At 33.7% G+C, this 54,652-nt stretch overlaps 6 protein-coding genes across 9 annotated transcripts; 3 read left to right on the forward strand and 3 right to left on the reverse strand.

Moving 5' to 3' along the window:
- Positions 1-4,944: 4,944 nt before the first annotated feature.
- LOC125053709 (aurora kinase B-like) lies at positions 4,945-8,216 on the reverse strand. Of its 3 annotated transcripts, none has more exons than XM_047655210.1 (6): positions 8,035-8,215; positions 7,660-7,851; positions 7,309-7,465; positions 6,869-7,005; positions 6,341-6,572; positions 4,945-5,101 (listed from the first exon to the last, which is right to left on the reverse strand). In XM_047655210.1, the coding sequence occupies exons 1-6, from the start codon at positions 8,103-8,105 to the stop codon at positions 5,006-5,008; spliced, it is 885 nt and encodes a 294-aa protein (XP_047511166.1). In that variant the 5' UTR covers positions 8,106-8,215; the 3' UTR covers positions 4,945-5,005. The 3 variants fall into 3 exon arrangements, with proteins under 3 accessions (XP_047511166.1, XP_047511167.1, XP_047511168.1); XM_047655211.1 differs by lacking the exon at positions 8,035-8,215 and adding an exon at positions 7,947-7,978; XM_047655212.1 differs by lacking the exons at positions 4,945-5,101; positions 6,341-6,572 and having other exon boundaries at positions 6,868-7,031; positions 8,035-8,216.
- A 4,197-nt stretch (positions 8,217-12,413) lies between these two features.
- On the forward strand, positions 12,414-13,105 carry LOC125053713 (protein Abitram). The gene has a single exon (XM_047655216.1). It carries the CDS (start codon positions 12,554-12,556, stop codon positions 13,082-13,084), a length of 531 nt encoding a protein of 176 aa, XP_047511172.1. The 5' UTR covers positions 12,414-12,553; the 3' UTR covers positions 13,085-13,105.
- A 660-nt stretch (positions 13,106-13,765) lies between these two features.
- LOC125053707 (aminomethyltransferase, mitochondrial) lies at positions 13,766-15,030 on the forward strand. Its single transcript, XM_047655206.1, has one exon. The coding sequence runs from the start codon at positions 13,809-13,811 to the stop codon at positions 15,009-15,011; it is 1,203 nt and encodes a 400-aa protein (XP_047511162.1). The 5' UTR covers positions 13,766-13,808; the 3' UTR covers positions 15,012-15,030.
- A 1,279-nt stretch (positions 15,031-16,309) lies between these two features.
- On the reverse strand, positions 16,310-44,664 carry LOC125053704 (repetitive organellar protein-like). 2 transcript variants are annotated; one of them, XR_007117616.1, is made up of 21 exons: positions 44,300-44,664; positions 44,103-44,208; positions 43,648-43,881; positions 43,054-43,124; positions 42,591-42,735; positions 41,653-41,810; positions 40,549-40,598; positions 38,858-38,924; positions 37,463-37,681; positions 35,649-35,787; positions 34,638-34,743; positions 33,192-33,414; positions 32,551-32,730; positions 25,395-25,659; positions 24,528-24,638; positions 23,573-23,757; positions 22,001-22,364; positions 20,283-20,494; positions 18,164-18,325; positions 17,386-17,556; positions 16,310-17,006 (listed from the first exon to the last, which is right to left on the reverse strand). XR_007117616.1 is itself a non-coding variant. In XM_047655201.1 (20 exons), exons 1-20 carry the CDS (start codon positions 44,417-44,419, stop codon positions 17,473-17,475), a joined length of 3,201 nt encoding a protein of 1,066 aa, XP_047511157.1. In that variant the 5' UTR covers positions 44,420-44,664; the 3' UTR covers positions 17,318-17,472. The 2 variants fall into 2 exon arrangements, 1 of the variants encoding a protein (XP_047511157.1); XM_047655201.1 differs by lacking the exon at positions 16,310-17,006 and having other exon boundaries at positions 17,318-17,556.
- Positions 44,665-45,292: 628 nt separating this feature from the next.
- On the forward strand, positions 45,293-46,776 carry LOC125053712 (pseudouridine-5'-phosphatase-like). Its single transcript, XM_047655215.1, has 4 exons — positions 45,293-45,667; positions 45,779-45,997; positions 46,084-46,316; positions 46,524-46,776. The coding sequence occupies exons 1-4, from the start codon at positions 45,613-45,615 to the stop codon at positions 46,701-46,703; spliced, it is 687 nt and encodes a 228-aa protein (XP_047511171.1). The 5' UTR covers positions 45,293-45,612; the 3' UTR covers positions 46,704-46,776.
- A 29-nt stretch (positions 46,777-46,805) lies between these two features.
- LOC125053711 (pseudouridine-5'-phosphatase-like) lies at positions 46,806-49,085 on the reverse strand. Its single transcript, XM_047655214.1, has 4 exons — positions 48,767-49,085; positions 48,468-48,686; positions 48,083-48,315; positions 46,806-47,530 (listed from the first exon to the last, which is right to left on the reverse strand). Exons 1-4 carry the CDS (start codon positions 48,822-48,824, stop codon positions 47,351-47,353), a joined length of 690 nt encoding a protein of 229 aa, XP_047511170.1. The 5' UTR covers positions 48,825-49,085; the 3' UTR covers positions 46,806-47,350.
- Between the last annotated feature and the right edge of the window lie 5,567 nt (positions 49,086-54,652).

A 54,652-nucleotide genomic window follows, 5' to 3' on the forward strand; every position in this document is an offset into this window, starting at 1 on the left:
TGTTCATTGTTGCGTCGTTTTTCGTCTTGCACAGTCGCTAGTGCACACTTAAAAATGAATCAGTATATTCAAAGTTATATCGACCTAAAATTTATTTTCAAAGTGGAAATAATTATTTCGTAAAATGGTTAACTCGGTTTTCACGTTAAAAATATAAAATGGCTAATGAAAGTGCTAAAATCGGTGTAAATGTGTTGGCTACGCGGTCAAACGTGCCTCACCCGCGCTTTACAAGGCCGTCTCATATCACGGGAGATATTGTCTCTGCAAGTTCTGACAAGCCGAGTTCTTCGCAAAGTTCGAGTACGAGTGAAGAGGATGAAGAACCGCCGCCACAGCAGTAATTCACGTGATTAATCTCAGGTTTGAGCAATTGTCGCACTAATTGGTGAGTCACCTTAATAATACTTTTTTACAATTATGCTGCGTCGTCTAGCATGTTACATAAAGTGACCGAATCTAATAATGCAAACCTACACGACCCTTTTTTGAACTATGCGGCTGTAGTTAATGATATTGCTCATTTAGACGTGTCGGTTCAAGAACCTCCGAGTTATAAATTAATTATAATATTAATTTCAATGCAGAGGTTTTTACATTTCTGATTTGAACTGTGTACGTTATATTGATATACAAAGAAATACGTTGCTTTTCCTGCTCTTACCGATTTAAAAATGAGTTTATCAATGAAGCGTTACGTAGCTTTTTAGTGGTCTTCAGTCGAACGCGGTTCTTAATTTAAATTCTATACATAATAAATTGCAAGAATGTTTTGGTCAAACTTTAAAAACATGTTATAGAAGATTTAGATAAAATTCCCACCCCTCTTCGGAGTACATGTTTAATCCTGAAAAATTATCTAAATATTTACAAAATGTTGGTAGTATTGTCAAAATTGACAGAATTCGCGGGTACCAATCTAAAACAATACGCGTTAAATCACGCATACGTTTTTAATCGCCTGTAGCTTCAACGTCTCAGGTTAGTCAAAAGCCCTTTCTTGGTAACCGATACAACTCAAAACAAGGACAACAGAGTCACAACTTCGATAATCACGAAAATAAAAAAATGTGAGCCGTCACGGGACGCCTGGCAGATGTGAAACATCGACATTATTTTGTTAAAATAACGATGACTATTTATTGAATAAACATTTATTTTCATTTAAATACAAAAAATTTACGAATTTATTTCAAAACGTGACTACTTAATTCGTTTAATCAGTGACTTCGGAATACACCGTACACACTACTGCATATAGACTGTATATATACCATCATATAGCGTGGCATCGCCACGGCATTTGTCGCCACACCAGAAATCGGTTTTACGTGCGGTTATAGATGTTTCACATCAAAAGGGGGGACGCAAATATAACTATCCAAATAAATACCAACATAAGTGACTCGATGGGCTTTTCGGGCGGATGTTTAAGGAACTATCACAAAAATTGGGTGAAATTAAAACCTCCTTTTTCCATTCTAAAATTAATAACCTCCGCTCGAATAACTTTCAATCGAAAACCGCTATTAGTACTGTCCTAAATCCTAAAAAAAGTTGCAAACACCTGTTTCAACTTCGATTTCCTTGGAAATACATACCATGATTCGAGACCATATACTGGAGCCAGCACCGCTGACTCCGTCGTTCATATCTATCATATTATTATAGTTATTTCATAATAACGAAGAACGGAAAAATCGAGTCATTTTCAGCCTAAAATCTTTAAATCGGTTCATGAAACCAGAACCTTTTCATCTGTTTCATCACCACCAAATGCCAAATTTCCTACAAAAAGGCGATTGGATGGTGAAGCTGGATCACAGGCAATCCTACTATCATGTACCGATTTCCCTCGAACATCGTTGCTTTCTGCGTATCAGTTACGAGGGAAGGCTCCTTCAAATGACTTGTCCTACCTATTGGGTTGGCCATAGCTCCGAAAATGTTTGCTTCGGTGACAAATTGGACAGCCGAGCTATAACGCCGTCAGGGCTTAAGAGTGATCGTTTTCTTGAACGATTACTTACTGGTCCACCAGGACAGAACAATTCTTAACTCCCAGATTCTCGTAGCCATGACCTTTTTGAAGAACCTGGGCTGGACCATAAAGCGAGAGAAGTCGATATGCACTCCAACGAGGTCGATCGATTTTCTGGGTATCACGTGGGACACACTATCAAATGCAAAGTCCTTACCCGTAAAAAGTTATCAAAATTCGTCAGTGCCTGATAACACGCTTGTCAGCCGGCAAATTGGACCCTCAAGCAGGCCCAACGCCTCTTAGGGTATCTCAATTTTGCGACCTTCATCACCCACCGGGGAAGGTTGCGTTGCCGAACGCTGCAGCGACACAGCAATGCATTTAGGAGAGCTCCTCTTTGCCCGAGTTCTCTTGCAGAGGTGAATCAGGACGTGGTATGGTGTTTGCACAACCTCAGTCACAAAACACCGATTCACTTCAAAACAAGGCATGTGAATTACATTGTCACCGATGCCTCGAATCTACAATAGGGAGCGCTAATCAACAACAAACCCCTGAATGCTTCTTGGACTCAAAGTCAGATTGAGTGGCATTGCAATTTAAAGGAGATGCACGCTGTGGTAGCAGCAATCTCTTTGACATCCGAAGTCCTAAAGAACTCGATGGTAATCCTGCAAAGCGACAGCAAAACTGTTGTATCGTACATAAAAAACGAAGGAGGAACAAGGTCCCAAATGCTGTTAAAATTGACAAAAGATCTTCTGGCACTGACGGACAGTTTGAATATTGTACTTATCCCTCACTTCCTTGCCGGGAATGTACAACGTGGAAGCCGATTACCTCTCGCGCAATCGCAGGGGCACCGAATGGCATCTCTTGAAAGAGGCAACCACGGACATATTCAGACGATGGGGAACCCCCGAAATAGATCTTTTCGCGTCACGAGAGGCTCTTGTCGTGGCAAGTTATGTGTCGCTAGACTTATTAGACTCCAACACTTGCTTCACCACGCCTTCAGTAAATGCTGGCGATACGATCTAGCGTGGATATTTCCACCGCCAGTGCCTCTACCTCGAGTGCTGCACCATCTCAACTTATCCCAAGGGAAGTTCATAATAATAGCACCCAGGTGGAGGAAGCCTTTTTGGCGCCCGGATTTGAAAGGCCGAGCACTTGCACCCTCGCTACCAATACGGAATCTAAACAAAACCCTGATAAATACCGTAACGGGTCAACCTCCTCCACAAGGGCAGAAATTACAGTTGGAAGCGTGGCTGATTTTGGCTGCAAAACACGAGACGAAAAACAACTCATTTCGTCGTGTTTGAGAGCTTCAACATATGCCCCTATTTGGTATAAATGGGTAAATTAGTGTCAACATAGTAATATAAACTGTCGATTCCCGGCTCCTCCTGAAGTAGCTAGATTCTTAGCAGACCTATTTATAAAGGATCATCTGGCATAGATATCTATATATCTAAATCTATTATCTAAATAGATCTATATCTATTTTAGTTCACAAATCTGACATAGCATCAATTTGTGAGGCTCTAAGCGATGTTAAAATTTTATCTAATAAATTAGTAAAACATATCCTTAAAGCGCTAGCTCAATCCTATCTATAGCTAGACCAATCGCGCAGTAATTGCCAGTATGGGAAGCGGGGAAAGTTATAAATTATTTGAAAAGCCTAAAACTAGATGAGCAAAATTTATTTCATAGCTCGAAACACACACCCACAATAATTTTATTGGCTTCTGGGCATAGAGTTCATGATTTGACTCTCTTGCTTTTTCGAGCCTCAGCATTTTATTGATAACGGTGATTCCATCACTTTGCATCCGGGTTTCGGTTTTAAAACAGATACAGGAACGTATAGACAGTCAAGTTGGACGTTTTTATCGTGCCCAGAGAAGCATCTAAATCCCTTATTTTGGCTTTGGACACTCATAACTGTCTCTAATAACAGATGAGGCTCCTTGACAAATTTGTTTATTACAACCAGATATCCTGTAAGACCAGCTACGCCCACAATTTTTGGGGGCTGGGTCAAGAAACCCCTTTTGAAATCAGGTATCGAAGCATCTCGGGGTACTTGATCAGCTGTTGCTTCGCTAAATTGTTTTAGAAACATAAATGATATTCTTGGTTAGGCAAATTGGCGTCATGAAAGTACATTAAAGATATATTATTGTCGAAATCTAGATAATAATAGTCAGAATGCTGAGACTCAATCAGAAGTCTCTTTCTCAGTACTTTCGGCCGCTTAATGATTATCCAAGTATCCTACTTCATTATAAACAATAAAATTTTTGTTATTATGTTTATTAAATGATGCTAAAGCTTAGGCTTTAATTAGCTTGTATTGTTTATTTCATCATGATTCTATCGGATATAAATAATTCAAATCACATTGTTGCGTTTTTTAGTTATTAATATATAACTTTACAAGCCACCAGGAGATAACAAACACGTCTCTCATAATGGACCTCGGACGTCAAACGGAACACATAATATAGAAATTTTACCTAAAAATAAAATTTGTATTATGTTTCCTAAGACGTCCGAGGTCCAAACAAGCTCTTCCTGGTTCTCTTATTATGAGACAAACAATGAACAAGAACTCTGGCGGCTTGCTTTAGCGCGATAAAAAGTTAGTTCCAGTTTCAAACGCTGGGCGCTGGCGGCGGTGTCACGTGGTGGGAAAAGGTCGGATACTAGCGATTTGGGCGAAAAAGGAAACGATGTACTCTCATAATGGACCTCGGACGTCTTAATATAATAAGAAATATAACAAAATACAAATTTTACTTTTAGGTAAAATTTCTATATTTTATAATAATATGATTGTTGCAATGTTAACCTAGTAGTTATGTATGTGATTGTTATGCATAGCATTAAATTCAATTGTGTTATTTTAAGATTGGTTTTTCACTACTCACTATCAGTAAAAAGTCACATTAGGTTAATTCCTTTAATAAATACAATAATGAAAAATACAATTCAATAACTAAAGAAAATTTATGCATTATGTTTAACCTTCAGAAATTGTTTTACCCAATAATGGCTCTTCACTCCCTCTAGTGATAACCGCTCATGACTTGAGTGTCGTAAAAGCTGAAATAATGTTATGGTCAAGTTAGGATTGGCTCATTGTTTTAATTTTATAGGGACTATAAAAATCTGAAAAAAATAATTAAAGAATGCATTTTTGAGTTCTAGTTAAAGAGGCATTTATAATCTTGTTACATATATGAGGGCCTTCATGTTTTAATTATTGTTTTGATATAGTATAATACATTGAAAACCTTTTACAACGACATTGTTAAGAACAACATACCGGTTATATTGACCAAAAATCAAAGGTCCCGGCTGAATTCTATTGTATTAGGTTCTTAATAACAACGTTATCGGCTGTTAGAGTCTGGCTAACGAAAGTAGATACTGGATTTTTTTTGCAAACTTTTTATATGATAACACTAAAGTTAGTACGGTCAAAATGTCTTGATATTTTTTTATTTTAAATAACTACATATTAGTTTTAGTTACTTTAGATAATGTTATTGTTCTTTTACAGATAGTTTTGAGATTATTAGCCAACGGTTATGAATTTAAGAAAAACAAAAATTAACGTTCATTATTAATTGAACGACATATCGTTCATATAGTTTATATTATAATATATATTATTATTAACATTATAGTTTATATCATAATATAGCTGCATGGAGACATCGCTTTTTGCGTACCATGGCATCGAAACGTGCAGAAGGCAAGCCAATAATCTACTTAGATGAAACTTATGTCCACAAAACCTATAAGCCTAAAAATTGCAAGCATCCACTAGTAAAATAAAAGTGAATGTCAAAGTATCAAAGTGAGTTGTTCCAACTTTCCTTTTTACTTTAGGGCTGCCATGCTGATATTTATTAAATCTGCCGCGCTTTTTCAGTATCAACTTTCATTAGCCAGACTCTACGACTATCGGTTTTATGACCAAAAATTAGTAGTCCCTTCTATGTGGTTATAACAGATTTTGACTGTATATATAATCATTACTTTTCATTATTTGAATAATAATGAAAAGTAATGGTTGTAGAATATATTTGTCTAAACTACACAGGGTTAAACTAGCTAAAATTTAGACATTTTTCTGTTGGTGAAATAGAAGATGCCTTCTTGCCCTGTTATGTTAAAAAATATTAATACAAATAAATTCAGCATGATACCTTTGTGAAGTTTGTATGTTTGACTAGAAGGCCTTTTCATTTAACTGAACAGGATTTTCTATAGAGAAATGTAATTAAAATTGATTTATGAAGGTGACAATGCTAAGAAGTTTATAAATATAATTACCTTACAGATAAGATCCCTTGCACCATCGGGTACATGAGATGGGAACTTTATATCAACAGCCAAAATTTTGGCATATGTCTGATCCTGTCCATCACTTTCAAATGGTGGTTTCCCAACAAGAAATTCATACAACAGCACTCCAATACACCAATGGTCAACAGATACATTATACACTTGCCGTTTGATCATTTCAGGAGGCAAATAATCAAGAGTTCCACACATTGTTTTTCTCCTGTAATTTTTATTAACTGCTTAAGAAAACTCAATGTTATAATGACATATTTTTAATACATTATTTAACAAAAATATATTTTATTCCAAATAAAATTGAATGGACATCCTTAAATTGATGGATTTGTTTCCTTGAGTGTTAAGTTGGTCATCAGCATTTTGTGTCTGAGCTGCACCATTGATCAAGTCAGACATGACAGCCTCTGCAATATTTTACTCAATATATGAGCACCTAAAGTAAAACCAAAATCTACTCTCTAACAATACATTTCATAAAAAAACAAAGAAAAAAATTACTTCTCAGATGGAGCGTGGACAGACCAACCAAAGTCTGCTAATTTAAGGTCTCCGCTGTAAGTCACTAATATGTTTTCTGGTTTAATATCTCTGTGAATTACATGTTGTCTGTGACAGTAATCGACTGCATCAGCAACCTAAAATACGTTTTTGGGATTCATTGCTAAAAGTTCAAATTACATATTAAGTTTGGATGAAATAATAATAATAATTAAATTAAAGATTTAGTATCATCAGTAGTCAGCTAATGTATAAAATATAAGCATGTTAAGAACTAAAGAACTAGACCATTCTTAATAATTTTGGACTAGAATAGCAAGTCTAGTTCTTTATACACAATGAAACAATTTAGGCTTTCATAGTGAAAAATTGCAAGTAAACTTCAATTAATCATGAGTTTTATAATAAAGTACTGATAATTTCTTGATTGAAATGTATACCTGATATATATATCGAGCTGCTTTATGTTCTGGGAAACGTCCATTTGGGGCATTTGTAAGGTGTCTGTATAGTTCTCCTCCAGAGGCATATTCAACCACTAGATAAATCCTCCTTTCGTCATGAAACCAAGTCAATAATCGCAGAATATTTGGGTGTCTGAAAAAATATAAAGTGCAGCATCAACAACCTGTATGATTTAATCAATTTAAATTCACACAGAATGCTATTCTGTATTATACATTTGATTGTCTTAACAATTTTAACTTGATGCTGTAAAAACCTAACAATTTTTTATTTTATTTCTTAAAAAAATAATTTAATAATTGTGTAATTATGAAATATAAACTTACTTTAAATGGGATTGAATCTCAATTTCTCTTAAGACTTGTTGTTCACATCTTGAGTGCATAATCTGAGATTTGAATAATGTTTTTATTGCAACAAGTAAGCCAGTTTTTTTTTCTCGTGCTGCATATACATGGCCAAATTTACCTTGACCGAGTGCTGATCCTAGTTCAAAATCTTTAGGAGACCATTTGTAGCTAAAAGAATGATAAAAATAACTGAATTTATGAGTTAGTTCCACACACTTGTAAGTTGTCAAACAGAAGAAAAAATACGTTGGAATGAAAACTACTTATAATATAACGTCATCAATCTGGTTGTATGTTTTCGTTAAGGATCATGGTCATTAACAGTGTAACGAATGATTATAAGTTTCTTACGGTTTTCCATAGGCTTTATGGTTTTTAATCCTTGTTTCAAGCTCCTCAACTTCTTTGCTAACGTCTGTCATCCTTTGATTATTAAGACTGTACCTAATTATAGTTTATGTTTAAGTTAACAAGTTACAAGATTACCAGTAACTCCAAATAGCGACATGAAAACCGTTGCGACTTTAAAATTTCAAACTTGACAAATTTACAAGGCGTAAGTCCAGTGTTACCGTCATTCAAAATTAAATGATGTCAATTGTCAAATATAACTTGCGTTCAAGTCAGAGCTGTCAGAAAAGAAAAGCGCATGATCGTACACCAACTACAAACAATCGTATATCAAGGAAATTTTTAAATATACGTAACATAAAAGTGGAAAGTAGAAAGTTCTTTAAAAATACTGACTGGCTTTGCCTTGAAGATCGTAACTTTAAACTCCACATTCTGAAACCATTTCGACGTCACAAACGAAATTTTTCCCAATCGGGACGATACTTCTGTGGTCTGTGTTTGTCCCTCTCTGTTGCAGAAAGCTCTCCTCTTTTGGCTAATATTTTTGAAGTGAAACTTCTTTATCGGGGTTGGAAAAAAATTTAGTGTAACATTTTTTCGTTACGCGTCACGTTTTTCGGTTACGCGCCATGTTCCTTTTTGAAGTCAAACTTCTTTATCGGCGTTGGAAAAAAATTTACCGTCACATGATTTATTATTTATTATTTATTATTTATTATTTATTATTTATTATTTATTATTTATTATTTATTATTTATTATTTATTATTTATTATTTATTATTTATTATTTATTATTTATTATTTATTATTTATTATTTATTATTTATTATTTATTATTTATTATTTATTATTTATTATTTATTATTTATTATTTATTATTTATTATTTATTATTTATTATTTATTATTTATTATTTATTATTTATTATTTATTATTTATTATTTATTACATATTTATTATTTATTATTTATTATTTATTATTTATTGACGTGATAACGTCTTTAAAATCGTTTTAGTCGGGTGACATGTTCAGAAACTTGTGTCACACCAAAACCTCACGAGCGCGATCGCAGGTATAACGAGAGAGAGACGGACCGATCTCCCGTCTCATCTCGAGCGCTGCCAGTCATTCCAGTCAATGTATGAAGAAAAATGTATATCATAGTCGAATAAGTAAACTTGTCATTTTATACCCGAAATTTATCATCAAAAGTGTGAATAAAACGATAGATGTAATTTAGAAATTTGAAAAAATTGTTATCTTCATTAATTCCTTACTTCCCAAAAACTTATATCACCAATAAGACGTTATCACGTGAACATCTCGATCGTAAACCTACTTTACAAACAACCAATATTTTTATTTATTATTTATTGAAGTGAAACTTCTTTATCGGGGTTGGAAAAAAATGTAGTGTAACATTTTTGCGTTACGCGTCACATTTTTCCGTTACGCGCCATGTTGCTTTTTGAAGTCAATTTATTTTTTAATCTTTATCGGCGTTACAATATGACATATTATAGTATGTTTTTGACTTTGAAGATTGACAACGGATTACATTTTCGAAGTCAAACTTCTTTATCGGCGTTAAAATATGACATATAGTATGTTTTTGACTTTGAAGTTTGACAACGGATTATAATTTCGACTTGAAATTTGCTAATCGCAATTTGGGAACCTTAAGTTGGCGGGGGGAAATTAATTTTTTGCACTCTTTTTTGGCTCTATCAACTGTTCGTTAACTGTTCTTCATTGTTCTATCAAAAAATTCTTTTGTTCGTTCTTATTTTTATTTTTTTTAATTATAAAAAAATTGACCCTCAATTTGGCACGAACTATAGATATTTTTATATTTTTTTTCTTTTTCTAATAGTTTAGAACTATTCAATAACTGTTCGTTCAAAATAAACAACTGTTCGGCTTTCATTATCCTGTAATTTAATAATAATTAACTTTTTTTTATAAATCTTAATTAAATGTTATTGCGCGTGCGCAGTATCAATGCGCATAGTTCTCATAAATTATGCGCGGCCTATTTGAATTCAATTCAAAGAGACAACACAACAATAACAGCAACAACAACAAAATCATCATCATCATCATCATTGACGACCATCAAATATCAAAAATATATTAAAAATTTAATTTCTTAGATTATTTTTCTGCATGATTATTAAAAATATTATTTTATACTCAAATATATGCTTAGGTCAAAAAATGAAGAGAAAAGTTCATAAAAATTTAATTATTTGATTAATTCAGTAATGTTATCTGTCATAGTTATTTATTATAAAGTTAAAATCTTAAGTGTTTAGTTTACTAATATATCTATCGTTATTTAATTATTGTTCTTTGGCTAGTTTAAGTGCATCGGTGTACAGCATTTTAAACTCTATTCAAAACCAGCTGATTTTTGCTATATTTTTTCACATAATGATGAATAATTTATAATAAGGGCTTACGATGTGATTATTATCTGATAAAAAAGTCTAATATATTATTCATTAATTGTGGTTTTTTTTCTGATTTGTTTATTCACAAAATAAGAAATATCCATATGCTATTTTATAAAATAGTCGTATAATATGAAAACTGTCATTCGAGATGAATCGCTAATACGGAAATAACTTAATGTTACGCGTCGTTTACGTTATAATTAAAATCTTGTTAACATGTGTTGATGAGACTAATATAAAAACGACGATATTTTTTTTTAATAAATAGTATGCTGAAGAAAATGTTATTATCGAAAAAAAATATTTTTATTTAACTATTGAAAGTATCGTATCATTAAACTTTATTGTTTTACTTAATATACATAATTTACTTTCTATTTGCAGAGTTTATTTATTAGATTTTGATATTAATTTTAAATTAAAATTCTTTTATATTAATTTTGAAGTAAAAATCTCAGTCAACTTATAACGTAAGTAGTACAGAAAAAATTTGTTAAAGTTTTCGTATTCGAAAATGAAATTATATTATCATCTATTTTAAATGAATAATTAAAAATATTGACTGAGAATGAAAAAGAAATTTGTTCTAGAATATATAGTTTGCATGGGACTAATCCTTTTCTATTTGTCTCAAGCAATATATTTAATCAGGAATGTTAAAAGAATTGATAAGTACAAGAAATACGACTTTAGATGTTAAGAAAGAGTTCATTTTCACAAAATATAAATGAAAGTAAAAACCGGGTGATGATGATGATTCTGTTGTTGTTGCTGTTATTGTTGTGTTGTCTCTTTGAATCGAATTCAAATAGGCCGCGCATAATTTATGAGAACTATGCGCATTGATACTGCGCATGCGCAATAAAAATTAATTAAGATTTATAAAAAAAGTTAATTATTATTAAATTACAGGATAATGAAAGCCGAACAGTTGTTTATTTTGAACGAACAGTTATTGAATAGTTCTAAACTATTAGAAAAAGAAAAAAAATATCAAAATATCTATAGTTCGTGCCAAATTGAGGGTCAATTTTTTTATAATTAAAAAAAATAAAAAATAAGAACGAACAAAAAAATTTTTTGATAGAACAATGAAGAACAGTTAACGAACAGTTGATAGAGCCAAAAAAAAGTGCAAAAAATTAATTTCCCCCCGCCAACTTAAGGTTCCCTCGCAATTTGCAGCAATTAATTTGTGATGAATAGTTTTTTTTTTTTTTTTTATGGCTCTGGCACGATTTGTGCATTAGCCAGCGTCAAGTATAGGATTTTTTATAATTCGTGCTTTGTCATTAGAAATTCGACCGTGATGAATAGTTTTAATTGATTAAAACTGACCGTCAAGTGTCAACTAAACGTCAACACCCATCTGACAAATGTGTATCTATGGTTTCCGATTTGTCATTTCAATTTGACCTAAAGGTTGTAAATGCCAGGTCATAAAATCCCAAAAAAAAAAAAAAATGTCATTTCAATTTTCACTTTAATTGATATCAATACAAAAAAATACTGGGGTAAATCTTGTAAAAGACAAAAGTACTCTTATATAAAACTTAACTTAACTTAAAAGTATACATTTAATATAGTTCGGAATGCACACTGATTTGTCTCCACATTTACATACTGACGAGTGTAACATTTTCATAAGGAAATTGCAAGACTGTCATGTTGAGGTTAGGTTTTGTGATTATATTGTATTTGTTTCAATTTGTAAATATTTAATTTATAATGAATCAATTATTATTGATTGATTATGAGTCTTTTACTATATAAATACAGATCTGATAAAACTCTTTTTATTGGTTAATTATAAAGCATATACTTTCTTTCTGACATCACTCATTATGTAATTTTTAAATGATAATTACATATTTCAGCATTCCTTCTTAAAATTCGTTGGCTATTGTAATGATTATGACAGTGATATGAGACGTTGTTTAAAGGCTGAACGTTTACAACGTCAAAAACGTCATATTGAGGAATCCAAAAAGAAACACGAAGCCATCCGTGCCAGGATTTTAGCTGCCCAACGTCAAGAAGCAAAGCAATAAGTACAATATGGCTTGTGATATTCTGCAATCAATTAAGATAGACAATAATTACAAATCTTTTACTGATAGATATTTTACCAAACGCTATATAATTGACTTCAATGGCATTAAGAATAACGACATTATGATTATGTTCCATTCAAATAGAGTAGCGTTACTTTGTTTAGCTCCAAGCCATTTCTTTTTTAAAAATAATAATAATTATAGATTGAACTTCTCTGTAGGAAATATAGATAGATTGAGTAATACTGTTAAAGGCAAGAGTAAGAAGGGTGGGCAGATGTTGACGCCTAAATCCGTGATTTGTAAAATAGATTATGAAGATGGCACAAGTTTTGATGTCCCCAGTTGCATGAAGAGTACCCTGATAGAAGTAAATGAGCAACTTGTCTCTGATCCACACCTTCTCAGGAAGAAGCCAGATGCCGATGGATTTATTGCAATATTGTTGTCTAGTATTGCAATATCAGATGCAACTAAAAATGAATTGTTGTCTTATGAGGATTATGTTAAAGTTATTGATAGATTAACTAAATAATATAATAAAATTTAATTTTTCTTTGTTGCATTTCATATTTACCATTTCTTTACATGATCCCAGTAAATTATTATAATAATACTAGCACACCGCGCAAGCGTTGCTGTGACTAAGGTTTTTGTTATATTACATAGTAGCAAACTATTCCACGGAAACGGTAGGAGAACACCAGCTATGGGGACCACCATGCTTTTTTGGTGGATATGCCATTAAATTGTAGCTTATGGGAAACGTTGGTACTTTCAACACAGTGCCATCTGTTAGAATTGTGACTATCAAATAATAAACAAATATTTTGCAATAAAATAATATTGCGGGTATAAATTGAGATGTAAGCTATCCAATCTTTTAAGTTGGATCAAACTACACACGGTGTGCAAATTTGATTGATATCGGTTCGGTAGTTTAGGAGTCCATCGCGGACAAACAACGAGACACGTAATTTATATATATTAAGATAATAATTAGTAATTTGTCAATTATTTGACTGATTCTCAGCTCATATGATTGGATTTTGGAATAAACTAAAATTAGTATAGAAGGCAAAGAATATACAAAAATAATCAGAGGCACACCTATTTATAATGTTATGTTTAAAATAGTCTGATGTTACAAAATCAACAAGTGAAGTAATCTCTCTTTATCTTACTATAAAGTGACCTCTGCCCCTAACGATTGCAGATGTCTCATTTGTAATAATACATAGTATCATATAACACGTAACATGATCTGTAGAAATATTATAAGATCAAAATTTTTAGCAAGTATTCAAGTGCGGTGTTACAGTGATGTAGGTTCATCTAAAAAGACACCTCTATATAATTTACATGAAAAATATGGTGGAAAGTTAGTCGATTTTGCTGGATTTCTACTTCCCGTACAATATTCTGACATGACGGTGTCTGCATCTCACCTGTTTACGAGAAATAGTGGATCTATTTTCGATGTATCTCACATGTTACAAACAAGTGTTTCCGGTAAGGATTGCATCCCTTGGTTCGAATCAATATGCCCAGTTGATTTACAAGGAATGAGTGATGGATCGAGTTCGCTAACTGTATTTCTAAATCAAAAAGGTGGTATAATTGATGACCTTATTGTAACAAGAGTAAGTGAAAAACAACTCTACATTGTCTCAAATGCGGGAAGACTAGACGTCGATAAAAACCATATGATAGAAACATCCGAAATGTATCGCAAGAAGAATAAAGATATCTCCATTGACTTCTTCGATGTAACTCAAAGGGGACTGATTGCTGTTCAAGGACCAAAGGCAGTACAAAATATACAACGTTTAACAGATACTCCTTTAGAAAACTTGTACTTCATGACCAGTCGTTTAGGTTCTGTAGCAGGAGTAGATTGTCGTATAACCCGATGTGGTTATACAGGCGAAGATGGTGTTGAAATATCGATTCCCGCTGAAAAAACTGAAATTGTGACAGAAGCATTATTACAATCCGACGACATCAAACTTGCCGGTTTAGGAGCCAGAGATTCGTTACGTTTAGAAGCAGGCTTATGTTTGTATGGTAATGACATTGACGAAGGAGTGACACCCGTCGAAGCTAATTTAACTTGGCTGATTGCAAAGAGACGACGAGGAGAAGCAAACTTTCCTGGAGCGGAAATAATTTTACGGCAGATTAAAGAGGGGGTTACTAAAAGAAGAGTCGGGGTAAGGATGGAAACAGGTGCCCCGGCAAGAAAAGGCGCGCTCCTAAAAAGTTTGAACGGTGAAGTTATAGGTAATGTTACTAGTGGTTGCCCAAGCCCTTCTTTGGGGGGTAACGTGGCAATGGGTTACATTCTTGAACAATTTAAAAAAGTCAGCACTGAAATAAACGTTAACATACGAAACAAGGACTCTCCATGTAAAGTGGCCAAGATGCCTTTTGTACCCTCAAAATATTATGTTAAGAAATAAAAATATATATAATTTAAAATATTTATTTATAACCTTAAGTGTAATAAACGATTAGATAACGTAAAAACGAACAGAATTAGAATATCTTCAACACAAATAACACAGCCAGCCACAAACTCATGACTGATAAGTCATCAAATTGAGGCCTCCTGCAAAATTACAAAACACGAGCGACAACAAATATAATCGATTAAAACAAACAATTTAATGAATGTGAAAAAATGGAATTAGTGGGAATGCAACATTAATTATCTTACAAAAATATAAATTGTGTACCATTCTATCACAGGAACGTTTCCTTAAATGCCTTTTAATTCTTAATACAGCAAAACTGCTATAGAAAAACTTACATTAATTTATTGTCTACTAAAAGTTTCGCTCGGGATTTTCGGTTGAATTTTAAAAATTCCCTTTAGTTATATAACTATATACTATAGAATCATTACGCATTAATACCGTGGCGGGTGCGAAACCTTGGGTTAATTTTAAAGTTTATACAAAAATATTAGAAAGTCTTAAAAAGTTACACATTCACATTGTGAAAAAAAGTAAGATTTATTCCATAATACAATATTTCACACGTTTTATTAAAGAAAGCAAATTAACTCAAAGAAAATACTACTTTATTTAAATTAATTTTGAAAATATACTTACAATCTAATCATTGACCAATATGACAAACGAAATCTATTTTAAGGAATAAATTTAAATGCATTATGTAACAAAGTTTTACATTTAAAATGTTTTTAGTTTCCTTTGAGTTAAAATAGTTGTCAGTGTTACGAAGAAATTTACACTTAACGAAGTACCCTTAGCATTAACGGAAAATCGAATAGAAGAATAATAAACTATGTATGGAAAACTTAAGTAGCGTTCCGTAGACGCATTTTAACTAAACGGAGCACAAATCGTTCACAATAAAAATTGTTTAAAGAGCGATCCGTTCGAGCTGTCATAACAGACATTGACCGTTTTGACGTATGGAATTGACTGCTGCTGTTCGTGTTAAAGCGTCGGTTTTCATAGAAAACAATATTCGTCACCGGGACAAGTAGTAAAAGATATTCATAGAAGCACCGCGAAACCCCCAAACGAATGCTTCAAGATTCCGCCCGATCGTAGGATAAATTATGTATATCATGATAAAGAGAAATTCGATTTTTGAAGTTATAATTCTTTAGGCGCGTTATGAAAAATTGACGAGAGTGAAATTTTACGATGCGCGCGCACCTGAGACACAACATTGTCAGTGTGATTATAGCCGGCGCGAGCGAGATGGGAATAAGACAATCTACAAGTAAAAAGAAATAGAATATGCGTGAATTTAGCAGCTATGCCAAGAATTTTGAATGACCATAATGACATTTACCGTTTAAACAAATAAAGGAGTTTTAATTACAATACTTAATAATTTTTGCAATACTGCCAAAGCTACAACATACATCTTAGTGTTTGGTAGAGATGTTCTAAATATATAATAATATATACTTTTAACTTTATAGAATAACGCCAAAGAAGTATAACTTCTTACGCGCGTACATAAGTACACGCACCTTTTTTTTTTAACAAACGGCCTGTCACGGTTTTTTCACGTATATTTATTTTGTTTAGGAAATAAGTACAGCCGTTGTTACTGAAGAATAATGTAAAATCTTCTGAAAGATTTTATTTCAAATCATAATGGTTTTTGTGTTTAGTTTTCACAATGATACTAATATATAATATAATAATCTTTCCTCTTTATAATATTAGTATGGTGACTTGTTTTAATAAATAAAAAATTAGAACATCGTTCGCCCATGACTTGATGAAAATAATTAAGAAATTCTACGATCGAGCCGATCAAAATTTTAAGTACAAAAAAGTTGTGAGGTTCCGTTATTAAGTTCACAAATATTCTTATAATAAATATAGAGATCGCTAAAGTTTTTGTACTAATGTTTGTGTAATGGAATGTTAATTTCCAGCTAGTTCCAAGTTCATCAATATTACCTTAAAAAAATTAAATATTATCGCACCATTTTAATAAAGCGACCTTATTCCCACGGATAATTTGTCTTCAGCAAGTATTGCTTAACTTTCGTGACCGATTTCATTAGGATTACACGATATACATGCTTCCCGTCCTAAATATGTGGACGTACCTTCTTATTTTTATTGTCTCTTTCAATCGCAGCATAAAAACAATTTGACAGAAAGAGATGACCGTATCTTATGAATAAGGGCACATAAGGCACAGATCTCTGTGCCAGCTTATAAGCAAAAATGAACTTTATTTTGATACAAAATAGTTCAAAACTCATTAGCACTGTTACAATCGTTGCTTGGAAGAATCAAGAGCTTAATGTTTATTTGATAATTGAATTACCATCTTTATATCTTTGTGTTAATATGCATTTTTCTTTGCAAGAGTTATTCTATGTATGTATACTTGATATGTATAATAATATTCCGCTAGAAATCACTGATTGAGGTCTGGACCGTTGAAATTATTTTGGGTGAGTCGAGCGAAATCTTCGTTTAGTTTTTTAATTTTCTCCGTGCACTGGAAAAACAACATTAATCTATTTAATTATTTGTGGATATTTCAGTCAGGTCAAGATAGATTCGCGATCGTGATTCAGCATCGTACGCGTACAATCAAATTTTTACCGTAAAGGAATAATAATAAAAAGTTGAAAAAATTAAGACGAATAGACGACATGACCTAGATGACATGACGACTGGGGTTTGGTATACACATATTTCTAAATTTGCTTCTTAGTTATTGTTTATAAGCTCATAGTGTTCTCGCGTCATCCAATGAAGACTTTCAAAGGTGTTTACGTTACTTTTAAAATAGAAATAATGTTTAAATCACCTCATTCATACATACTCACACCAACGTTATCTTTGTATGAATGCATTAGATATTTTTTAAGTTAAAAAGGGTTCACTCTCTCTACACATACAAGTGTCTTAAAAGTATTAGATTTGACCTGATACTTAGCACTTAATCTGAATATCCTTAGTCTTGCTTTTTTTGCTTTACTATACTGTTTTATTTTACTGTATTACTTTTATTTTTAATTTCTGAACAATGTTATATGTTACCTATTTTAGTAGTAAGGGATACATAAATCCAAATTGCCTAAACCACAGATTATACTTACATCATATTCCTGATACTGCGATTTCGACCCTCGTCTCTCCTCATGTACCTTTGTCATCAAGTAGTTGATTTGGTTCTGCAACTTCACGAATATCTTCCTGTACTCATCTTGAATCCTACTCATTTCACTATTTATGTGCTCATCTTTCTTTCCCATGTAATCCTACAAATATGAGTTACACTTACACGTTACGGAAAGCGTAGTAGAGATCGACTATATAAGAGATGCGACGACATATTCACAAACATGATGGGAAATGTATGGCGTCGCGCGCAATGAAAGCAAATGGAGAAAGGTGGGGGAGCCCTTTGCCACTTGGCAAGCGAATGAAGAGCTGGGACTAGATATAACATCATTAGAATAAGAGCTAACATTATAAATACTTGTCTGAATAAAAGGCTTTATTATTATTACACTTACCGATAAATGCCTCACAAGTTAAAACGTATATTATATTGCGGATATATTCTTGTAGCATTTAAAATAAAATGATTTAATGTTATTAGTTAATTGAGATGAAAGAGTAGCAGAAGCTATTGGTACAATGATGGAGCCGACAAGGAGGGATGACGGGTCATGGAGAGTCCGAAATTAAGAGCTAACATTGTCAGCGAATACAAGGCCCATCGACGCGTTGGCTGGTTCCAAGAACAGGCAGAGAAGGAAGAATATTTGAGCCGGCCTACTTAGGAAGAATATTTGAGGAGGACGAAAGCCAGCAATTATTGGAAAGTGGTACAAGACAGAGCAGAGCCGGAGGGCAAAGGCGAAAATCTTTTTGAAGTGAAAACATTTTTAGCGGCGTTGTCATTGATATACAAAAAACCCAAGATGCACAGTCTCGAATAAAAGTAACGCTCGAAAGTGTCCCGAAACACTATTTCTGTCCCTTTCCATAACAGTACGTCTATAACAGTATATGTTACGAGCATATATTATTGCAAAATCATCCTTACGCGAATTGCTTAAAGTTGTTATTACAACGCAGTGTATACGTACTTAAAGCAATAAAATTTTACGACCGACCGTGGTCGGTAGGACAAGGTATTGAGTGGAGTCGAACATGACTTTTTTATTTACAACTACATATTTAACATAATTTTAAATTTATCCGACTTTTCGGGTGCTTTACAGCGTGCGTGGTCACGGTGACGGAAGACAAAAGGTGTTGGATGTTAAATAGTTGTAAATTTATAATAATACATAACTTTAATCCGGTTAAAAAAAAATTTCTTTAAATTAAAAAAAAATGTTAAATTGGCTACCTCCTGACCTACACTTTATATAGCTTAAATATATTTGTCAAAAACTACACACAAAAAAGTTCAAAAGTACATAAATTTATTTATAAAAAAAACACAAATAAATAACATCGACTCCACTTATTAGACGCGAGACTATTTGAAATGAGCGCACAATTTAGAATGTTGCGCTCATTTTTTGAGGATGTTTTTTTGACGTTGAGTGTGCATCTTGGGTTTTTTGTATATCAATTGGCGTTGTACACTTTTTTTTGGAATGGGTTAAAAATGTTAAACTCGCGTCAGGACACATAACCTGATCGAAAATTCGTAAGACGGATGGAGAGTAGACCGCTGGCGCGGCGTATTTAATGTAATATAAATTGTCATGTTTGTGTACGATAGCGCAATAAATAAATATTGTATTCTACCACATAAATGATAGTACTTTTATACTGATAATTAAAGCAATTCGTGCAAAATTATTCCCTAACCATTCCAAAAATACACAACGTTAATATTCAAGATTTCTCTTCTGCCGGCACTCCCGGAGTGCAACCCGTCGTTTTTTTACCATTTTTTACAGGTTCAGGTAAGAGATGTTTAAATATATAGTAGGGCATTTTTTATCGGTAAAAAGTAGCCGATTCTCAGACCTACTGAATATGCATATAAAATTTGATAAAAATCGGTCGAGCCGTTTCGGATGAGTATACTAACATTGTGACACGAGACTTTTATATATAATATACCGTAAGCGAAAGTAAATAAAAGAGAAATCTATCGCACAGTCTAGTATAGGGTTTAAAGAGCCTCGGGGATTATTGATGGTAAAAAGATTTATCCTTGTTCATGATTAATAAGAATTTATTCCTCACCTTATAAGTATAGACAGTCTTTTTAGCGTTTTTGTATTTATCCTGAATGATTTGATATTCATTTTGTAATTTATTTAACTTCTGTTCCAACTGCGTAGACTGAGATTGCAATTCCATTAACTTCGTTCGCAAACTCTGACACTCTTTAACGGATGAACTGCTTTTCAATTTCATGTCTTCTCTTTCTTTCTTTATAATATCTTCCATTGAGCCTAAAACATTGAAACATTACAATACAATTAATAAAGGTATACAATATACATATTGTTATATCTTTTTATATATAAATCTCTGTACGTGTTCAAGTGGATAATGGTTTAGTTTTAATATAAGATACAGGAAAACGTCTAGACCGTTTGACTGTTTTCTTGCTCCCTTTCTCCATTCTGCGCCTTTAAAATCATGTAATTAATTTGACTTTTCTTAATCTACGTACTCTTAAATGTTATGTTTATATTGGTCGTATGTAGTATATTTTATTTAATTTTTTTGTGTCGTAGGTCGTAGGCTGTGCACCAATGGACTTTATTTCTATGTGCGCATTTAACATTCGCTCGAACGGTGAAGTAAAACATCGTGAGGAAACCTGCTTGCCTTAGACCCAAAAAGTCGAGGGCGTGCGTCAGGCACAGAAGGCTGATCACCTACTTGCCTATTAGATTAACAAATGATCATGAAAAAAACACAGAAATCTAGGGCCTAGACCTAAAAAGGTTGTAGCGCCATTGAGTTTTTATTTTATTTTGGTTGTATACTATTACTTAACATTTTTATATCTGTGAAGCTATTTAATGCCACCTCTAATTATAACTTGAATTTCTATTCTTATATCCGTATATGTCAGAGATTAGGTTATAATAGAACACGGTGTAATTTGTTTGATTACAATGGCAACACCACGCAATATCATAGACATCTTACAGGGTGTAAAATGTCAATGTGTCAAATGTCAAAGTCAATTTGTCAGTAGTGCGTAGAATCGGTCGTGAAGTGCTAGAGTTGCTTTCCGATCGGCGCATGCGCCGGACGTGCGCACTGACTGTGTTTAAATATTAAGTGATAATGTCGGACGACGGTGGTGATACCAACTTTGTAATTGTTAATCGCGTCAAAATCTGCGACATATATATGTAAGTAATGTAAAATATGAATAAATAAATTATTTATAATAGTTCCCGGCCGCTAACTCATTTTTTCGGGTTTTACAATAGTGATTCCTGGGGAATGGTTTGGTGCATAATTAATATATAAATTGACTGAAAAACTACGATTATGGTTAACGAGATTACAAAAATTCTTGCCAAAATCCACTGAAGCTAGTATAAAATTTTATATTTTGAACCATGGTGTTCGGAAAATTGCTATTAAAAAATTACGTTGTTAAAAATTTTCATTTGTTTGAATTTTATCACTTTGACAATTTACTTTTAAGTAATAAGCAATATATTTAAAATTCAAAGCTTTTTACGTGAGCATAAACGAGCATTGTGAGTTTATCAAAAACCTTATGACAATTTTTTTCAAGTAAATTATATAATATGTTGCTTCGTAACTTTGAACTGATAACTAGACTATTTGAATTATATATTGTATACAATTAGTTTGATAGAACAGAGTCGGTCTCGTTTATAAAGTGTTTGTCTCTTTCTGTCAAATTGTGTTAATGCTGTGGTAAAAAGAGACCGCCTCCAAAAGGGGTAAAACTAAAGAAAACTTACCCAATCTCGACAACCTCTCCTTATACTTCTCTGCCCTTTGCTTCCACTCAATGACGTCATCTTTCACCCTCTGACACTCCGCTTGCAGCTCATTATGCTCCTTTATAAGCACCGAAATCTCATTTTCCTTTGCTTCCAATATCTGCGTAACTTTCCCGCGCTCGGAAAGAATAAATTCCTTCAACGTATCAACCTCCTTGGCCTTCCTTTCCAACAATTCTTTTAATTTCGTGACAGTTGACATTTGTTCGTTCTCCATCTCTTTCACACGCCTCGCACAATTCATCTCAACTGTTTTCATTTCTAAGGTGAATTTCTCGGCAATTTGGTCGCGTATTGCCTTCTCTTTCATCATAAGTGCGGTCTGTAATTGATATTGCCGTATAAAGTTATTATAATTAATGAATAAATAACAAAACATTTCTATATTAAGACATGCCATCTCTGTCTCTCCTCACAAAGCAAGCACATACATAGAAATAAACAGGTCCACAGCCGGATTACAATATGGCCCTTGGAATGCTAGTCTATAAATAAAATTATCAAATACATTTAAATTAGGACGTCTCATTGGTCTAGTGGTTAGTTCCCCTGACTGCAAATCTATGGGTCCCAGGTTCGATCCCCGGCTGAGACAAACATCGATGTGATGAGCATTTGGTGTTGTGCTTAGGTCTTGGGTGTTTAAATATGTATTTATATGTCTATCTATCTATAATATGTATGTATATCCGTTGCCTAGTAACCATAACACAAGCTTCACCAGCTTAGCAATTGGTGTGAATTGTCAAAAAAAAAATTTAATCAGGGATTAGGGTTAACGCAACGATTCCATTATGTCAAATCTATAATCTTTGACACATGTGAGTTATACTTAGCGTTATTATCTCGACTAGAAATCTTTATCTGACACTGCTCAATGTTGGCCTAGCTTAAATATGCGACTCTCATCCTTAAGGTCGTAGATTCGATCCCCGGATGTGCACCAATGTACACAATTCATACTTGCTCGTACGGTAAAGGAGAACGGTGAGAAAACCATGCGTGACATTGCCTTAGACACAAAAAGTCAACAGCGTGTATCAGGCACAAGGCTGATCATTAAGAAGAATGATCACGAAATAGATATATAGATCTGAGGCCCAGACCTAGAAGATTGTAGAGCCACTGGTTTTATTTTAATCTTACTTATTAGACCTAAATAACACCAGACCTACAATCAAATAACCAAGAAAAAAAAAGTGTGTGTGTACAAAGTACAATGTCAGAAGTGAAACTTCAGTGGAAAACTAATCTTGAAGTGTTGTTCATATTTATACAAATCTAAAAGTTTAGATTTCCGATTGTCATTAAAATATTAAGTGTCGAATAATAAATAATAAATAACAAATAATAAATAATGTGACGGTAAATTTTTTTCCAACGCCAATAAAGAAGTTTCACTTCAAAAAGGAACATGGCGCGTAACCGAAAAACGTGACGAATAACGAAAAAATGTTACACTAAATTTTTTTTCAACCCCGATAAAGAAGTTTCACTTCAATAAAATCTTAAAACCTCTGTTTTCTTTACCTCTGCAGCCATATCGTCATGAGACACTACTTCTTCAGTACCAGAATCTGTGTCTCCGTCATGAGTGCTAGTTCCCACATTCCTCTGATCCTGAATCTTCTTGAACCTTTCCATTATGTAATTTTGGAAAAACTCCGCTTTAGCTTTTAATTCCTTCATGAGCGCATCGTTGCTTTCTTGGGCCGCTGAAAAAAAATACAAAAACCTTATAAAATGTTCTCATTTAGTTGTTAATGATCTGATATTATTTTTATTTGTGGAGATTAATTTTTATATTTTCGTAGGCTTTTATAAAAATTATAAAAAACCAAATGTATTATTTTAAATAACAAAGAGTTACCAAGAACCGCCAACAGTAGTGAACAATAATAATAAATATTACTGCGTATATGCGCACGTATGTTTTTATGTATTCCTATTTACCTAATACATTGGTAGTATTTATTTATTAAAGTACATAATATGTTGTTAAGCTTAAACTTGAAGACAGCTGGACCAATTCGAGTAATTTTGTCGTATTCCTATAACTCTGAGGAACGTTTTTATAGAGAGATAAATTGTAATAATATAAATAATAAAAAAAAAATTAGTGCCTAGGTATTTTTCATGAAAAGCGAAGTCTCTATGGGGTAGCATAGCTAAATATTCCATATGTTTGTATGTAGCTACTAAAAAGGTAGGCTATATAAAAGACATATTAAGGCGAAACGAAGTTCGCGGAGCCAACTAGTATAGAATACAATTTCTACAGTATAAGTTACAATATATATATGTTAAAATATATAACAATTACGGTAAACATAAAATTAAAAAAAAATATTACACATCCAAAAAAGAGATAAGAAAAAAATGTAAATACAAATTCTAGTTTTAACTTAGTGGCCCAACGCGCGATTAGGATTATTTATAAATAAAAATGTTAAATATAATTTAGGTAAATAATAAAAAAAATTACCTAATTTAACATTACACTTATTAAGTTGCTCCTCCAAGTACTTAATGTGTTTGAGTTGAGTCTCGCATTGAAGACAGTTCTCCATCTCTTTACGCATAGAGGACTTTTCATCTGGAAATAATAATTTAAAATTAAAATAAACTATTATTCGCTCCAATGAGGTTACGTATATTTTCTAACTATAACCATTATTTATTGCCATCATCTGATGAGCTTAATATCCCGACAATAGGTGAAGGTAAAAAGTGATGAAATGGCCCGGCATACAAGCGGTACACAATGGCGAATAAGTAAACCAAAAAATTATGGTCAGATGATATCACAGCTGTAGAAGGCCCATACCCTAAATGGGGTTTCAACCCTACACAAAGACCTAACCAAACACTAATCTTTATATATTGCGATTCATTCTTTTTTTTTTTAACTTTTTGGCAACAGCTTCAACTTTATCGATTCATTCTTAATTAATTTTATGTATATTTTTGAAGTAAAACTTCTTTAGATTTTTTCTGACGGAAGTAACGCTTACTATATAATATAGTCTGTGTAGTTTCCGCTATTTAAAAATAACAACGATAGCGCGTTTTATAAGTCCGTCAGCGCCATCTAGTGGTGCATTATTTGAAGTGATTTAAGTCGGTTTCATGGTAGTGTTTATTTAGGATAGCATTCACTTGTTTTATTTGATACTGATTCTTGTAATTATGTTATTATTAGTATATTTATATTTAAAAAGAAAATCCATACTGGTAACATGTGACTAAATCTTGTTTTTCTTTTGTTATACAATAGTTTTAAAACAATTAGTTTCAAAGAGCTTTTTGAAGATGCCATCTCACTTATCCACCTTATCTATGAAAATCTTACCTTCCAAATACTTATTCAACTTATCAGTAAACTCTTTTTGCTTATCAGTGAACTCTTTTTGCAACTCCGATATTCTCTTATTAGCCCTTTCTATCTCTTCCCTTGAACTACTTAAATCTCCTGCCAACTTCTCTGCATGTTTCTTTTCTCTCTCTATCCGCTCTATGTAGTCTTTCTCTTGCTTCCTGAAGTCATCTCTCTCTTTTTGCATGTTTGTTCGTACGTCTTTCAGTTCCCGTGAGACAGAATCGCGGGCACTGCATACCTAAAAATATTGTATCAAAAATGTTATGATTCATGAATTAATTTTGATATAAGTAAAAAATACAATTGTTTATTGTATTGCCTTCGTAGTACCCACATTTTAATTGTGTTTCGTGAACAACATAATATCATTGGTAAATAAGTTATACTATACACTATAATACTACTATTAACTCCTTTTAAATTATGTAATAAAATAATATTTATATAATCTAATTCGGTAATATTCTAATTATGAAATGAAATACAGACTTTTATTGGCATATTTTATTTACATACATCTTTAAAAAAATTAATTAAAGCTTTATTCTCCTAACAAAACAATCCTTGAAAACAATTTTTGAAGTTATACTTCTTTAGGCGCGTTATGAAAAATTGATGAGAGTGAAATTTTACGTTGCGCGCGCACCTGTGACACAAAATTGGGAGTGTGATATAGCGTGCGCGAGCGAGATGGGAATAAGACAATCTACAAGTAAAAATAAATAGAATTTTATAATTATTTCTTAGCTTAGTAGCTTAACAAGAATTTTGAATGACAATGACATTTACCTTTTAAACAAATATAGGAGTTTTAGTTATTTTAATTATACAAGTGCAAATTTTATATGTGCGTCTGAATTATAATCAGAAGTGATTTAAATTGAATATCTAAATCAATACTAATTAATATGATAAAATATTTGTGAAAAAACTTTGACAACCTTCCTGAGTGCTTCAATACAATTGAGGTTAACTATCCGTATGTATTATCGAGTATTATTTTTGAGAAAAACTGAAACATGAACGGTTATTCATTGCTTTTGTTTATTGCGTTTGTTACAGCAACTTTTTAGAAATATTCTACGACCCTTTTTTTGGCGTCGGGATGTGACGACCCCATCGCCCACTGGTGAAATAACCTGTGACAGAGGTTATTTCATCAGCGCAATCAGTCAACCCCTTCCTAGTGGGAGTGCCATGCTGTTGCCTTCGGGCTTCAGCCAAATGGGCAGGCACGACCGGGGCAGTACCACTGTCTCTCAGAAAACCGGCGTGAAGTGATGCAATAAGTTCACCTTATTGTACTCGCGTTTCGTGCGGTGAGAGAGACTCCCGGAGCCCATTCCCCCCCCCCCCCCCCCCATGAAATATGAAGGTGCAGAAAAAAGAGAATCTACCCCAGGGGGGGTACCACACGCGCTCGCGGTGGAGAATCCCCCTCTGGGCGTCCAACACCGGGACACTCTGCGCCCGGTGGTGGACGCACAGGCTGCCCTTCGTATTCTGGGGGGGGCAATTCTGCGCTCGGTAAAAACATTAATCGTTCTCGGGGCAAACGGAGCAATTTAACAAAGGCACCCCCGTCCACACTCGCCGTGGACTTCACAAATGTAAGGGGGCTCAATTCCAACATCAACGCTGTCCACTACCACTTAGAGACTGCGAAGCCGGCCTTGCTCTTTCTTACCGAGACTCAGATATCCCCCCCGGCTGATACTTCCTACCTCTCCTACCCGGGGTACAAATTGGAACATTCATTTGTGCCGCGGGCGGGAGTTTGCGTGTACGTCAGAGAGGATATCTGTTCTCGTCGCCTCGGGACGCTTGAAGGAAGGGACCTATCTAACCTCTGGCTGCGCGTAGACTGCGATGACCATCCGCGATTCTACGCATGCCTGTATAGGTCCCATAGCGGAAATACCGAAACTGACCGACTCATTGAGCACATCCAAATGGCTACAGATTCCCTGCTCGAAAGGGTTCCTACCGCTGAAATCGTGATACTTGGCGATTTTAACGCCCACCATGCCGATTGGCTCGGCTCAGAAACCACCGATCATGCGGGAAGATCCTTTCACGACTTTGCTTTGGCTTACGACTTGACGCAAATGGTCCCTGCGATTACGCGAATACCAGATGTGGATGGTCATAAACCTTCTTTGTTGGACCTTCTGCTGACTTCACATCCGGAGAACTACCAAGTCTCTGTTGAACCGCCATTGGGTTCATCAGATCATTGTGTGGTCCGGAGCATTGTGCCGTTCACGCGCCCTCTTCGGCCTAGCTTCACTGGCTGTCGCCGCGTGTGGCACTATAAGTCAGCAGTTTGGGATGGGATGCGGTCTTTTTTTGCGTCCTACCCTTGGGGGCCCATTTGCTTTTCGTCGAGTACTCCAGATGCCGTCGCTGACTCTGTCGCCGAGGTGGTCCTGCAGGGTATGGAACTCTTTATTCCATTCTCTGCGGTGCCGGTCGGTGGCAAGTCCCAGCCTTGGTTTAGGCGTTCTTGCAAAGCGGCTTTGCGCCGTAAGCGTGAATGCTTTAAAGCCTGGGCAGAAGCGGTGACATCCTGTGATGTGACTATCGGCGAACGTAAAAAAGCATACAATTCAGCCTCCAGGTCCTTCAAGCGAGAAATCGCTAAAGCAAAGTCAGAGCACATTGCCAGATTTGGTGAGAAATTGGCCCACCTCCCTTCGGGAACTCGAGCCTTCTGGTCTCTTGCCAAAGCTGTCCAAGGGAATTTCTGTCTGCCCTCAATTCCACCACTGCATAGGGAGGATGACTCACTGGCCCATACCGCGAAAGAGAAGGCCGATCTTCTAGGCTGTCTCTTTGCGTCGAACTCCACTTTGGATGATCAAGGGAAGGAACCATCGACATTATTGCGGTGTGATACTACGATGCCCGAAGTTATATTCCGGCAACGTGCTATCCGTAAAGCTTTGTCTTCCTTGGACATCCATAAGTCGAGCGGACCCGATGGCATCCCTCCAATTGTGCTGCGTACTTGTGCTCCTGAGTTGGCTCCGGTCCTAACGCGCCTTTTCCGGTACCTTTACACGCTCGGCACTGTTCCGAAGTGCTGGAAGATCGCTTCGATACATCCGATCCCTAAAAAAGGCGATCGCTCTGATCCGTCCAACTATCGCCCAATAGCTATAACCTCCTTGTTCTCCAAAATAATGGAAACCATTATTAACAGCCAGCTCCTGAGGTATCTAGAGGGCCACCAGCTGATTAGCGATTCTCAGTACGGCTTTCGTCGTGGTCGCTCAGCTGGTGACCTCCTTGTATACCTTACACATAGGTGGGCAGAGGCAATTGAGTCCAAGGGGGAGGCGCTGGCGGTAAGTTTGGACATAGCGAAAGCCTTCGATCGGGTGTGGCACAGAGCACTGCTCTCGAAGCTTCCAGCCTACGGGCTCCCTGAGAAATTATGCAACTGGATTTCCAGCTTTCTCGCTGATCGGAGCATCAAAGTCGTCATCGACGGAGCATGCTCCGACCTGAAACCTGTGAATGCTGGTGTCCCACAAGGCTGTGTCCTATCCCCGACCCTGTTTATTCTGCATATCAATGATATGTTGCAGCTTAGCAACATTCATTGCTATGCGGACGACAGCACTGGGGATACTTTTTACACTGGCCGGGCAGGTATTTCTCGGGCTGTTGTCGATGAGTACCGGAACAAACTTGTGTCTGAAGTCGAAACTCTTCTACGTGGAGTCTCAGACTGGGGCAGACAAAACCTAGTCCAATTTAACCCCAAGAAGACACAAGTTTGCGCGTTTTCCGCTAAAAAAACACCCTTTGTCGCTACTCCTCTTTTCGAAAACACTCTTCTTAAAGCCACAGCCAGCATTGAAATACTTGGCGTTGACATATCGAACGACGTTCAGTTTCGCGGTCACTTGGAGGGAAAGGCTAAATTAGCCTCCAAAAAGCTTGGTGTGCTCAGCAAGGCGAGGCGGTACTTCACTCCGGGCCACCGCATGCAACTATATAAAGCGCAAATTCGGCCCCACATGGAGTACTGCTCTCACCTCTGGGCGGGGGCTCCCCAGTACCAGCTCCTTCCACTTGACCGTATTCAACGCAGAGCGGTTCGAATCGTCGACGACCAATCCCTTTCCGAGCGGCTTGATCCTTTGGCGTTGCGTAGAGATGTGGGGTCTCTCTGCATCTTCTACCGCATTTACCATGGAGAGTGTTCAGAGGAGTTGTTCGGATTAATACCTGCAGCTGAGTTTCGTCATCGGACGTCGAGGCAGAGTACGAAATTCCACCCGTATCACCTCGACGTCCGCCGTTCCACAACTGAGCGTTTTTCAAGGCAGTTTTTGCCGCGCACCACCACTTTGTGGAACCAGCTGCCCATTGAGGTATTTCCGAACCAATTCGACTTAGGGTCCTTCAAGAAAAGAGCGTACCGATTCCTGAAAGGCCGGCAACGCACTCGCGAGCCCTCCGGCATTGAGAGTGTCCATGGGCGGCGGTATCACTTAACATCAGGTGAGCCTCCTGTCCGTTTGCCCCCTGTTTTATAAAAAAAAAAAAAAAAAAAAAAACCTCTGGGCGGGAGCTCCCCAGTACCAGCTCCTTCCACTTGACCGTATTCAACGAAGAGCGGTTCGAATCGTCGACGACCAGTCACTTTCAGTGCGGCTTGATCCCTTGGCGTTGCGTAGAGATGTGGGATCTCTCTGCATCTTCTACCGCATTTACCATGGAGAGTGTTCAGAGGAGTTGTTCGGTCTAATACCTGCAGCTGAGTTTCATCATCGGACGTCAAGGCAAAATACAAAATACCATCCGTATCACCTCGACGTCCGTCGTTCCACAACAGAGCGTTTTCTAAGGCAGTTTTTGCCGCGCACCACCACTATGTGGAACCAGCTGCCCACAGAAGTATTTCCGAACCAATTCGACTTAGGGTCCTTCAAGAAAAGAGCGTACCAATTCCTGAAAGGCCGGCAACGCACTTGCGAGCCTTCCGGCATTGTGAGTGTCCATGGGCGGCGGTATCACTTAACATCAGGTGAGCCTCCTGCCCGTTTGCCTCTATTACATAAAAAAAAAAAAAAAAAAAAAAAAAAAACCCTATATATCAATAATTGCGAACAAAGATTTAAGCACGAATACTAATAAGGAGAAAATGAAGGCTTGTAGCGATATAACAGAGAAGTAAACATTTTTATAAGTACCTGCATCTCAAAAAAATTACCACATTATTTAATCAAAACATGTAATTTTTCAGATTTAATCTAGCAAATATAAGGTCAAGAGACAAAAAACAATTGATGAATCAGTGGAAGTGCACTAAATTGAATACAAAAAAAGAGTTGTCATCTTATCGCCGTGAAACATCAAAAACTGGAGGTGGAACAAAGCCACCATCACATTCTCCAGACACAATGGATATGGCAGAGATGGTACCGCAACGGTTTGAAGTAGATTTCAATGAATTTGATTGTGATGGTGTTGAGGTAGGAATGTTAATTATAAATATGATGTATGGTGATGTTCAAGGTTCAACCTTTCAAGCATAGGCATATGCTCACAACAGTACTTTATTCCCCTACAGGGTAGTTAGAGATATTGTCATCCTCAAAACTTCCATGGTGCACTTGTAGTACCGAAACTCTGTCCAGCCAGAAGTGAGACCGTTCCCACTTATAATGGACAGTGGGTATAATACACCTTAATACCTGAGTGCGAACCACTCACCATGATACTTAAATTAATAGATGTTATTTATATATTTCAGGATATTACAAATAAAATCATTTTGGAAACAATTGATATCCCAAAAGCAAATAAAGCCAACAATGACAAGGTAATAAATCAGTTTTGACATAACTTGAATACTAAAAAAGCCAAAAGGTGTGCACAACAGTGACAACATAACTTAACAATTTCATTATTTTGTAGGATTAAAGAAAGGTTAAAGAAAATCAATGATGGCAAGCAATTTTGTGTCGAACTGAACAACAAGAATCCCCAAACAACTCCAAAAAACCTACAAGGAAGACACCGGTATTATATTTAAATTATCTCTATCTCTAAATAGAATAAAAGAAAGTTGCTTTCCAGGTCTGTAGCATGTGCTACAAATTATATTATTAACACATTTATCTAATTATATTAATATAAATGTGTTAAAAATGTTTATAATATGAATTATAAAAAAAAATAAGTTTTGCATGGACAGAGCTTAAATTAATATTCTCTTATTTGTTGCAGAAAGCAAGTAGTAGTTTTAGTTTTGGAGAAGCCTTGTAGATGCACAACCAAGTAATGATTAATTTAAAATTACAAACCGAAATTCTGATGAAGACTAATGTCACTTAAAAATAAATAGTATAATGAAATAAAAATGTTTTAAAGATAAATAGTGTTTAATTTGTTTAATGTAAGAGAATAATAATAAATATTTATTTATTTAATTTTTCAAATGTAAACTGAACTTTATTAACTTTAATGACTCCTTTTCCAGTCTTTGATTATTTAATTGTAATTAATTATTTGCATGCAATCAAAAACTATTTTTAATAATGCCAAAGAAGTATAACTTCTTACGCGCGTACATAAGTACACGCACCCTTTTTTTTTTAATTATTAAAGTACAATGTGTCTCGACCAAGGAGGTTCCAATTCAATTTAAGTACACATTATCTGTGGTGAGCGCGCTGCGCGCGCAACGTTCTAGTTCAGACCCTATAGACCAATAACAGACTTTTGCTTCTTTCATATTGCATTTTATTTAATGTACCTATAGCCATTATATTAAATAAAGTAGTGTATGCAACTGCTTATAATTAGGTATTAAAAAAAATTAATACCCTCTATTATATGACAGTTGCATAAACTACTATTTTACTGTTGAACTATAATGACGTAAAAATATTGTCAACATAACAAGTAAAACACAGACTCAACAATGTTTTATACATAGAGCACAGAACATTATGACAATTGAAAAGGCAAAAAATTCAAATGGTCATAACTTTTTAACCCTAACTGTTTATCCGATATTTTGGAATTTAAAATGTATATTTACATTTAAGAATACAAGATTTGTTTAGTCGGATTGTATGTTCGCTATGCTCTGTGGAGTCACACTTACTTGTAGATACAATGTTTTCAATTCGCCGTTTTCCTTGAGCGTGTCTTTCAGCTGTGCGCTGTAGTTTTCCAATTCCCTTAACAAATCCGCATTCGCTTCCTGCACTAGTGACGCCCTGCTGCCTCGCTCAATTTTCAACTTCTCATAGTCCATTTCCAGTTCAGTGTATTTGATTTCAATCTATAAGAATTAAGAAATTCTAAGTTTGTAATGTATTATTTACAAACAGCGACACTTAAGTGCGGGAGTCGATTACAAATAAACTATTTCTTCCGCAACTTTTTAGTCGTTTTTTTTAAATATTGTAACAAACATTTTTAATCAAAAATATTTTGTTTTTTTCCGCGTTTATGGAACTTATAACCACAAATTATTTACTCCATGTTTTATTGTTTTTATACAATATGCAATAAGTTTATAACCTAAATTTATTTTGTTTAAGAACACTCTTTTTAAGGAGAACTTAAGAAAAGGACTAGAAGGAAAAATCTTAACTGCTTAGTTTTAGTATTTTTTCCTATTTCTCACACAAGGCCAATAAGCTTGACGCTGTAAAGGCGACTCTATATGTTATTTCTTTAGATTGTAATCAACAAGTTTCCCCCAGAAATTTAATGATATCAAAACCGTAAACCACTCACACTTTTTATCTCGCTCTTGACATCTTCCATCTCTTTTCTGAGCATTTCATTTTGTTGTCTGTACGTCTCCACTAATTCACTATCTGAATGTGTACCAAGTAATTCCAATTTATTCTGTAGAACCGCTATTCTTGAATTGAGTTGTAACTCTATACCTTTTTGTTCCTCTAATTTCGAACGCAATTCAGACTCTAGCTTTCTGTGCTGTTCTAATCTTCTTTCCCTGAAAATATTTTTTTTTTTAATTTTAGTTATTTATGCTCTAAAACAAATTTCTTTTGTAAATAAATTATTTGAAAATACAAATTTTTTAAAATTTTGAGGCTTTTCTATAGTAATACAGTCAAAACCGGTTATAACGACATTGAAGGGACCGTATAGTTGCCGACGTTATATCCGATAGTCGTTATAAGCAATGTCATATATTATATATACACAAGTATAGTTCATATGTATGTACAATACATACAAGTTATATTATCATAGTTATCTATCTAGAATAGGTAGGTATGGGTTATAATATGGTATGTTAATATTATAATATGTAAACGAGTCAAAAAAGAAACAAAAATATTTATTACGAAATATTTAGGTACAAAAGTAATCAGTCATTTTGGTCTGTTTTTTTTAGCCCAGTCTCAAATATTTTTTGCATTTTACGTTTCATACTCCTCAAGGTATGAGTATCACCAGTATCAAACTGTTCGTTAAAGGCAACAAATTTTTGCAAAATCGTTACAGCGTTAAGAGCCTCCGAAATCGTTGTTGGCTGAAACTGTTCGTTGGGAGAAAGTGCGTAGGTAATAATATGCCTAAATATTCATTCAACGCCTCTAAATAAGATTTAAAATCGTTTGTATTGTTTTGTTTTGCTGAGACAAGAAGCGGTTGGTCGTTATAGCCGATGAATATCGATAAAATTTCGTCGTTGTAAGCGATATGTCGCTGTATCCGATGTTGTTATAAGCGGTTTGTTTACTGAATAGTTTACTAGGGATTCGGACGGGACCGTACAATCTGGTTGTAATAACCGATAGGTCGTTGTAAACGATGTCGTTATAAACGGTTTTGACTGTAATTCTTAAAATTCTGACTTAAAATTGAGGTCACTGACCCTATGGCCCGTGACTTCCCAGTTGTACTGTGTAGCAATATAGAGAAATAATTCTATTAATTTCAGTTTTTTTTTTTATAGAACGGGCAGGAGGCTCACCTGATGTTAAGTGATACCGCCGCCCATGGACACTCTCATGGGCTCGCGAGTGCGTTGCCGGCCTTTTAAGAATAGGTACGCTCTTTTCAGTAACGAAAAAAGACAAATTAAATTAATGTACGATAATTTAATAAAATTATGTACATTCATATAAATTTAAATTATATTACTTTTCGTATTAAATATAATTTAGTAAATTTATTTTAATATAAAACCCCATTGTAGTAGAATACCTTTTATTAATTTCCTCTTGAAGTTGTCCAACCTTCTGTATTTGCTGTTTATATCGACTCAATATTTCCTTTAAGGTTGCAAGTTTCCCCGGTGATGGTGCATCTCCTAGAACATAGGTAATAAACCAATTTGATTGACGTGAATCTACATTGATGTGAAATTACCAAAGTTGTAGCGAAATAGTTAAAAAAGAATGAGTTACATTATCAGATAAAAAAACGTGTGTGTACTTATGTACACGCGTTAGAAGTTATACTTCTTTGGTGAAAAAAAACGACACTAACAATAGAAAAAACAGAAAAAATCTTCGTAAAAATTTACTCTCATCATTTTTCCCTAACAAAAGAAGTATAACTTCAAAAACTTCCAAAAATAAAATAACAATTGTACGCACTCACGACTAAGGCGAATTTTTTAACTAATTACATCTGTATGTAAAAATTTCTTTACAAATGTAAATAATAATAATCCAGTGGCGCTACAACCCTACATGGATCTTGGCCTCAGACTGCATCCGTTTCTTGATCATTTTTATTTCATAGACAATTCTTCTGTCTGACACTTGTCATCGACATTCCTAAAGCTTAGGTTTCCTAGAAAAGCGGTGCCGTTAACTAACGGCCGTCTTTACTTTTTTAACATAATGCAAAAAAACATCATTTTCGCTCGTCCAAGTCACGTTTTCATTCATGGTATTAATTAATTAACTAATGTTTATCACCGCTACGACGGCCATCATGCTAATGACAGCGCCGCTATTTGACGTTACGGTGACACTCAACGTTCTCTAGAAAACCTACTCCGATGTTATTTATAGACAACGTATGGGTGATGTCACCCAACGTTACATTACGGCCGTTGGATAACGGCACCGCTTTTCTAGGAAACCTAAGCTTTACGATGCTTTTCTTCACCATACGAGCCAGTGTTAGAAGTCCATCCGGACCTACTACCTCACGGATGACAGTCACAAGCTAATGTCAACACTGTTTTTTTATAAATATACTCACCAATATTAAAACTATTATCTGGCAACACTTCATGTAAGATCTGATTTAGTGTTGATCGCCAATTTTCATATTCTCGCTGACATCCAGTTAGTTTGTTACGACACAGAACTAATTCTTGCGCTGTTACCTCGAGCTTGGTCTGAAAAGTTTCTTTATTTAAAACATGTATAGGTATGTTATCTAAAGCTGGCGGCTTCAACACATTTACACTTTGTGCTTGTGTAGTGTCTGTGAATAAGCGCGACTGTCAATGTCAAACTGAATATGCATCATGAAAAGACTGTCCGTCTCTCTCGCGCTCGGTCAAGCTTATGAGTATAAAAGAGACAGTTACTGTTTTGCTTTTGCTACTGTTTATGTTGATCTTTACTGTACATGTTGATCTTTTTTCTCATTATTATTTTGTCTGTGATTGTTTACTTTTTTGTTTGGAGGTTAGAATACTTTGAAAAAAATGTCTTATGAAATATATTCCGTCTAAATATTACCAAGACAATCTCGTGAAATGGTGTACAATGTTTTTAATTATTTTACGCATCTTAATAAAAACAGTTTACCTACTGAAAAAATTTAATTTTTAATTTGACATCAGATGCGACTGGGGTTTCTAAGAGGAGCATTGAAAGAATTGTTAGTGAAGTAAAAGTGAAGTGTGTTGAGCTAGATGGAGCTTATGTCGAAAAATGAAAAATTCTTTACACAATCTACTCTTATACGTTCTTGGTCGGGCTTAGAACTTTTGGATCCACCCTCGTATGCACATAATATTTATATGTATTTGACACATTTTTATTTATTTACAACCCACTCAACCTTACTAAAACCAGAGTAGACTTAAATATATGGCTTGGCAAAAAAGTCATATTTTAAACATTCTGTATAGTGAAATTGCATTAGTGTGAGTACTGTGAACGCGTCAGCTTTCGATAACCGACCTATACACTGCTTTTCTGAATGCTGATCTTTATACTAAAGTATACTTCTTGTGCAACACTAGTAAAATTATAATATATACTATATGAAGTTTTATGTAGAATTTATTACTTTAAGTATATATGTCATAAGTATATCAAATGGAAGAGACTAGCCCACGACTCAGGGAACATTTATTTATATTATTGTTAATATATATTAACCGTCTGTGTTTCTAATAAAATACCACATAACCGATCCGATTTTTTGAAGTGAAAACTTCTTTAGCGGCGTTATACACTTTTTTGGAATGGGTAAAAAATTTTAAACTCGCGTCAGGACACGTGACCTGATCGAAAAATTCGTTACGTAATGCTTAAACGCTTCCAACGGCATTTTATTCCAGTTATATTTCAGTAGTAAGACTGGATAGTCCAGTCCAGTCAAGACTATAGACTGTTATTTTCAAAAAAAAATTGTGCGTGTACTAGGTGTACACACGTAAGAAGTGAAACTTTCTTTACGATCTTATTTTTCGAAAAATGATCTACTATATGCAACTTTTCAGAAATTCGTTAAATTAAATAAAGTTTAACAATAGGCTTTAATTATCATAGACATGAATACAAATATTTCATTTTGCCTTATTACTACGTAGATAATTATAGAATTTAATTAATTGTAATAGAATTATTACTATCATTGAAAAACGTGACGATTTGCTACAAAATTTCTCCCATACGTCGATAAAGAACTTTCATTCCAACGCCGATAAAGAAGACTTCAAAAAGCAACATGGCGCGTAACGGAAAAATGTGACGCGTAACGAAAAAATTTTACACTAAATTTTTTTCCAACCCCGATAAAGAAGTTTCACTTCAAAAAATAATAAAGCAACTTACTCCAAGCTCTTTAACCTGTTCCCTTGAAGAATTCCTTTCGGTAGTCAATTGGCTGACTTTTTCCTTTAACCGAGCTGTCTCCCCACTGACCAATCTAGTCTGTGCCGCTTCTAATTCATTGGCCAGCCGATTTATAGTAGCACCTTTCTCTATTAAAATCTCTTCTTTTTCTCTATCCCGTTCCATACATCTCTTCTCTAGGTGTTTTATTTCTCTATCCTAGAAAACGACATGTTGAATTGGTTAAAATATATTATATAAAAAGTATATTAATTATATAATATTAAAAAAATGCATTAATTATACTTAACAATATTTTATGGGCACACATTTATAGTAATTTAGTATGGATAAAAGTATGATTAGTTTATTAAACCTTGTTTAATTCTGTAATTTAATATATTCCTTGTAATTTGTTTGTATGTCTTTGAGGTTTCACACCATTTTGAGTTGAAGCACGAACCTATTCATTAAATATATATATTTCAAATAATGATTATCAATGTTTATGTGCGACTCTCATACCGTAGGTTCGAACCCCAACAACAACAGTGCAGCAGCCATGTTGAAAATATCGTGATGAAAACGGCATTACTTAGGAAGCGTTCAAGTATTATGTCACGCAATTTTTCGCAAATATAGTAAAACGTTTCGTGACCTAGTGACTCTTTATACCTAAAAGTTAACCATTATGTGGTGTAAAGGAAAGTGGAAAATAAAATTAACAATAACTAATTCAATTCCCGCCCCGCATCGTAACGTTTTACAAAGCCCCCCCCCCCCCCCTCAAATTCGTTACGTAATACTTGAACGCTACCTTGACCCAAAAACCGAGGTGTGTCAGGCACAGAAGACTCATCATCTTTTTGCCAATTAAGAAGAAAGATTCCGAACCAGATACAGAAATCGAGACCAAGCGCCACTGATTTTTATCAAACTCATAAAATAACCTGTTTTTCGACATAAAAACAGTACTATTTTATTATAAATTTTAACAATTAATATATCTTATATATAAAATTCTCGTGTCACAATGTTAGTAACCATACTCCTCCGAAACGGCTTGACCGCATTTTATTAAATTTTATATGCATATTCAGTAGGTCTGAGAATCGGCTACTATCTATTTTCATACCCCTAAGTGATAAGGGTTGTCCACCCCTAACATTTAAGTTTTGGACGAAATTTTGATTTTAAATTTTTTTATGTTCCATTAAAAAATACATACAACCCTAAATTTTCACCCCTCTCACCAACCCTTATTTTTATTTGTTAATTAAAATCTTATGACTTGAACTCTGAGGTTTATATAGAGAAAAAGGTAGGCTAAGTAAAATCACATTAAGGAGAAACGAAGTTCGCGGGGACAGCTAGTATATATATTATATATATTACCTTTTCATCAAGCCTACTCTTTGCCTTCATCAAATCATTTTGCAGTCTATCCATTTCTTCTCTATACCTGAAAATAAGTAACCAAAATATATATTAGAACTTTATAGTAATACTAGTGGACCCCACAGACGTTGTCCTGCATGATATTTAAAGCGATTAGGATATTAAGCAAAGTATGAAAGTACCGACTGCAGTGCCATCTGCCGGGCTGATTTGTGAATCTAAACCATTCCCAGATCCCCTTAAACACACACAAAAAATTTCATCAAAATCGGTCCAGTCGTTTGAGAGAAGTTCAGTGACATACACACTCACAGAAGAATTATATACAGGGTGGCCAAACAGTCGTGGATCAAACGCAAATAGAGGATAGATGAGGTCATCAGCGGCAAAAAATTGTTCTACGGGAGGTCTCTAAGGTCAACCCCTGCAGAGTTATGATTTATTTTGGTTTTTATATGAAAATTGCCTTTTTTTTACTAATTCTTCTTAAAATTCGAAAATATCTTCATCCTGTATCTTTTCCATAATATCCACAAGATTGGTACTGATGAGTTCTTGCGTTAGACATACTATTTATAGTTGTTTATTGAGTGTATTGAAGATAATATTAAGTTATACGATATAACATTTTTTCAAATCATAACATTTTGTTTATTTCAGACCCCACTGTGAAAAAAAATTACTCTACCGAAAAGTGACCCTGTATTACAAGTTTTGCCGCATTTAATATGGATTCTGAAAGGTATTACACATGGCCATGAGTCGCTCTAATATCTTTCTAGGACGAAAGAACAACAACGATTCGGACTTATGATAGATTATTATTTACCTACCTGTGACCAGTGCTGTGTGAATCAGACTAGATTAAAAAAATTGGACAGATAGTTGGAGGGTTACGTAGGAATTTGATTAGACGGTGCAGATTAAGTATTATGGTCAGAGTCAGGAATTTTGAGCATTTATTGCAAAATATTTTGTTTCCTACATACAGAAATAATTGTTTTAATACAATTATTATTTCACAATCGTTGCTTGTAATTCTTCCTAGAAAGATATTAGAGCGACTTATAGCCATGTGTAATACCTTTTCAGAATCCCTTTTAAATGCGCCAAAACTTGTAATACAGGGTCACTTTTCGGTAGAGTAATTTTTTTTCACAGTGGGGTCTGAAATAAACAAAATGTTATGATTTGAAAAAATGTTATATCGTATAACATAATATTATCTTCAATACACTCAATAAACAACTATAAATAGTATGTCTAACGCAAGAACTCATCAGTACCAATCTTGTGGATATTATGGAAAAGATACAGGATGAAGATATTTTCGAATTTTAAGAAGAATTAGTAAAAAAAAGGCAATTTTCATATAAAAACCAAAATAAATCATAACTCTGCAGGGGTTGACCTTAGAGACCTCCCGTAGAACAATTTTTTGCCGCTGATGACCTCATCTATCCCCTATTTGCGTTTGATCCACGACTTTTTGGCCACCCTGTATATAAAGATGACCTTTGTGTCACGGTGCTTTACACACGGCGTATACTAAGGCGATTTCTTCATACAAATTATGAATTGCTGGGAATAGAAAGCATCACCTACTTGCTTTTAAAAATGACGATTGAAATATGTAAAACTGTTTGCCCTCTTGCCCCATTGGGGCATTAAAAATTACAATATGGTACCTGTCTTGTTGTTCCCTGAACAATGCGTCCGTATCGTGCGTGTGCGCCACCTGTCAAGAAAATTTTAAGGTTCTATATAGAAAATATACTGCGAAAATTATAATATAATAAAAATTATTTAAAGTAATTGAAATAAAATTTAAGCAAAATGATCGTGGTACTAAAGGTGTGCCATTTAATAAAATTTAATCTGTCTTACCCCCTTATTCATAATAAGTAAAAATAAGTCCAATTACAGCTTTAATTACACTACATCTCTATTCATCACAGCGTGAACCCAATTTGATAGAAAGAGATAAAAGAGTACTTCAGTTAAAAGAGGGCAATTAGAGTATTATTAGTAAGTCTATAGTTATAGTACATTTGTAAATACGAACATTTCGTTCGGTGTATGTAAATATTATGTCCATTAATAACACGCATCTCCAGCATAATATATTAAAACATACAAAAACTTAAAAATGAAATCAATAGTTGACAACACTAATATAAAAATAAGCATGTTACAATAATATTATGGTAGGAATTTAAATCCCACGAAAAAAAAGTGTGTGTGTGTCAGCTACGACGCACGATTGGAGTTTACTCCTTACGAACGATAATTATGATATATATCGAATAGAAAAAAAGGGTAAATGAACGCATGTGCTAAAATTATAAGAGAAACAAACATATATGTGTAATTATTCGGATTATTTATATTACTTCAATAAAGCGTATTACATAAAGTATGTTACAAAACAATATAAATAATAATAAATGCTACTATATGCATTTATTATACAGCATGTGGCAGAACTTCGTAATACGCAAACACACACGTACACTACGCACACATTCAACTCTCAGACTGGAGGTAGTGAACTATACAGTGAGACTACGAAGTATAGCGCAAAGAGGAGACCCCGAGAATGAGATACGCTGTGTAATGTATTCCATCTCATTCTTTTACACGTTCAATCCTACAGATATATATGTTTGTCTCTTTCTACATAACGCCTCAACTTTTCGTGTTACACTTGATTTTACTCCTCATAAAATTTCCGTACCGGGCCTTATAACTGAAATTGTTTCTTAAGGAGTAAACTCCAAAAAGTTAACTACCTTCATAGTATGCAACCTCTGTTGTATCTCTTGTAAGCTAATATTCGCAGACCGCAGCTCCAACCTTAATTGCTCCTTATCTTCATCACTTTCCATCAATTTCTGTGTTAATGACCCCACTTGCTGTTCTAACTCTATTGTCTTATGCTTACTTGATGCTGGAAAATTTATATTATTTATTAAGAAGCGAGTAAACGGATTGGTGGTCTACTAAATTATAGATTCAAGGAGAATTCAAACATTAATAATAATATAACAATAGACTTATGTTCCATAGATGCCCAGAGAGCATTTAAAAATCTAGCTAATCCATCCATCATTTAGGGACAATAATAATAATAAAACTTTAGTCATAACAAAATATGATTGTGACAAAATTGATTTAACGCTAGCCACACTAGCCCCTGTGTTGTTGGTGACTTAATACAATTCTTCTGTGGTACATATAACATTCCATTAAAGACCGTTTGTTCATTATATATTTTTTAATTTCAATAATAATGCTTAGTGTTAAAAATAGTTACACCCATCAGTTTTACATTATTATTATTATTATAGCCTCTATTCGGACATGCCAGTATTTTTCTTTATTTTTCGTATATTGTACTTTTCTTCCACTTTTGGGTGTCCGTTTGCCAGATGGCAAAGGCCTCCTCCAACCTTCTCCATTCTGGCCTTTCTATGGCCACTCTACCCCATGTGGTTCCCGCGACTTGTATAATGTCGTCGTCCCACCTTTTTTGTGGTCTACCTCTCTTTCTCTTTCCATCTCTTAATATACTTATAGTTTTATGTCATTAAAAGAACGAATAGTGTCTTTGGTTACGGTGGGTACATATTAATATAAAACTTCCTAAAGGTATATAGAAACAAATATACATTATTTAAAGAACTAAATATATTTATATTAAATTATTAACAATAATTATACAACATACCAAGTAATGCATGTGCCTCTTGCAATGAGAATTCAGCTTTATCCTTGTCATGTATGGCAGCTTCTAAGCGAGCTCGTAAGCTGTCTACCTCATTGTCTAAGTTCTTCATTTGAGCCGCATATTGCTCTAACTCTTTCACTCTGCCCTAAATAAAGTTGAAAATCATGTAAAAATAATTTTTATATTAATAACAAATATTTTTTTTTGTTTGTTGTATAGTGATTAAGGTTTTCTTTTATATTGCATTTTAGTTAGAAGTCCATTCCTAGCATAACAATATATTTATTTTTTCATGTAAGTATGTATGATTCCCTATCTTATAATATTGTTATACCCTATGCAAAATTCACGTATTATTCTTTACCTACTGACCCAAGAGACAAAGCCTGGCTTAGCTCTGGCATTCAATAGATACAATAATATAAAATAGATATACTGAAAAATATTATTCTATAAAACTTACTTCATACATAACTTTAAGTTGTTCATAATTCTTATTATACCCTTGTCCTGTCCCATAGCCATTCAGGTGTTCTGAAAATTTAAAAAAAAAAATTATTATGGTATTATACATAGTCCTTGTATTTCATAATAGTACAATTATAGTGTATTATATTACTAGCCGTTTCGCGCCCGCTTTGCTGGACGAATTAAAATAAATTTTATGTTTCATTATTTTATTTTTTTTCATATTTTTATTATTCTTCTTTTTAACTAAGAGATAGACTTTTTAATGAAGAAAATTGAAATATTTCGAAAATCGAGTTTTTAACAGATGTTGACGTTTAGAGGTTCTAGGAAGCCTCCCCGAATGTTTCCGCGGTGAAGTCCGTATGGATAAATTTTCATAAAAGTAAAACAGCAATAAAAAAATGAAGGAACGTTGGAATTTAATAAATAAATAGCCATAAACCATCTAGGAAAAATTTCGAATCGAATGGTGGTAGTTTCATGTCGATACGATCAGTGGTTTAGGCGTGATTGAGCCTCAAACGAAGACCATTTTCATTATATATATATAGATAATAGTACAATTATAGTGTATCATATTATTTACCTCTCTCTTGTGGATAATAATGATTCTGTCCATCACCTGCACCATAGGGACTATATTGAAGTTTTACTGGCTCGTCTTGATTCCTCATGTGTTGTATATGATGACTTTTAGGTGTATCACAATATAATTTTGTTGAATGAGACAGAGGCATGCCTTCTTTAAATGTGTTAATGGATTCAGTGTATGTTGGTAAGAGGCCAGTTCCATATTTGTTGTCTGTTGCAAATTGTTTATCTGAAATATATAATATTATTATTATTGTTTATTTATGTACAAAAATATTTTGATACAATAATAAAACTAAGTCCTATTAGTTTAGATTTAAATAGGGGATAGGATAATAATTAGTAAAGGAAAATCAGTAAATTTGGATTGCACGATAACGTCGTGCATGCATAGAAAGCAGTTAGACATTAATGAATTTCTACTGTACACAATAACTATTAAAAACTAACTATTTGCATTTGTATGGTCCAAGGTGCAGTTTCCGCTGCTGTTTACAGAGCTTGCTTCGTCGTCATCTTGAAGATCATCAAAAGCATTCGCAAGTTTATGTTTTAACTGTAAAATAAAACCAATATTAAACATAACGATTGTTTGTATAATTACTTCAAACGTTCACTAGAAACAGAGTAGTTTCCTTTAAGTTTACCTCTGCATCCCGCCTTTTTTGATCTTCAAGTTCTTCTTGTTCTTCTAGTCTATCTTGAGCACTATTATTTATGTGAATGCTTGCAGCACCTTTAAATAAACTCATTCCAGGGCCTTCCATTGTAAGTACAAGAACTGAAACTTTCCAAACTTACACGATTTAGACATTTACATCAAGATAAATTATAACTCATATAGCATAAACTATTGCCATTTTAAATGGCTTTAAGTGTGTTTACAGTGTGGAATATGATGAGTAATAATTATTAAATGTTTTTTAAATTCATTAGCAACAACTAATCTTGAGAACAAATATTTAGATTTCAGAACCACAACATTTCGATAAAACAATCAACAAACCATAAACAATAAATCTTTTCTGTTATTAGAGGCATAGATTATACCACTTTTCTTCACAGATATATAACGACATAACGCAAACAGCAAACAATACGATTTATTCCCGATAAGAATTAAGCATAATATTTTAAACAATTAAGTTCGTATAATAATAAATAATTTATTTACATTCAGATTGATTAATTATAAAAAAAACGCAGAATCAGCCATATATAATATGCACCTTTTCAATAAATTACTTTACCAACTGTTTTCGTATACCCAAACAAAAGATTTCTACAAACATTTTTTTTTTTTTAAATTCTAGCATTCACGTTTCTTTCACTGCATATGCACCAATAAAATTATAGTCGGGTTGCGTTTTTCCGTTATTTTGATCATATAACATACATATATAAAGGACCAGATTCACGGTCAGCCCCGTGGCATCCTCAAAAATGCACTGGGATTTTGACATTAGGATTTAGGGAAGTCTTAAGCTTAGTCTCGTTGTTTAATCTCACCCTAAGGAACATTAAAGTCACAGTCATAACTCATAGTTCAAGTAGAGGGTAGATAAAGAAGAATAGAGTCAGCAACCTTCGTAATGTAGAAATACAAACAAATATACATAAGGTGTCTTAATTTTAATAAGTTTTTTAAATAAACTAAATTTTTCGAAATAAAAATAAATTAAAACAGTTATGACTAGATAGAGATACTCGCGACTGGTCATATTATAAGATAAGAGATATTACTGTGATGGATCAAGGTTAAATGTTGGCTATATAAAATTTATTCTTGTTATATTATTAGTGTGGCTGTAATCATTGTAACCAACACCTTATACGTATTCTACAAACATGATTATATAATCGCATTTATTTAATTTATCGCAAAATTGTAATGTAACAGCTGTAGTAGCAATTAAACAAGTGTTTTTCCTTTTTGATTTAATAATATTATATAGGAAACATGACTTTTAAACCTGTTACTCATGTGTTATTTGATATGGATGGGTTGATATTAAGTAAGTTTCAATCTAAAACAAAATGACAACTATTGTACATTTTGAAATTTTCCTGATAATTTATATAGAAACTACATGCATTTATTATTAATTATATTTCAATGTTTCTAGACACTGAAGATCTTTACACAATGGGTTTTCAAGAAATTGCTTCGCGGTATGGAAAACTTTTTACGTTTGAACTAAAATGCCAAATAATGGGTCAACAAAGTATAGAATTAGCAAAATCAATAATCGAGGCGCTGGAATTACCCATTTCCGTAGATGAATTTCTAGTTGAGACGCGGAAAATTTTTAACGATTTATTTCCATTATGTTCAGTATTGCCAGGTAATGTAACTAAAGCATAAAATTAAAAGCATGACAATATTATAATTTTAGGAAATATTTTTGAAACACATTAAACATTATTTCAGGAGTCGAGAGATTAATTAGGCACTTAAGCAAATGTAATATTCCATTAGGTTTGGCTACAAGTAGTAGTCATGAAACATATGAATTGAAAACTAAGAACCACAAAGATCTGTTTGATTTATTTACTTATAAAACATTGGGATCTTCAGACCCGGATGTGAAACGAGGAAAACCACATCCAGATATATTTTACACGGCTGCTGCTAAGTTTCTCGAGAAACCTAACCCTCAACAAGTAAATACTTATTTTTACTAGCAATGTATTTGTTTTCATCAGTACTGTCTAGATGGCGCTATACTGAATATTTAAAAAGAACTTGTTTTATTAATATGTTAAAAGTAAAAAACAAATCAATAACATTAACTCCACACTGATATGTATTAGATAACCTTCACTTAGGTTAATGGCTACCAAACCTACTAAGAATTTATATCATTTTAGTGTCTGGTCTTTGAAGATTCATTAAATGGGGTACAGGCTGCTACTGCAGCTGGCATGCAAGTTGTATTAATACCAGATTCTCGCCTAGACTATTCATTGGCTTCTGACGCTACACTGATCATTGAATCAATGGAGCATTTTAAACCAGAATTGTTTGGTCTCCCACCAATACAAGAGTAGTAAGTGCAAATATAATTAAACAAGTTTATATATTTTTAATGAATAAAACATGTTATGTTGTTTAAACAAATTTTATCTGTGTTGTAAAATTAATATAATATAAAAATTAAAATAAATATTTTATTGAAAAGTAATATAAACAATAACAAACCTTAACAAAAAAAAATTAATATTTCAGTTTAAAGTACAATGCTTACTAGACTAACTACCTTTTTTCCACATTTAAACCGGGACGGTCATCTTATAATAAAATACTGTCTTTTCATAAAACATGGTTTAAACTTGGTATGGTATTTGTCACCATTATTTTTATATGGAAATAATATTGTAAATAAATAATCACAGCACCATTCAACCATGTTTTATGATAAGAGTAAGTAAAAGGAATTATTATGTAATACACATTACTCTTAAAAATATATAAATATATAACAGTTTCACTGTTTTAACACACATTGTAATATTTAAAAAAAGTCATACAATAGGAAAGCAGATCTAAGAAATGCTGTTAAAATATATTTGAGGTATATCACGGACTAACTAAGCTTGTACATGACAATCTAACTATATAAAGGTGTTGCTTATTGTATAATGTATATAATATACATTTTATGGACTCTTTGAGAAAAATGTCAGACATTTTTGTATTAGTTTGGAAAGGGTGGTAAACCAAAAAGCTCGGGTTGAAATTCTTCTAAAGAATTAAGTACCAGTGTGGAATCTTCCAATAACTTCTTTTCTATTCGAGGGTCAGGAACAACAACAACTTGCATGTTTGCTGCACAAGCTGCTTTCACACCATTAACAGCATCTTCAAATACCAAGCACTGAAAGTTAATTTCAAGTTATTATGTAGACAGATTATACAATTGTCAATTTCAAGAAATATTAATAGTCAGTATACCTAGTGTGTAACTAATATTCATTATTATACAAAAATTTTGGCCATTTTTAAAAACTATATTTTTATTTTATTTTCTTTTTTATTAAACTGAGTTTCGCTTTATATAAAGAAATGAGGTGGTGGTACTTTTTAAAGATTTATTTGTGCAGAAATTCACTTTGTTTAATATTATTAAAGATTTCACACCACATTTTAAATAATTAATAAGGCAAAAGATAAATGCACAGATTAGGTAAACCTTACAGGTCAGTTCTAAAGACAGAAATTTTGTCAGAAGCAAGTTTTGTATATGATAATAATTTAATCAAACTGGTTAGCTAGCTGGTCATTTAATGATGTAATCAATTCATCAATGTACCGGGACAAATGCATTTGATTTTAGAACATTAAGATATTACTGGTTGACAGCAGTTAATATAGTAAGTCTGTGTTACAAATGTTTACCTGTTATGTGTAGTAAATATACTGTACTTACAGCTTCAGGTCTAGGTTTATCTGGGAATCTAGATGCACAGACAAGAAATATTGATGGATCTGGCTTTCCTTGTTTTACTTCTGGGTCAGAAGAGCCCATAGTCAGGTGGTGGAAGTTGTCAAGAAATCCTTTATGGCTCTGCATTTTCTTATTTACACTTTCTTCACTGGAGCTGGTGGCAATTGCTATAGGAACTCCAGTCTTCCTTAAGTGTTCAACCAGTTGTAGAGCTCCTGAAAAACCATAGTTATTTCTAAATAAGCTTCAAATGTTACTAATTAACAGGACTATAATGATAAATCATCCTGTAGCTGTTTTTCTATAATCAAAAATATATCTCTATATAATCACTTATACTATCTAATAATTAGTAATTAGAACGTACCTGGCATTAGTGCAACATTAGGGAATAAAACCTCATAATGTTTTTGACATTCACGCACAAAATCCAATTTTGTAATTGGAAGGTCCAAAGTTTCTACTATTTTTTCCGCACATTCCCGGCCTTGGAATCCAAGTAGGCTCTTTTTCAATTCCCATGTAAAAGTTTTACCATACGTTGCACAAACATTTGTAAATGCTTGTGTGTAAAAAATTTCTGAATCTGTAAATGGAGTGTACGTAAGCTTAATGTGCACAATGCCCAACGCTAAGTTTTAATCATGTATAAAATTCAAAATTTACCAATCAGAAGTCCATCCAAATCAAATAGAACATGAGTTACTTTTTGATAAGACATCATTACAATAAAGTTAATTGAAAGGTAAAAATGGGTTAGAATACTGAATAGGATAGGATAGGAATTATTTTATGATAACTAGAAAATAGTTAAATTTAACTATTATCTAACCGGAAGTTAGAAAAAGAAATTAGTTACTGTCAATGTCACTTTTGTCCACGTAATGATGATGATGATATTAATTTGTCCACGTAAGAAGTAGAGGTAAAATAATTATATAATATACTTCATCTGCGACTAACAAAATTCCAGATCGCTTGATTCAAAGACACAAGAAAATAGAGGACTGAAAATACTTACAAGTTTTGTACAACTATGAAACCATAATATAACTTATTTCTATTATGTGGCAAATCTAATGATAAAATATTTTTATAGAAGCTATTCCATAAAACACGTTGCATAAAATGGCAGATCTGGCACAACCTAAACTTTTAAGGGTATTGGGAGTCATTATGATCATCTAGAATCAATAAAATAAATTTGGCTCTTTCGTCAAATTTTTATTATACCTATAAGGTGAGTGGGGGGGAAGATTGAACGGTTTTTTGATGAGATGAGCAGAGTTTTGTTTGAACCTCTTGTAGAACAATAAATATTAACATGTACCTACTAATTTATGGCTTTGATTAGTACAGAGTAAAAACTATATTTTTCTATCATATCAATAACATATTGTTAAATCAGTTCCAATGGAGAGAAAATAAGTAAATAAAAAAAAATTAAGATACGACTCCAAAATAGGGTAAAGATGAAAACGTGACGGGGAAAGATTGAATTTTTTTCTAAAATCGTTACAATTAATGTGAGATGTCGTCAACGGTTCAAGGTCCATTGCTTTTAGTGAATTGAAAACTCACATTACATTACACATCACACAACGGCTGTTAAAACAGTGATATTTTCTTTGCCTGTGCCACGTTCGAGAGCACGGGGTTCCCTTCTTTTGGAATAATATACGGGTCAGTATGTTTATTTCTGCAATGTTCAAGCGATTTTCTTCAGAGAATGTCCATGACGTATACAGAATTTAGTGAACCAATCTGTTGCTGGAACATCGTCCTTAAATGGGGCAATATAGCGTTTCACGAGAAAACGATACTTCTTTTTTAGATAGCCAAAAACCCCAGTTTTCCAAAACTTTAAGGCCATTAATTATTGCTGCTCCATGTCAAAACCTTTCTTTTTACTTTTTCTATGGCTTCTGCCACATCGCCTTGAGTATAAGATGTTTCACGTAAAGATTTCCGGACGTAGTTACGACGCATGGTTACTGAATAAGACAATTGCAATCATTGAATAATTAGGTATTAATAATTACCCTATAAACCTTCAACCATAATTCATTAAATATTTCTATCTATTCTGATATCTTTTTATTTAATTGCAAAAGTAAAATATTATACATATGTACTTAGATAAGATGGTTAAAATCGAATTTTAATTTATTTAATTTTTACTTATCTTTGCATATTCGACTATGTATACATAATCCCGTGGAAATATCAACTAGGTACGTTGCCAATTTATTTCCTGTCACCATTCAATGTTTGGAAATAACGGAATTTTTGTATGACACTTGGGAACGGAGTAATATCGAAACTTTTGTATTTTACCCCGTATTTTTTTTTGGGTAAAGATGGAAAGTTGAGATATTTCCTAAATTACTAAAAATAGCCGTATTCAGATGTGATTTCATAACGAAGAACAAAAATCTATAATTAAATATTCCTATGAAATAGTCGCACCTATCTTGTAATTAAAGTTACAGCACACGGGGTAAGATTAAATCACTTGAAGATTGAAGAAAAAATCACGACGCAGAAATTATTCAAATCTACGCACTTCACGCACTCTGGGCGGCTAATTTCGAATGTGGTTTGGAACGTTAGAAACTGGCGGTTTTAATAAAAATACCAGTCAAAAAGTACGTTAAACTTGGTGTTATGGAGGATTTTTTGTCTTACCCCATTTTTCATTCACTTACTGTAAAAGATAAATTTATATATTTTGTCGTTTTGAAGCATGCCTAATATAAATATTGTCAAGTTTGTGATGGGCTTCTCCAAAGATCAACTTCCTCTATGACTCGATTACGGTATTTGATAAATGATAATACCAGTTGGCCTGCCATAATAACAATTTTACATGACACTTTTAGTTTAACCGATAAAAAAAAACTCCAAAGGTTTGAATTAGATTTGATACAAGAGGCGATTTATGGTTAGTTTTAATATAATATTTCCTTTATGAAATAGTACTACATTTAATACACGCGAATTAATTACGTTATTTATATAACTCAGAGAGGCAGTTTGAGATGGCAGTGTCTCTATCTACAATTGCTGTAAAGCACTCTATACTCTGATAACTGATTTTTAATTCCGTAGAATTCTGACATTTTATTACATATAGTGTTGCTACTAAAAAAGTTTTCCACCGAAAAAGGGACAAATTTCACTTATTTGAGGGCTTTTTTAGTAGCTTTAGAATAGGTAGATTATTCTACAGTTTAGAGTTAACATTTGAAGTATATTTTCTTAATGTGTTTTCTCCTTTGAAAAACTTTATTTATGGCAATATGGATTGAACTAATCGAATTGATTTGTTAAACAAATTCAGCGTTGTATTTATAATTAGTAATCTAAAAGCTTTTAAATTTAATGTTAGATGTTTTTGTATTGACACGCCATTTGATGGAAATAATTAATGGCCATTTTAGGTGTCCGTAAGAAATCTGTCCGCATAAAAAATAAATTCTATTTGTATGTTTGTTTGTATTGAATGTATCAAATATAAAGTTTTCAACAATAACCATCTCCATTCTATTTAAAAAGATTCACAATTCAGGACCAACCCTTTTTTGGATGCATCGTATCGTACGAGTATCATTATAGTGTTATTGCTATAAATTAAATAGTGTAACTTTGAAACCTTCGATGCTTGCACATAGTAAATAATGTAAAATCCAATCCATATTTCCATAATGTAAAAATAATGTAAGACAAATTTTAAATTTGTTCCAAAAGAAATAACCCTATCAACTTGCTATGCGCGAAAGTGCGTAGTTTAAAATATATACATTATATTTTTATGATATTGGATAACTTTATTTGAATTTTCTGAACATCTCTGAAGAAATGGCATTGATCGTGAGTCGTGTGATCATCTTTATTATTGGGTAGGGCGATACAGATTACAGTGACCGAGTCCCACACTAACCTTCATATTTGCAGCTATCAATTACAGCATTTCGGTACTACAGTCAGACTTCAAGAGCAATGCACTAAGGCTTTTTACCGCTGCAATGGAAGATGCCTTATCTTATTATTGGCGGGTACATTTTACACCTCCGATGCGCGGATGATATCGTTATCATGGCATAGTCTCAGGAAGATCTCACCCGAATGCTCGTCGACCGTCAGAGAGTCTCAAAGCAAATTGGTCTCTAAATTAATTTCAAGATATGTTCCATGTTCAACGGATTAGACAAAAATTATGTCGAACGTCCATGTCGTGCTCCAAGCTCGAAACTACAGTAACATTGGGAAACTCATTTGTCGAGGTAGTGGGAATTCGTTCATCTAGGACATTAAATACCATTAGGTCCAACTTGGAGAAGGAAGGTCAGTGGAAGAATCCGTCGCCGCCATCTGAAATCCGGGTATGCTTGGTAGGTAGTTTGATTTGAAGGTATTGAGGGAGAAAATTTCCTGAAAAGACACTTTTCAATTTCCACTGAAGAACTAAAGTCACATAGCCAAAAGGGCGTATAAGCTTAAATGGCAATAGGCGACGCCTCCCACTAGGAGACCTGCCCTGCGATTCTGTAACTCACTTTTCGAACTCACACAGCGGTTTTCGCATCGGCGGTCGCTCTCAAATCAGTCGTGAAGCAGTCATTTTATGATTTGGCATTCTGATAAACAATAAACTACAAGCCCCCACCTTATCAGAATGCCAAATCATAAAATGACTGCTTCACGACTGATTTGAGAGCGACCGCCGATGCGAAAACCGCTGTGTTAGTTCAAAAAGTGAGTTACAGAATCGCAGGGCTGGTGCGGGTGAATGAAAGGTGTTAGATACAGAGCGTGGGGAACCGTTCGTACTCGAAAATGGGAAGGCCTATGCCCAGCACTAGAAATCAACAGGCTGAAACGACGATTTCGGTACGGAATAAGGTAATTCGTAAGTTGCTCAGGCGAAGTCGAGGGCAAAACAATTGTATCTAAAAACAAATATCAAAGCAATTTTTTTTAACTTTACCACCGTAATAAATTCGGTAATAAATGAACACACTTTTTATAATTGACGTGTTAAAAGACACCTAAAAATTAATTTAAGAAACTCATGAACATTAATAAAGATGTTAATAGAGTTATCAATTATGTTCTGAAATCAGAAATCAGAGCAGCCACATATTTACATACTTTCTGATAACAGTATATAGCTCTTTAGTTTACTCGATGCCTTCAATAGGAAGTCCTAGGTTTGTTTTCTTGAAAATATCGGTATGATATAAAGAAATACCTTATTAAATTGAGACATAATCAATAAAACTCTTTCGTGCTCGGCCTTTTGAAATTAAACCAATATTCATCAAAATCCCGGACATTAGACCAACTGTTACGCTCGCACACTTTTTGTTAATTGTACAGAGAAGATTATCAGCTTTCATTCTATTTTTATACTCTTTTTGTTCTTTCTTATAAACTTTGAAACAATGAAAAAACAAATTTCATATTGAGCCGAGCCTCTTGGTTGTACACCAATAAATTATTGTTTTATGCGTAATTAAAACCTGCTCGTAGACACAGGCATAACATTTTGTCTATAAAAAAATCGGACAGGCACAGAAAAGTCCCAGACACATTTCTGTATCTGTTTCATGTTTATTAGACTTCATTCTACTAATATTACAAGCGCGAAAGTTTGTAGGTTTGGATGTTAGTTACTCTTCCACAAAAAATATAGCTTATACATCTGAATACCACATAGGCTACAATTTATAAAGATATTGTGTAAATTGTCCAAAATATCAAATAAGTAGGAAAACATGCTGCTGATGGTAGCAGCGAGCTATTCTGGCGTGCGCTGCCAAAACCGCCAGAGTTACACATATGTAAGTATTATGGAAATGTTTATCTTAAATAGTTCTACAAAAAATCCCGCCACTTTATATATCTATATCTATGTGTAAGCTATTATAGCCAATATATTTAACCATATCTACAATAAAAATTAATAATTTATTTCAAATGCACATTTGGTAGTAATAAATTGATTCCTAAATGAAAATGATACTTTTATCGTTTCCGGTATTTAAAGTAGATAAAACATGTCTTTCACGCTACATCTTTTTGTCAAATATTATTTTAAACCTGCGCAGGTGAAGTCGCGGGCACCAGCTAGCACATTATATTTGTTTTAGTATCTGCACAGCTTAGGTCATATCTATATCATTACGTACAGCATAATAGTAGCGGAATTATCAAATAATTATAGTTTTAATTGTTATTCCCAGACAAATAAAAATATTTTTTTCAGGTTATTCACACTTATGATAAAGTTTATTGACGCCACGTTTACTTCATCATTAAGAAATATTAGTTATACTAATATTATTAAGAATATAATAGATGAAAACTTAAATTTGTAAGATGTAATTCGTAATTACTTAAATAATACATAACATAATTGTATCGAATGTATTGTTGCACCCGAACATTTTTTTTTATGTTTTAGAAAAAAAATTGTTTTTATTTTTTTATGACACAGCAAACAAAAATACATACAACCCTTTATTTTCATCTACCCTCTACGATCAA

Source organism: Pieris napi, chromosome 11 (assembly GCF_905475465.1).
Source record: "Pieris napi chromosome 11, ilPieNapi1.2, whole genome shotgun sequence".
Taxonomy (NCBI): domain Eukaryota; kingdom Metazoa; phylum Arthropoda; class Insecta; order Lepidoptera; family Pieridae; genus Pieris; species Pieris napi.

Coding starts and splice junctions, on each gene's coding strand:
- LOC125053709 (XM_047655210.1), bottom strand. CDS start 8,105: ATGACAGACGTTAGCAAAGAAGTTGAGGAGCTTGAAACAAGGATTAAA. Junction 6,573..6,868: donor GTCCACGCTCCATCTGAGAA/GTAATTTTTTTC, acceptor TAAAAATTACAG/GAGAAAAACAATGTGTGGAA. Junction 5,102..6,340: donor CAAGGGATCTTATCTGTAAG/GTAATTATATTT, acceptor ACATTATTTCAG/CTTTTACGACACTCAAGTCA.
- LOC125053713 (XM_047655216.1), top strand. CDS start 12,554: ATGGCTTGTGATATTCTGCAATCAATTAAGATAGACAATAATTACAAA.
- LOC125053707 (XM_047655206.1), top strand. CDS start 13,809: ATGATCTGTAGAAATATTATAAGATCAAAATTTTTAGCAAGTATTCAA.
- LOC125053704 (XM_047655201.1), bottom strand. CDS start 44,419: ATGGAAGGCCCTGGAATGAGTTTATTTAAAGGTGCTGCAAGCATTCAC. Junction 38,925..40,548: donor TTCAGGGAACAACAAGACAG/GTACCATATTGT, acceptor ACTTATTTTCAG/GTATAGAGAAGAAATGGATA. Junction 33,415..34,637: donor CAAGAGGAAATTAATAAAAG/GTATTCTACTAC, acceptor AAATATTTTCAG/GGAAAGAAGATTAGAACAGC.
- LOC125053712 (XM_047655215.1), top strand. CDS start 45,613: ATGACTTTTAAACCTGTTACTCATGTGTTATTTGATATGGATGGGTTG. Junction 45,998..46,083: donor ATTATGTTCAGTATTGCCAG/GTAATGTAACTA, acceptor ACATTATTTCAG/GAGTCGAGAGATTAATTAGG. Junction 46,317..46,523: donor AGAAACCTAACCCTCAACAA/GTAAATACTTAT, acceptor ATATCATTTTAG/TGTCTGGTCTTTGAAGATTC.
- LOC125053711 (XM_047655214.1), bottom strand. CDS start 48,824: ATGATGTCTTATCAAAAAGTAACTCATGTTCTATTTGATTTGGATGGA. Junction 48,316..48,467: donor TAATGTTGCACTAATGCCAG/GTACGTTCTAAT, acceptor ATGGTTTTTCAG/GAGCTCTACAACTGGTTGAA. Junction 47,531..48,082: donor ATAAACCTAGACCTGAAGCT/GTAAGTACAGTA, acceptor ATTAACTTTCAG/TGCTTGGTATTTGAAGATGC.